Source organism: Sander lucioperca, chromosome 1 (genome assembly GCF_008315115.2).
Source record: "Sander lucioperca isolate FBNREF2018 chromosome 1, SLUC_FBN_1.2, whole genome shotgun sequence".
NCBI lineage: Eukaryota > Metazoa > Chordata > Actinopteri > Perciformes > Percidae > Sander > Sander lucioperca.
The window spans coordinates 21,288,063-21,360,151 of record NC_050173.1 but is presented as its reverse complement, the minus strand read 5'-3'; the positions used below and the strand labels follow the sequence as shown (position 1 = coordinate 21,360,151).

At 41.1% G+C, this 72,089-nt stretch overlaps 3 protein-coding genes across 4 annotated transcripts; 1 reads left to right on the top strand and 2 right to left on the bottom strand.

The window, feature by feature from the left end:
* Window positions 1-1,458: 1,458 nt before the first annotated feature.
* eloca (elongin C paralog a) lies at window positions 1,459-4,056 on the bottom strand. Its single transcript, XM_031282200.2, has 4 exons — window positions 3,796-4,056; window positions 3,314-3,341; window positions 2,940-3,083; window positions 1,459-1,938 (listed from the first exon to the last, which is right to left on the bottom strand). The coding sequence occupies exons 2-4, from the start codon at window positions 3,315-3,317 to the stop codon at window positions 1,748-1,750; spliced, it is 339 nt and encodes a 112-aa protein (XP_031138060.1). The 5' UTR covers window positions 3,318-3,341; window positions 3,796-4,056; the 3' UTR covers window positions 1,459-1,747.
* Window positions 4,057-15,476: 11,420 nt separating this feature from the next.
* Window positions 15,477-48,134, bottom strand: jph1a (junctophilin 1a). Of its 2 annotated transcripts, XM_031282053.2 has the most exons (7): window positions 48,012-48,134; window positions 47,392-47,891; window positions 44,001-44,769; window positions 26,357-26,475; window positions 18,521-19,254; window positions 18,177-18,273; window positions 15,477-18,006 (listed from the first exon to the last, which is right to left on the bottom strand). In XM_031282053.2, the coding sequence occupies exons 2-6, from the start codon at window positions 47,768-47,770 to the stop codon at window positions 18,193-18,195; spliced, it is 2,082 nt and encodes a 693-aa protein (XP_031137913.1). In that variant the 5' UTR covers window positions 47,771-47,891; window positions 48,012-48,134; the 3' UTR covers window positions 15,477-18,006; window positions 18,177-18,192. The 2 variants fall into 2 exon arrangements, 1 of the variants encoding a protein (XP_031137913.1); XR_004101974.2 differs by lacking the exons at window positions 15,477-18,006; window positions 18,177-18,273; window positions 18,521-19,254 and adding an exon at window positions 43,238-43,403 and having other exon boundaries at window positions 26,356-26,475.
* A 1,051-nt stretch (window positions 48,135-49,185) lies between these two features.
* On the top strand, window positions 49,186-54,500 carry gdap1 (ganglioside induced differentiation associated protein 1). The gene is made up of 6 exons (XM_031282054.2): window positions 49,186-49,485; window positions 50,261-50,450; window positions 50,992-51,165; window positions 51,629-51,723; window positions 52,724-52,838; window positions 53,030-54,500. The coding sequence occupies exons 1-6, from the start codon at window positions 49,327-49,329 to the stop codon at window positions 53,380-53,382; spliced, it is 1,086 nt and encodes a 361-aa protein (XP_031137914.1). The 5' UTR covers window positions 49,186-49,326; the 3' UTR covers window positions 53,383-54,500.
* The last annotated feature ends 17,589 nt before the right edge of the window (window positions 54,501-72,089 follow it).

The window sequence follows — 72,089 nt, the reverse complement described above, 5'->3', positions numbered from 1 at the left end:
TATTAACTTGTTTAAAACGTCATATCTTTTCATTCCCCTTTGTACAAGCCAGATTGTCTCAACCGCAGGAAGTATAATCATTTATCTGTCAGCAAAATTTAGAACATTTTATTCAACTGAACTGTAATTTGACTAAGCCTCCTAAAGTTTCTGCAAGGAAAAAAAAAATAAACCTCTCATTTGCCAAGGTTGACTGAGATGTGATATGAGCTCCAATATTGATAAGGTTGACACAAGGAGCGACTTAAGCCAGATAACAGCGTAAAAGAAACTCAGCATTACAGTATACCATCCAGTAACATGTAACCACAATTTAACAGTTGCTGATATTTGTTTAAGGACTTATTTAGAATTATACGATCTTGCCATTTTGTCTAATTTGACTGATCCTAATATTAGGATCAGTCAAATTAGACAAAATGACAAGATCGTATAATTCTAATTCTAAAAAAAAGCCATTTATTTTTCACCCTCTAAATCAGAAGAGGGCACACATGAAATATCATGTCCATAGCTTCCGAAACATGTAACATATACCCAATAATCAGCCCTAATTACTTGAATGTTTATGGGTTCACAATATACCCAAATTATTGACTACCATTTTGCCAACATGTTACCCTGGAAATCCAGAGTTCTTGCGAGAGCACAATTTAAATTTGCTCAGCGAGTCACTCTGGCATTGAGTAATGATGCTCATTAACTATACCCTTGTAGCCGAGCTGCACCAATCATATCGGTGTATCTGATATAGGCGGGCCAGAGGTAAGCTAAACAGATGACGACAGTTTAGTCTACCAGTTAGCTCCGCTAGGAGCTAAGCGTATGGGGCTCTGGATACGTCACCCTGTGTATCGTTGGGATTGGTGAGATTTTCAAATGCATGCTTGGTACCGCCCCTCGGGTTGGGCCATTTTCATTACTCAATGCCAGACCCTTAATCTTTTGGATTTGGGCCTGGATTTCCAAGCTATCAGTCTCCATATGTCTGATGGTGAGGTCTAATGTGAACATTTCTCTTCTTTTTTCTCAGATGGAACAGGATATGTGGAGGATGGAAGATAAATCGTTGACGATGATTTGGATGATGTAGTTGAAAACAAAAAAGGTGAACATTTAGGGGCTACCAACATGTATTAATTAGACTTGAAAGTATAAGCCTTGAGGTGGTCATGTTTCCCTGCTGCAGCATTATTGTCCTAACAGAGAACTCAAAAATCTTCTACTAGGTATCTATCCCATCCAAACATCCCTAGAAGGTGAGTATAAAGAACTTCCTCAAGAAAGATCTCCTCCCTGTTATGTCTAACCCCAGGTCTTTCATACATTTTGTGGTTTTACTCAGGCCAGAAAAAAATGCACAATAAAAGTATGATGCTGGTCTTTGTGAAAGTGGTATTTAAAGTCACCTGTACTTCATATGGAACATGCATAGTGAGGAAGCAACTAGCAATAAAGTGTGCTCACCAAACAGTTCTTTATTAATCTGGAAAGGTGAGGGAACATTTATGGGGTGGGGGCACATTTATCACATTCTGGGGCAGGTGATGCAGCCTGCCATATCCATTTATTACATTAAAATGAAATCCTTTAATACTAATAAAAACTATGACAGAAAGCCAGGTGCAAAAAAAGAAAAGTTTAACATGGTGACATACTCATTCATGTTTCATATAAGTAAATGGCAAAACAATTTAAATATTCAAAAAAATCTAAAACTGTTTTGAGCTGCTACATTTTTTCTACTTTAGCAATCCAAAAAGTTTGCAGCCATGAGCAGTTCCAGTGCGATCTCCGGTGCGATGGGGAATTCAGGTATTTCTGTGGAGCTGTTGGTGTAACGGACCTTGTAGGTGAAGTACATGCAGACCTTGGACAGGACATGAGATGGAATCTCCCTGAAGTTCACTTCGTTGGTTTCATTCTCAGCAAATTGACCTGCAGATGGAGGGTTACAGCAGGTGTCATGAGTTAGAAACAATGAACCAAGACATACAACTTTTAACTAATGCAATGTTAAAAGTATAAATTTTGAATAACCTATCCTGGTTTTAGCTATCGAACTGAATAATTCTGCAAGATGCTACCCACAAACATAAAAAAGGCACAAAAGGTAACAAAATCATTGTATGGATGGAGACCTTTCCTATACACCCTCATAGGATGCAGGCCAGTGTGTGGTTACACTTAATAGAATGGGCATATGGTATAATTAGTAGTGATTCAGGTATATTTTAGCTACTTTTAAATGCCCAGTAAAAATAATCTCAGGTTACGCAACTCCACAGGACATACAGCTTGCTGGGTATTAAAACAGAACTGCCTGAAAATATCCAAGCAAACATGTTTGTATAGCATAATGCTCTTGACACTCCCTTCCCAACCCTCCAATTCTTAGTTTATTGCCCAGTCTCTCATTAGGCTCTTGGAAGAGTAAACCATCTATGACTGCCAACATTTAGAAAATCTTTGAGCGAACCCAGCTACTTCTCCCCAGAAATATCAATCATAATTTATATCATGATGGTAAATCATTCACGTTCATTCGAGTAAGAAATTCCATAAAACATCTTTAAGTTCAGGCATAATAATCGACCGTGACAAAATGAAGTACTTACATCTACAGACATATTTAACCTACTCGTTACTGATGGGTGTCTTGTTTGGTACATTCTATACATGCAATTCCAGAAAACCATTTCAACAGGTTAAACAGAACGACAGAAATCAAGTAGTCTGGATTTAAAACATCATGAGCTAACCCTCCCCTTACTTCTGACAGCTCCCATGGTGGATTTTTACTAGTTTACCAGGTCTAAAATGATTTCAGTTAAAGCAAATAACTTTTAGTTAGTCCATATGCATAGGTATTCTAATTTTAACATTAGGAGAATTTACAGTTGTTTTCTATACTTTGACTAATTTGCCTGAATCCTCACCTGGTCCACTTAACATAGCTTTGATAGTCCCAGATGTCAAGGCGTGTTCTCTTTTCACAATAAATTCATGGCCATCTGAAGAGATCAACTTCACATACATGGCGTCTGGCCCTTCACAGCCGCCGTAGGTTCTCTCTTCGCCGTCTGTGAAGCAAAACATACTGACAATCTCAAACAGGTGTAAGCCAAATGCTTAAGTACCATTTGACCCACAGTAGTGACTTTGGAGAACATCCAAATATGTTGCTATTGAGACCTCTGCTAGTCGGCACACACACTTCCTCTGATGTGAGCAGACATTTGATGAATTGGCAAACATGACAACCTTAAAATATCTGGGAAGGTAGAATAATATTTAATAGCTCATCACTCACCCATCCTGTTGCCGAATTTCTGTTTACCCTAAAAGGAAACATAGAAATACAAGTAACAAAACATTACTCATCAAACATACAGTATTAAGTCGCCTAGGCTGGAAACTGGCTGTAATGCTGTTGTGTAAAATGACAATCACATTAAGCCTGATCAAACAAATAGCGAATAGTAATGTACAACAATGTGACATGGCTCTCGCTAAAACTAATCTAAATAAGTAAAGCTGTAATTGATCTGCTCTAATGCGGTTTAATATTTGATTAGTGGTCATATCTTTCTCTATCCAAAATGTTATAAATCGAGTTTGCAGCCGTCAGCGTTAGCTAGCGTTGGCTAGCAAGCTAATGCCTTGCTAAACGAACGATAACGTTGAAATGTCTTATATCGGTTGTTTAGGGCTTAACATTCATATCGGATAAACAGTCCGGGACACACCAACAAACAACAACTTGTAATCACAAAACATAACACCGTTTCTTACCACTCTGTAGTAGATTGAGGAGTGGAGATTGCGTTTCAGCTAAAGTTAGCCACCAGGTTGTTGATACCCGGAACTAGTTAAGACGAACACCCGTCCGTCCGCGATAAATCTCTTCCGTAGAATTTCATTTAAATAGAGAAACGGTCCCCTTTACTGCATATCATGCTCATCGTAATGTACATTTGAAAATTATAAATTCTTTATTCCTTATTCTATATTCTTTTATTTTAATTTCATTTTTGATTTCCAAGGAGACAACACGTTTTTATAAAATCACGTCTGATGTAATCACAAAATGTGTAAGTGAAAAAGAGGCTATTTCTGGATAATGCATATCTCCGCTGTCCTATAAAGTTAGTGTCACTATACGGTTAGATAAGATGGGGGAAATCAGGATAAGCGTTTTTAAAGAGCTGAGATGACTTGTCAAAATTGAAACTGCTTTACAGACCATCCATGAAGAGATGAGATTGTCCTGTTACGTCTATAGAGGGCGCCTGTGTTACAGGGTTACTCTCCCTGACTGTGTCCACTAGCTGTGATGAGCGAGAGCAGGTGCTGATTGGACATGACAGAGACATTCTGCAGGCCCATAAATCTGGATTCAAGAAAGAATGAGAGCGGGAGAGCTAGGGAAAGAAGGCATGCACTCTCCACTATCATATAGCCTACTTTACAAAGTCCAGTTAGTAGAAATCAATCAATTCACCATATTGGACATTATTTTGATTACAAAAGTAAGAGTGTTCACCTGTGTAAAATAGTGTTAACCTTGCAGGGTCGTCCAAAAGACCCACATTATCAAAACTAGATAAATAAGTGTGTTGTTTGTATCAGCAACCAACCATTACAGCTCATAAAGTCTCTTCTAAGAGGTGTCTGCCATAGATCAGAGACAGTTGAGAAGTGGGCACACACTGTAGTCACGGTCAGGTTCAGAATGTGACTTTGGCCTGATCCTGCCTGGAGTTCTGTTCTGCAGGAAAAGTGATGACTGTTGAAATCTGAGGCATCCATATGGACGCAGAGTTATCTGAGCTGTGACACTAAGAGTAGACTACTGCGCTTGCCTGTAAATTGTGCCATTTGACCCAGAGGCGCTTTCTGAAGAAATGCTCCTCATAGAAGACGACGGTAAAGAATTTCCCCTTATACTGTGGAACGATCTGCCTCTGCCCATTGGACAGGCCTCTTCACTGCTTGTTTTTAAATCTCTTCTTAAAACCCACCTTTTCTCCTTGGCCTTTGACACCTGACATTAACATTTCGATTTTTATTGTTTTTATTGTATGGCTGTTTTCTCATGTTTTATGTCTCTTAATTTGTTTCATTTGTATTTTATGCCTGTGTGAGTTATGTATTCTGTCTTTTATTTGTTCTTCTGTACAGCACTTTGGTCAACTTTGGTTGTTTTAAAGTGCTCTATGAATAAAGTTTGATTGATTGATTGATTATACTGTTGTTCATTTACACACATATTAAGGATCTACAACTGGTGGGACAAAGGAGAGCAATTTTCTTCAGACTTGTTTAATTGGCTGTGCTCATTGCTACAACAGATGTCAATGTTGATCTCTGCAGAGGTGACACCTGACCTGGTATTTGTCTTACAGTCATACCAGGCTTAGCTATGCTGCCAGTTTGAGTTCCAGAAAGTTCCAGTAGCCTCCTGCCTGTTGACTGCCCATGTTGCCTGTTGACTTACACACACACACACACACACACACACACACACAACCAAAAACAATCACTGACCTTCCAGTCCCCTATTACACCATTAGTGCTTATGATCAGAGCGGGCGGGTGGCGGCTGCCTCTTTGATGTCTCTCTGAAACGACTCACCCTGCTGCAGCTGCTGCTCTCAGCTCTATTTTTGGGAGGCTGCTGTTGGCCCCTTAGAACAGGGCTTTCTTAACACACATATAATGCATTCAAACAATCTAGTCATGCAAAGTGACATCATCCATCCTTTTAACACATCAACTGTATTCTCAGATCACACTTGCTTGCACACAGGCCATTCTGGAAATGGTGGGATGTAGTCAACTTGCTAGAAAAGGCACTTGTCCATCTTTATGCTTGTTAGTCTAATTAAATGTTGGTGTTTGACATCTTACAGTAAAATGTGTTACATTCAGCATGGTTTATATTATTATAGCCCTGCAAATGTGCAGATACAATGATGTTTAGTTAGTTCCAATGTGGTTTAAACATTAACCTATTTTTGCTTATTATTAAAGATAAAAAGTAATGTAAAGGTGGGTATGGTATAGTAGATAAGTAGGCCTCACAATAATTTGACTAGCATGCCTCAATTTCTTCTTAATACTACCAGTTTCAATATGAGTCGGTCAAATGTCAATACATTTATGAACAGTACAATAGCTTCGTTGAAGAGGCGCTAAATGAAACCAGGTCAGAATTTGACTCATTATAGGGAAAGAGGGGGGAAGAATGTCTCTGGGCATTTCTTCTCTGGAAAGAGGGAAACCTTGTCACAATGAATTTGAGTGTACTGTCCCTTTTGCCTGCAGCAAGTCACAGTGCCCTGCAATTCTCATGTTGCTCGTCATAATATCTGGCAAATTGGTAAGTCCTTCAATTAATCTAATTACAAGCTAATGGCAGACATTGGCATTGCAAAAATACTCACACAAGGATAACTTCACAAAAACACAGTTATACCCCTTATGTACCTAAACACAGTGGTGGAGTCTCTTAATCATGTGTTTCTTGGATAAAAAAGATGCGCAAGTAGCAGAGCTGTTTACCAATAGGGAATAGAGTCACAGAGAAAAGAAGCTTTTATGTATTTCATCAAAAATGTTTCTGAAAATGGGCGCCTGGGTAGCTCACCTGGTAGAGCGCGCCCCCATATAAAGAGGCTTAGTTATCGACGCAGCGGCCGCAGGTTCAACTCTGACCTGCGGCCCTTTGCTGCATGTCATTCCCCCTGCTCAAGTTTAAGTTGTCCTGTCGGAAATAAAGGCCTAAAATGCCCAAAAAAAATGTTTCTGAAAATTATAGCTACAGCAGCCAGAGTATCAACACAATGCACTCTGAGTCACCAAAGCAATACAATAAATATTCAAAGCCAACAACTTATGCAACCATTAAGACAAAGTGCTTTGCTCATAACTGAGTCACAAGCAGAGAATGGTGCACAGGAAAGAAACATCTTCCAAAATCATAAAATTAACCTTTACATGTTCCTACAAAACAGTGTTAGTTTATTGCCTCTACTCCACACAGGATGAACCCTTCAAATGGCATAACAGACAGATAAGTGGACGTGACTGTCATGATGTCATCATGGCAGCCCGTGCTTCTTTTTTGTTCTGTGTGTTTTTGTTTGTTTTCTCTCATGTCCCTCCCTTCTGTGCCAATTACTGTGAGCTGTGGGCGCGGCTTAGCTGGCAGGTGGCACCAGGTGAAGCTCATTCCCTAATCAACCTCCTGCAGTATTTAAGGCTGGCTCTGTGATCCACTCGTCGTCAGATCGTACTGTCTACCAGTGTGCCTGCCTGCCTGCCTGCCTGCCTGCCTGCCTGCCTGCCTGCCTGCCTGCCTGCCTGCCTGCCTGCCTGCCTGCCTGCCTGCCCCTCCGCCCCTCCGCCCCTCCGCCCCTCCCTCTCTCTGTAAGGATTGGACTCAGACTCAATTGTTTGTTGGACTCTGGAGGAGGCCTTAGCACATGGTCAACGCCACCACTTCACTGGGTACGCTCTGGAGAGCGCACTGCACCCACCACTCACCACTGGATTCCTTCGACACAACCCTCCTTTTTCCACCAGCACAATTATTGTATATATTTTCACTCATTAAACACTTAGTCTTGATTATTGTGTTTTTCGTCTGCTTTTGGGTTCCACCTCCTGTGCTGTTCCATAACAGAACGATCTGGCCCAAAAAGAATGGACCCAGCAGATTCAGACTCTAACCCTCAAGGTTTTTCGCTCCACCATGCGGTGGCCTCTCAAGGCATCCTGCTCGGCCAACACTCTCAGTTGCTACAAGGAATCATGGAATCCCTTCAACAGCTCTCAACCAACATGCCTCGTGTGGAAAACCATTCCCCTCAGCTTCCAGCTCAGTCTCCACCGGTTTTTTCACCTTCCCAAGCTGTACCCGTGAGTAATTTTCAACCCCGTGAACCTTTTGTGCCCGCTCCTGAACGCTATAGTGGAAAGTTAGGAGAATGTAAATCTTTCCTGTTTCAATGTTCACTAGTGTTCAGTCAGCAGCCTCTAACCTATTCTCTTGATGCTACTAAGATAGCTTATGTACTCGGGTTACTTTCTGGGAGGGCGAGAGACTGGGGGGTAGCTTTTTGGAACAGCCCAGTGACAACTAACGCCACATATCAACAATTTGTGTCTGAAATTACCACAGTTTTTGATCACCCAGTTACTAGCAGTGATACCAGTAACCGCCTGCTAAGCCTATGTCAGGGAACCCTCAGTGCTGCTGACTATTCTGTTGAGTTCAGAACGTTAGCGGCAGAATTGGGATGGGATGATAGGGCGTTACAAAGCATTTTCTTTAAGGGTCTTAATGAGAATGTCAAGGACAGTTTAGTGGGTCGGGCCGAATCAAGTACTCTACCAGACTTAATCTCCCTAGCCATCCGTATTGACAACCGGTTAAGAGAGAGACGTAGAGAGAGCGGCCAGTTCAAACCCCTTTGCCTACCCGCCTGTACCCAGTCCAGCTTCTCGGATTGCTTCCGGGTTCTTCTTCTGCCTGTGCTAACTCTGCTTCCGTGTTACCCAAGGAAGAACCCATGCAGCTGGGACGCAATCGGCTTACCCCTGTTGAGAGGAACCGGCGGTTCAAAGAGAAACTGTGCTTATACTGTGGGGAGAATAATCACCAACTGGTCTCCTGTCCTTCCTGTCCGAACCATTTAAACACTCAAGCTCACCAGCCAAGGACGGGGTCCTGGTGAGTCAATCAGTAATTTCCGATATTCCCCGTAGACGCATTAACATAAAGGCTGTATTATGTGTTAATGGTAAAGAGATTCCTCTCCAAGCTCTAGTTGATTCAGGTTCTGATGCTAACATTATGGATTCTGAGTTAGTCAACCATCACCAGATTCCCCTAGCCTCACTTGAGACACCCCTAGTGGTCAGAACACTCAATGGGAAGATTTTAGCTCGAGTTTCTCATGAAACATTTCCTCTGCCCTTGTTGTTAGCTAGCAACCATCACGAGCAACTCAGCTTCCACGTTTTGCCCTCAACTAATGCCCCCATTGTTTTGGGTCTCCCCTGGTTACAGCTCCACAATCCCATTATTGACTGGTCAGCCGGTAAAATTACCAGCATTACATGCATTAACACACTCAGATCTCAACCACCAGAACCTACGGATTTGTCTACTGTTCCTCCTATCTATCATGACCTGGCAGAGGTGTTCAGTAAAGAAAAGGCCTTATCTTTACCACCTCATCGACCTTATGACTACTCCATCGACCTGCTGCCCGGGGCTCCGCTTCCCACCAGTAGGTTGTACAACCTCTCTGCGCCTGAACGCGAAGCAATGGAGCAGTACATTGAGTCCCTCAAGTCTGGCATTATTCGTTCCTCCTCGTCTCCTGTGGGTGCTGGATTTTTCTTTGTGTCAAAGAAAGATAAGACTCTCAGACCTTGTATTGATTTTCGTGGTTTGAATAACATAACTGTAAAGAACAAATATCCCCTGCCTCTGCTTAGTTCTGCTTTTGAGCCTCTGGTGGGAGCCACCGTTTTCACCAAGCTGGACCTACGGAATGCCTACCACCTGGTCAGAATCAAGGAGGGGGACAAATGGAAGACGGCCTTCAACACTCCTCTCGGCCACTTCGAATATCTGGTCATGCCATTCGGACTCACCAACGCTCCCGCTGTGTTCCAGGCGCTAGTCAATGATGTTCTCCGTGATCTGCTCAACCGGTCAGTCTTCGTGTACCTTGACGACATACTTATCTTCTCCAAGAACATGGAGGACCATGTCCAGCATGTTCGACAAGTTTTGATGAGACTACTGGAAAACAAACTGTACGTCAAGGCTGAGAAATGCGAGTTCCACTCTTCTTCTGTTTCCTTCCTGGGATATATTGTGGAGAGCGGGCAGGTGAAGACGGACCCGAGCAAGGTACAGGCTGTAACTGAGTGGCCAGTTCCCACCACCAGGAAACAGTTACAGCGGTTCTTAGGTTTTGCTAACTTTTACCGCCGTTTTATTCAGAACTACAGTTCTCTGGTTGCTCCTATGACAAGACTAACCTCTCCCTCTGTTCCCTTTGTGTGGTCTGCAGCAGCTGCCAAGGCTTTCATGGAACTCAAGGACCGTTTCTCCTCTGCCCCCATTCTCGTTCAGCCCGATTCCTCCAGCCAGTTCGTGGTGGAGGTGGACGCATCGAACGTTGGGGTTGGAGCTGTTCTCTCCCAACGTTCAGCAGGTGATAACAAGCTACACCCCTGTGCATTCTTCTCCAAGAAGTTATCGCCTGCTGAGAGGAACTATGACGTTGGGAATCGGGAGTTGCTGGCTGTAAAACTAGCTTTGGAGGAGTGGAGACACTGGCTGGAGGGGGCCGTTGTTCCGTTCCTGGTTTGGACCGATCATAAAAACCTTGCATATATTCAGACGGCTAAGCGCCTGAACTCCCGCCAGGCCCAGTGGGCCTTGTTTTTTGGTCGATTCAACTTCTCCCTCACCTACCGTCCCGGTAGTAAGAATGTCAAGCCCGATGCCCTCTCGAGACAGTTCTGCTCGGTTCTGGAGGAACCCATCACTCCCAACACCATCATCCCTTCTACCTGCTTGGTGGCGTCCCTGACCTAGGAGGTGGAATCTAGGGTAAGACAAGCACTCCGCACTAACCCTGACCCTGGTGGTGGCCCACCGGGGTGTATGTTTGTTCCCAATTCTGTTCGCTCCCAGGTCCTCCAGTGGGGTCACGCCTCCAAGTTTTCCTGCCATCCTGGAGTGGCTCGTACTCTCTCCCTCATCCGGAGACACTTCTGGTGGTCCACCATGGCGGTGGACGTACGGGAGTTCGTCGGGGCCTGTACCATCTGCGCCAGGGGCAAGGCGTCTCATCGCCCACTGACTGGTCTTCTCCGTCCCCTCCCTCTAACTGGTCGACCCTGGTCACATATTGCTGTGGACTTTATCACGGGACTACCGCCCTCAAGAGGTAACGACACAATTTTGACCATTGTTGATCGTTTTTCTAAGGCAGTCCATTTCGTGGCTCTCCCTAAACTGCCGTCGGCTGCAGAGACGGCCGACCTCATGGTGAACCACGTCTTCAGAATCCACGGTATTCCTCTGGACGTCGTTTCCGACCGTGGTCCCCAGTTCACCTCTCAAGTGTGGAAAGCGTTTTGCCAGGCTCTGGGCGCCAAGGTTAGTCTCTCCTCTGGTTATCACCCTCAGTCCAATGGTCAGACGGAGAGGGCTAACCAGGATCTCGAGTCTGCTCTGCGGTGCGTATGTGCCCGCAATCCCTCTGCCTGGAGTTCACAACTCACATGGATTGAATACGCTCACAATTCACTTACCTGCTCGGCTACCGGTCTGTCTCCACTTGAAGTTTCTCTGGGCTACTCTCCTCCTCTCTTTCCTGTTCAGGAGTCGGAGATTGCAGTTCCCTCCGTTCAACATCACTACCGCCGGATGCGGAGAATATGGAGGGAGACTCGGCAGGCCCTTCTCCGAACACGGGAACACAACCAGCAGGTGGCCGACCGCCATCGCATCCCTGCTCCTGTTTACAGACCCGGTCAGCAGGTATGGCTCAGTTCCAAGGACATTCACCTCAGTAGTACCTCTACAAAGTTGGCCCCTCGCTTCATTGGTCCATTTGAGGTTGAGAAGGTTATTAACCCCTGTGCTGTTCGCCTCAAGCTTCCTCCTGCTCTCAGGATTCATCCCACCTTTCACATTTCCCAACTGAAACCTGTTTCCACCAGCACTCTGAGCCCTCCTACCGTCGCCCTTCCACCCACCCGGGTCATTGATGGACATCCTGCCTATACTGTTCGGCGGATTATGGATGTGAGACGTCGGGGTAGGGGATTCCAGTTTCTGGTCGATTGGGAGGGGTACGGTCCTGAGGAGAGGAGCTGGGTTTCCCGGGCTCTCATTCTCGACCCCTCTCTCCTCAGTGACTTTTACCGGGCCCATCCTGGGAAGCCCGGTGGTCCACCTGGAGGCGGTCGTTGAGGGGGGGGTACTGTCATGTCATCATGGCAGCCCGTGCTTCTTTTTTGTTCTGTGTGTTTTTGTTTGTTTTCTCTCATGTCCCTCCCTTCTGTGCCAATTACTGTGAGCTGTGGGCGCGGCTTAGCTGGCAGGTGGCACCAGGTGAAGCTCATTCCCTAATCAACCTCCTGCAGTATTTAAGGCTGGCTCTGTGATCCACCCAGATCGTACCATCTACCAGTGTGCCTGCCTTGCTTGCTCCTACTCCTGCCTGCCTGCTTGCTCACCTCGCCTGCTCGTCTGTCTGTCTGTCTGTCTGTCTGTCTGGATTGGACTCAGACTCAATTGTTTGTTGGACTCTGGAGGAGGCCTTAGCACATGGTCAACGCCACCACTTCACTGGGTACCCTCTGGAGAGCGCACTGCACTCACCACTGGATTCCCTCGACACAACCCTCCTTTTTCCACCAGCACAATTATTGTATATATTTTCACTCAAACACTTAATCTTGATTATTGTGTTTTTCGTCTGCTTTTGGGTTCCACCTCCTGTGCCGTTCCATAACAGTAACAACCATTTACTTTCAATAGCTTGAGGCTAATGCTCTGTGTTGAGGCGTTGCTTGTTTGAACTATAATGACTCCCCCTACAGACCCCTGTGATAAAACCCTCACTGTAACTCACATTGGTCTTTAGATTACACAGGACATGAACATTCTTATGTTAAAAAAACAACACATGGGAGCATATAACAAAAAAGAAAGTGCTGCATGTTTACTTCATAATTGTTTACTTTAGATGACAGAGTGATAGTTTTATGGTTTTACGAGATTTGTTTGTGTAAATATAACAGATGAAGTGACGCTAAGCTAAGATAGCTATGCGAGGCATTGAAAGGGGATCTGCTTAATACTGATGTCTTAGCAACAGTTTTAAAAAAAACGCCGGGCACTGATATCCCCTCACTGCTTACAAGCCTTAATCCCAATTTTAGAAGCACAAGCAAGTTTTATTTTTATTTTAGTCAGAAGGTGGAGGCTTGGAGTTAAATATAAACATGATAAACTCTTGCTTTCATGTAGCGGGTAGGCTATTTGCCAGATTTGTCTATACTGTATGTCCAAGCCAATTCTCACATACACCATGTTGTAAATCACAGTCAAACATGTAGAATGTGTAATCATTAATAGACATATGATTACACACATTACCAAATGTTACAATGTGGTGAAAAGCATTTCTTAACTGTTTATTTACATGTAATTAGTCATTGTCAGGTTTAAATCCTATAAAGACATTTCATTATATACTGTATGAATGGAACTAGGCGATAATATGCCAGTTATGAAGGAGTTATAAAGGAGCAGTGGTGTAGTCTACGTGATATGCAGGTATTTCCAGGATTTCCATATACCCACTTAAAAATACCCAATGACAATCAACAACATAGTTTCTATTATATTTTTGATATATTTTGATTTGTCATCTGTGTTCTTTTTCTTCGCATAGGCTAAATAAAGGTATTTCTACCGTAAATTGGTGCATTAAAGCGTATCCAAATGCAACAAAAATTAATTATATGCCCCCCCCTTCCCCAAAAGCAGATTCTGGCCCAGATATATAGGCCAATATACTATACAGTACAGTATACCCACTACAATACATTAGACTACACCACTGTAAAGGAGGAGTTATAATTGTTGACAAATACATTGGTAAAGACTAAAAATTTCCTTACAACTGCTTGTAACGACATTATTGTGTTACAAAAGCATTTATTTAATGTTAATACAGCTTTAAAATGCTAAATAGAGGGGTTGATTTAAAGTGTCTATTCTTTGCTAATGATCCCGATTGGCTATAAGAATCCTGACTATTTCTGGCTTTAGATTGTCACCTTTTAACAGATTGCCATGTCTTAAATGTTTTATCAATACTTAAAAAGTATATGTAACAAATTTAGTGGTTTCAAAATCTAGTTAGTTATTACTGTGTCCAAACTGGTCACGTTATATGGAGGACTGTAATAAGAGTCATAGAAATGGTTATTAATCATTCCACTGATTATTGTCCAATTACGACAAAAATAAAAGAACTTACAAATGAATAAAGTATCCTATTGATGAATAGGGTAAATAAAATAAAAAAGATGTTTATAAAAAACAACAACATTAAAACAATCAATAAACATTTCCATGACACCTTTGGTCATCCATTACGCACCTCTAAATTTGACTTGTTTTCTTCTGCCCAATTAACCTCTAGCAGCTGTAAAAACTTGAGAAACAATATGAAATGGCTAGTAAGATAATCAGACGACAAGCAGGAAGTTTTTAACAGGCCGAGGTGCAAAGTGACCAAAATGAAATACATGTGAAATACATGCCAGGGTCAGGTTGGCATGCGTTGTGTTATTTCGTTGTCAACCCCAGTCCTGCTGCAGTAAATTCATATGGAGTATGTTCCCCGTAGAGTGGATGGTACATCAGCCTTTGCTGAATATAAACAAGATGATTGTAGATTCTTCACCCTGGTCAGGATCATAGCTGTCACTGGAATTTGTTAAATGGCTTCTATGAAGGTAGGATACTCTTATAAGGTTTTGGTTTATATTGGTCCTGGACTGCTTGTGCAGCCAAATGTTGTCCAGCATGCTGTGCCATATCAGAATAGTAACCAAGATATTCTATACTATTACTGACAGGTTTGGCTTCACATAGGGGTTTTAAATGCCAGGATTATACACAGAATATTCCTTTACAGGCAAAAGGTTTATGCTACTATACTAGTCCGTAGGAATAATGACATCTGATATTTTAACCTGTGAGACAAATTAAACAAATAATGTGTGGCATTATGATAAACAAATAGCAATATAAGTGAATTAAGAACTGAAATTTACGTATACAGCCCAATCAGCTCCAAAATGTACACTAAACAGTGTGAGATAAGAAAACTCTCTGCAGGCTTTGCAGTGTCTGCCGGCGTCAGGGCAGAGGGCACAGCTAGTGCATGACATGGTATTGCTGATTCCAGGCAGGTGCCATTGCTGGTGTAACACTAAACTAATCCAAGGCTAATCAGCAGTGGAAACAGTACAAACTGACCCGAGACAATCTGGGGCACCTGCCTGCGCTCGCACTGCTAATGTGAGACCCCGACGAAGATACTTTGATTTCATGCCTACTCTTTTCCCCCTGGATCTCATTATGAGAAGGTCATCATGAGGCCATCTTTGCTGGGAGGCTAAGCACAGAGGAGACAACGAAACTCGGAGACACACAGAAGTGAACATGACACTGGAATTTAAAACATTCTTGTAAGGCAAGTTGAAACCCTTGGATCCATCAATTTATTTATTCAAATCCATAGACTGTATGCCAGTGTAACTGTATATGTTCCATTGATGTTTGTTGTATGCTGTGCTGTAATTGTTGCGCTCTGTTTTTCAGCAGTATCAAAATATCAGGAATAAGCGATAGAGTAGTTTAACAAGGCATAACATCTTTATTGTTATACACATAACTTCATCTCCAAAGACTTTGCACAAATCAGTGGGGTAACATGAACCTTGAGATATCAAAAGTCTCCCGCAGTTCCTCGTTATATCTTAAAATAACTCAAACAAGTACATCTGCCTTTCACATCCCCAAATGGTGCATACAGTACAACCAATTAGAAATAAAGTTTTTTTTTTCCACTGTCAAACATTATCATATGTGCATTACATTACCAATTACAAACAAGTTATATTCATTGTCAAAATACAGGTGTGCAAATTGTTAGAAAAATACCAACTCATACCAGATTCTGGATTGTGCTCTGTAAAAATCCTTACAAATAGTATATAATAATCTATATATAAATGACTCCTACATGCAATGTTGCATTTCAAAAAATATCCCATAAACAGGCTGTTCTGTTTAACCCTCCGAAACTTTAGTCTTCACCATGCTCCTGTGAAGACAGTTAAAACAAGAAAAGAGGGTGTAGCAAAGAAAGGGTGAAAAATTGTTATTTAATTCATCACATTTGTAATATAACAATGTTTTTTTGAGTAATGTAGTGTCTTGGTCTGCTTTTATTGTCAATGCCACATCTTTAATATATATTTTATTGGTTAGTTATGTGGACAGTTTGCAAACATCTAACTGGCTGAAGCATTCTCCAAATGTAACGTGCTGCTCATTTACCAGACAATAAAGTCAAGCTGAACTGAATTGCAGCAAAGAAAACCTAGCCATATTAAAGCCCTTTTTATGATGACCAATGTTCACAGACACATCAGTTGTTCATTGAATAAATAATTAACCTTCGTTGAGATGACAGCAAATGTCAACCATATAAATAACCACTTTTAAAATCAAAGAAATTCATGCCATACTTGCACAAAGACTACAAACAGCTGTGATGAGGCTAGTTCAAAGCATGATTCAGTTGATGACAACAGTCAAAGTATCCCCACACGACAAAGTTAAGACAAGGATGGCATCTCTTCCCCTCCCCCCCTTCCTCATCTTTTTCTGAGGTAAACAGTAGTACTGTTAAAGACTTTTAAAGGCATCTGTCCTTCTCCCTGGTGCCACATTCCCCATGGCCTCAACCTGAATAAATTCTACTTCCACTGTCCACAAGACTGTTTCGATCCAGTCTCACAAGCACGCAAGGGCCCACAGAAGCAGCTGCGTGAACTGCGTCTTTGCATTTTAGTGGTATACTGAAACATTTAAAGCAAAGAATTGAATGAAGGAATTCAAGCAAAATGGTTCATTGACATGTGCAATGAAATTATTTTCCTTCTGATTTAATAAATAACATAAGACATTTGTTACTTCACTCTCACAGAGCTAGGTAGCTTTAAAATTATGAACCTCCTTCCTAAACACAATGCCTGCTGTTCAGCAACACCCTCTATAAAAACCAGGCTATTCAAATTATGAGGCTGACAAAATAAATGGAACATAGGATTTTTATAATGTACAACCCTCCCCACCCCCACCCTCCCTCTCTCCTTTTTTTTTTGGCAAAATATACTATAAGCTTTTCTTTGAAAAAATAAAACATATTGCACTTTCAGTAACATGAATATGTAATGTCAAATTACAACTCCATTGTTAGAAATGAGTGAAATTTTAAAAATAAAAAGGGAAAACAGATGTATTTACTCATTTTTGAGAGAAGAAATTTCCTTTTCAACTACAAGCATTTGACTGCAGGTAACCAACATTCAGATAACAACGAGCAAAAAAAAAAAAAAAAAAAAAAGCTACAGAAAACAAACAAAAACAAAATGTTAAAACTGTACCATGCACGGGGAGTGTTTCATAGCAGTGTAATCTTGGGTTACAATGGACGACGCTCGAGAAAGCTGCGGTGATGATTGGGTAAACAGAGTAAGACTGGCTAGTGACCGTGCGAGCACTGACAACTGCTGGCAACGGCCGTGCCCAGTTTCCTGTTGCAAGAGTGGTGTGAACCCCAGAAAACGCTCTGAACACCCGAGCATGTTCCCGCTGCGACTATTCTCCCCCCCCCCCACCACCCCCGGCCGCCGGGCTCACATCTCCTCATCAAAACGTCAGATGGCAAAATAGAAAGGCAGCTGTTTGCTCCCGTCATCTAAAAGTGCATCTCCACACTCTTCCAGCAAAGTCCGTCAGCCCACTGCTATCTCTGCCAAGGCAGTGGGCTACAGAGACCAGTGCTTGGATCAGCACACGTGTGGGTTTCAATTACTTCTTGTATGTTTGGTTGCATTTTTAAACTTTTTTTTTTTATATATCTCACTAGACACGACATTTCACCTCAGCTTTCAGAGAAGCCAAATCAGTGCTATTTCACAGGGCTGGCCCTAAAGAAGGCCCATGACAGGTTGGTGGTAGTGAAGCCTTCCTCCTGATTCTCTTCGGTGTCACGCTGATTCCTAAACACCTACGGCAGCTCCCGTGTCTCATTGGCGCCATATTCATTTGTCAAGGCCGGCGATGCAACTGTACCGGTTGCCATGGTTTTACTGCAACATAAAACAGAATTGGCTGCTTGTCACATTTCAGACACATATTGTGGCACATTAGACACAGAGTAAAAAAGGGCAGATTCATCTTCAGAAACACATTAATCCATCTGCTCCTTATTCATTTTTGTTATTGAATAAAACGTGTCTAGGAAAATTAATAAACTTACCTGAGAAACAGCCTCATCATGTCAGAAAATGGACAAATATAATTGCAAGGCCAATATTCAGCAGCATTACCATAGCAACAAGGACCGAGTTAGGACCCTGCAAAAAATGACATCATGATAAAGATCGCATATCACATTATAATCTACAACAACAATCAAATAATATGTACTGCCCATCTTCACATAACAAGGTTATTAGGAACTATTTGAATAGAAAAAAAGTAGGCGTATCAAAGCAATACTTGTACATTCTTCTCATCTAACTCTCGGCAAGAAAGCGAATGAGCATATTTCCCAAAATGTCATTCAAAAATACCTTTTTCTATCCTACCACGGAGACTTACTGTTTCTTCCATGTTTTCTGCAATCTCCATACTGGCTTTCTTTGTGTCTGCGAGGCTCTTTGGCTTTAGGGAATCCTGCTTCCTGAGTTTGGGGTCGCTCTTGCTTTCCCGTAAGGAGGCTAGCTTAGGAGGGGGGATACTATAGGATTTAGGGGGTTGTGGAGGCATACGTGCCAGGTCCAGGATACTAGGCTCTTCTTCTATATCCTCTTGACGGTCCGGCGGTGGACGGGCCCTTGCAGGGGCCTTGACGTAGTAACTGTGGTACTCACTGTGGACCTCGCCATTGACTGGAATTGCAGGAGGCTGTGGAGGAGGAGAAGATGCTGCGGGAGGCTGCTGAATTTTAGCAGGCTTAGGTGGAGCCTCGACGTGCACATGGGAAGCTTTGGGGCCATCAGTGACGGACGGCTTCTCCTCTTTACTCAGCTTTCTACTAGACCGCTCATCCTTGCTTGTCTTATGACTTGCCTTCTCTTCTTTGCTTGTCTTGCGGGAAGGTTTTTCCTCTTTGCTGGTTTTGCGACTGGTGCTGTTGGCGAGCTGACCTTTCTTCTTGCTGGAGTGAGGCGAAGGGGGAGGCGTGGCTACAGGGCTGGTCGCAGGGGAGCATGTAGGAGTGGTACCCTTGGGGAAGAAGTGCGGAGAGTCGCTTAGGGAGTTGTCCTTCTTTTCAACAGGGACCTCTTTAATCTCCACAGGCTCCTTTAGCGGTTGTTTTAAGTAGTCAGGACCTGCAGAGGTGAGAGAGGTGACACGCATTAACATAATTAAATAAAGTCATAGAGCAAGGATATATGTCATCCCTGTTTACTAGTTTGGTTTAATTGCAAATTGGATTTTTTTTTTATTGTGCAACTGATTTTATAATCAGATGTGTTTTAAAGAGAACTTTTTGGGAAATTGCCAAAAATTTGATGAAAAGATTGATACCATCCTCAAATCTGAAAAGTAAATATGACGTTAACACCAGCAGCCAGTTAGCTTAACTTAGAAACAAGAATGGAAATGAGAAAATGCTAACATGGCTCTGTTCAATGGTAAAAATCAACCTACCAGCACCTCTAAAGCTCACTACTTATTTTATATCTTGCACACTACATATAACGTGTTAATTAGCAAGCTTTCGAGGTGCTGGTAGGTAGATTTTGTAACTTTTGGGCAAAGCCAGGCCAGCCATTTCCAGTCTTTGTGCTAAGCTAACCAGATGCAGGCTGTAGTGTTCTCGTCTCACTCTCAGCAAGAACACAAATAAGCATTATTATTCTTTTTTCAAAACTGTGGTAAGTGTAGCTTTCTACATTTCTTGGGGTTTCAAAGATAACCAGGGATTTACCTCAGAAAAACAATAATTTAGCTCTGTGGCTTGAATATCAGTCCTTCCAGAAAAGTTTTTTGTAATTGTTGTGGGCAAAAATCCTTGACTATGCGGCATGTTTTCTTAAAAAATGTGATGGAATATGTGGGATATTTATGCAATTTTATGCAATGAAATTGCGGGAACTTGCAAAAATTGCGGGAACTTGCAAAAACTGTGGTTTCATCATGGCTTCATCGCGGGGTTTGCAGCTTTTCGATGATGTTCACGTCGCGTAATTACGTCACTTCATAATGTTCCCATGGCAACAGGGGAAAATGGCTGCTCTTGTGTGAAGTAAACGCAACATTTTTCAACTTTCTGCTAAGATATATGTGACTTTTTTGTAACGAAAATGCGGTGATTATGAAATCATGCAAGCCCCACATATTTTGCGTGGAAATCGGCAATTTATGCGGCGAAAGTGCGGCGTATTTGAAAAAATGCGGCCCCCACATAAATATGCGGACTTTGGCTGATTATGCATTGAATTATGCGATCGCATAATCGCGTTTTTCTGGAGGGACTGGAATATAATGATGATACATGAGAGGCACAAACACCTGCCTAGCTCATACATATATGATTATAACGTATGCATATGCATAATTATAACATAGGGGCACTCTAAATTTGCTATCGATCCTGCCTGACTGTAGAGTTCCACCGCAAGCTACATTTAAATTAGACCTGGCCCTAAGCACAGTTAGAATATTCATGAATCAACAATATATATGCAATCATTCTGCAAAGACTGGGGGAGACAGGGTGAAAAAGACTGATTAATGCAGGGTCACAAATACAATTTCACAAAGGAAGCCTCCTCAGCAGGCACACCTGTATCATCAGCCATTCTCTTTTATCAGTATTTTGTTTTGCTGGAAAGGCCCTTGTCACGTTGATTCTCAGCATCCAACCAACATGGCTGTACAGATAAAGAGAGTCGACCTTAATGTGCAGCGAGGCCTCTTATTTGTCAGGGGAAGCTCATACTGTTTCTCTCCATCAGGAGTTCATACAGTGAGGTGATGGGTTAGTGGACACAGATAGTCTACAGATGAATACTAAATGTAGTAGACTAAATGTGCACTCCTCTTTTAACTATATGCTTTTAATTTTCATTATAGACATTACGTCCTCTAATGTCTGGACAAAAACTCCTTAATCTGAATGAAAATGCCTTTTTGCATGCAAGAAAAATGACACTTTATCTGACCCTTTGTTCTGTACTGAATTAAAATTAAATAGAGACATGAGGCTCTTTGTTTGCCTGTTTTTTTCCCCTTCGCCTAAATTAGACGGTGTCAGAGTGACTAAAAGAAGGACAATGCCGCTTTGTTTGAAGTACATCAGATGGTATGAGCAGAGAAGGATCCTCCGCATCCCATATAGCCAATTTGAAATAGAGAGAAATAAATCTAGAAATTATAGACAATCGATTTTATTTATTTTTTAAGTAGAAGGAAAGACTGTTTTGCTTGTTTTTCACTCCTTTTTACCCCCACTACAGATAATACATACATAGTCAGCATAAGGTGATGTGATTTTAATGTTATTTTAGTGTTCATGTTGCTGTGTTCAGTATTGACTGTTTAAAAACAGCTTAATCTTAGAAATCAATCTAAAGGATTTACAAGTCGCCTCTTATATATATGTCACCTATTAAGTATGGCACTGTAATTCAATGGAAAATATATCATATTGATTTAGATTTGACACTTATCCCCTCCAGGAACAATTGTGCAAACATCAAATCCAAGTGTATCCAATCCCATATCAGCATAAACGGCCTTATCACAGAATTTTTTGGGCCTCAGCGCTCATAAGCCCAAAGTAATTGTCAGCTGCGTGGCATTTCTAATTTGTTTCATAACTGCCACAACCAATGAGACCCACTACAAAGAGATTGGGGTGGGGGGCATTTGAACATCTGCGGGGCTTAATATATCCGCAGAGCTTAATTTCACACCATAACTCAATAAGAGTTGGGGCTTCGTGGGTGGGTGGACAGTTTTAGTGTGTTTGGGGACAGATTCCTGCGAGGGGTTCCAGGCATTTTCTGAATGGTTCTCGTTACTAAAATGACCCTTAGCCTCACACTTACATAGAAGTGCAACACCGGCAGTCATTTAAAACTACTTCCACAACACTGCCGGAACAAAACCTGCTGAACATGCATTTGTGTGTGTGTTTCAACACTATAATTTTACTTTGATTAATCTAATTATTTGTGGTTCTTTTGTAGATACTTTAACATGTGTAGATGTTGTTGTGATGAGTGAGTGAAGATTTATTAGATGTACTCCAAGGAATCCTGCCAGGTCAGCTGGAACATGTACTGGGACTCAATTACCCAAATGGCCAAGGTTTCGTCTATTCTTCATGTTCATCCACAGCACATTTTCTGCTCCAGTGCGCTCTTGGCAAAACACACGCGCTGACATACACATGCGGTGTGTGTTATCACATCTGTTGCCATTGTGCTTCATCCTGGAAGATTTATATGGGGACCGTAGCATATACTTTGTAATATAGTGTGATAAGCCCCAGAGTTGAAAGGGTATTCATCCTGAAATATCTATTTTCACCATTTAAATACTGTTTTCGATGACAATCAAACATTGGCCAAAGGCTGTTGTTGCTATGAACGATGACAGGTCTTGGTTGCTGCTTTGCCTTTACATCTTTGTCAGATGCACAGAGCAGTCTACGGGGACAGAAATATACATTTCCTAAGGCAAACTATTTGCTTTTTATACATCAAGATATAATAGCATGTCTTCCAAGTGATAGGGCATGTTCCTGGTTTGTGTTCTTTGTTTATTATGCATTTAGTTATGTTTTATTTTATTCACACTTATATTGATATACCGTGTTATACATGTATAAGTCTGTTCTATTGGTTGTGATCTCAGCATGTTCTCTGCACTGTTATATTTAATCATTACATAGATTTTCTCTTTCTTCCACCTACTCACACTGGCAGATGGGCTGGGGGGAGCTGGCATTGTTTAGCCAGATTACTTCCGCTTCTGTTACATAGGGGGTATTTACGTGCACACTACAGTAGTAGTGATAATGATCAAAACCAGGATAAGGCTCAAAACTGGGATAGTAATGAGCATGTAAACACACACACACACACACACACACACACACACACACACACACACACACACACACACACACACACACACACACACACACACACACACACACACACACACACAAATAAAGTATGCCCCTTTGTCCGTGGCATAACATTAAACGGATCTAAATGCTAAATGTATCCCCATATTTAGGATTGGGAACCATTTTTTAAAGATTATTTTTTGGGCTTTTCCGCCTTTAATGGACAGGACAGCTAGATGAGAAAGGGGAGAGAGAGGGGGAAAACATGCAGGAAATCGACACAGGTCAGACTCGAACCCTGGACCTCTGCGTCGTGGCATTAACCTCCTCTATGTACATGCGCACCTGCTCTACCAACTGAACCAAACCGACCACAGGATTGGGAACCATTTTTTAACAAAATATTTTTGGGAAGTTTGCTTTTCATACAAATCTGATCCACTTTTCTTTCTCCAAAAAATGCTTTTGAAATTTGAAAAGGATCAGATCATGGTATCCTAAAATAATTGATATGCTATATCCTTGAAAGAAGTTGGTGCATAACTTTGGACTTCAGCTGAACTACTGTCTTAAAAGTTACTCCACTACACCTGCTGCTATGAATGTAAAGCAGCACCTGCTCATGTCTGCTTTTCAGCCCCGACAGGTCCAGGCTATTATGGTTCCACCTGGTCCAAGTGTACCTTGACTGGGTCAAACATGAGCGGTGTGGGACCCCTGCTGCCCCCCCCACACACACACACACACACACACACACACACACTCAACTGGTGACCTGCTGAAGGAAGGAACAGCTGCTCTGTGTCAGCCCTGGAGAGGGGCGACTGCAGGGCCAAGCTCCTCTCAGTGCATAAGGATTTCAGCTATGTCTCCATTAGACCACAGTGAGCACCCATTGGCACCAAATATAGCCCAATTAACGTCACGACACAGACCACGCCTAGCTAACCCTTGCTGCTCTCCCTCCAGGGTGCTGTGTGTGAACCAATCATAAAGGTCAGGGTTGTATTCCCTGTGACCCTCTCTTCTCTTTTCTTTTTATCTGGGTGATAATCTGCTATGAGTCTGAAATGCCAATTACAAACAACAAGGGGTTTAGACTCCCTGGTTGTTACTCTAGAGGACTTATTAGAAGCTGTGGGATGGGGGTAAGTGGGAATATTTCCACTGTAGAGGTAGACATTGAGGAAGCAAAGCAGATTAGTTTAGGAAAGTCACACAAGTTCTGTCTAATGGTAGGCACTCACGTTAAAATAAACTGGATTTTACACCGACTTGGAATATTTTAACACAGCACATTTTTGCGTTGAGGTTAACAGTGGCGGTCATTTTGTCAGGAAACTGCAAATACGGGAAACTGTTTACACTCAAACATGATACAACCTGCCACCAGCAACAAACCCAAAAATAGTACCATATTCTGGAAGAATCTAAATTATATAATAACTTATGTAAACTAAAACTTTCCTAAACTAGAAATAAAATGGGATTTCAGGCTCCTGTCTGGCTTCACGCTTACGTAACTGAATGTGTAAACCCTGCGGCTCAGATGTCGCCCTGCGCAATATTATGACGTCGCCCACTTTCTCATTCATGATCTGACTTATAAGGCAAGGACACTCTCCATGCAGACTTGTGAACCCGATGATCACTCGGCCTGCCAAGCATGATCGCCGTTTTCCACAACACAAACAAGCCGCAGGGTGTCTCTGGCCTGGGCTGGCCATTTCTGCGGCTTAGGGGGGGTACGTGCTTGAATGGGTCCCATTGTCAATCTATTTGTCACCCACTATTTTGTGGTGGCTTTTGGCAAGGGCCCAAGGTCGGCTAACTTTTAGGCCTAAATATATTACAAACAGTGGAAGAGGCAAGACTAGTATAGATCTTACACTGTAAATAAAAATGAACAAAAAAAGGTATGACATGGTTCTTCTGGCACTCCTATTCATCCAAATGACGGCTGAAGAACAATTTCAAATTAATTCAATTTATGAGGTTGCTTCGTTGAAGTCCTTACAAAACTTATAACCAAATACTGCCTTATCTGGTTAGTAGATGAATGCTCTCTCTTAAGGTAACATGTTAAATTTAGACAAAAAATTGTCTAAATCTGCTCTTTGAAAATCCAAGAAGGGAAAACAATAAGGTAATGCTACATTAAAAACTCACTCTTTTGTGATGTTGCCCTCTTTGTGCCCTTGTGTTTCACCTCTGACCCCACCTTTTTGACAAAAAACGATCAGTACCCCTCACTGTTTGTGTAGCATTATATGTCTTGCCTTGTTAAACTCAGCTTACCTTGTAAATGGACTAAACAGAGTTGAGCCGACACACCCAAAGCTGTGAACTGCTGTATAGTATGGCAGTGTGCCTGTTAAACCTCCAAGCAGAGAAAAGATGAGAACTACTTGGTACTGGAAGCAGTAGATTTCTTCGACCTCCGCACACATACTATACCTGCGAGACATTTCTACACTCCACTAAAGCACAAGTTTGATATGATCTGAAAATCTAAAAGAACAGAAACATTTCAGCAAGTATCTCTGAGCTGTTACAACAGGCCTTTGAGAGCAAAGACTAGGCTTCCATCCAGAATACAGTTCCCTGCTACAAAGCAGCCTCTACACACACAGGCCCCCAATTGTGGTGTCAGAAGTCATCCTCAATACTTCTCTAGTCTTCGATTACAGTCCTGGTACACCGAACCCTACGCTTTTGTTCGCCCACAACAAGCTCATTACTGACTCAGACACAGCCTGTGTAAACAATTCTAAAACTGTGCAAACATCATTATTCATACAAAGTACCCAACCTCTTACCAGTTACGCAATTCCTAAAAACATGGGTTGAATGGACAAATTGGTTGCTCAAGATGGGTGTAGCTAAAAAAAGATATAGTGGAGGTAAAGGAGGGATTTTACAATAGCTTGGCTGGGTAAATGTCCCACTGTCTGGGGTGACCACTCATGTGTTAAAGGCCCCCCTCCAGGCCTCAGCGACAATCTTAGCAAGGACTGCGACTTCATCTCTGGGTCAGTCAAGACTTGTCTAAAATGTTTGAAAACCTTGTGTAAAACCTTGTTTGCATGCATAGCCAGCCAAAGGCTTATGGAAATATAGCCACTTAAAATATAGTCAAAGTATTGTATTTTATCACACATCTGACCTCCCTAACCCCCTCAGTGCACCTGATTCCGAGTGTTTCTTTCACATTCAGACAGTGGTAAAGCATCTAGACAGATTTAAGACACGTATCCCTGCTAAGGCTGTGTGATGTCCACACTTTGCCACTAGGAACCCGCTTTAAAATATCAGAAATGTGTTGAAGGCTGTTTGTTGAAGGTTACCTGGTTGGTAAAAGTTGGGGGAGAGCTCCCTAGCAACCGCCCTGGCAATTTCTGAGTCATGCACAGCAGAGATGGCGGCCTGGTCTGCAGCCTCGCTTTTTGTCCTGGCATGGGCCGTTCTGGAAAAAACAAAGAGACAATATTAGAGTTGCAAGGTAACTCTGAAGTAGGACATAAAGAGAATGGAAACCACCATGTCTGAAGGAAGTATGGTAGATACATAGAAACATACACAAACAGCTAGTTTACTGGTCTGTGTCTGCATGCTGCCATTTCACCCACGACACTTACATCATCATCGGCTTCCCTCTACTATCTTTTTCTCTTTTCTCGCTCCTCTGACCCTCCATCCCTCCCTCTTCCTCCTCATCTTTGAGCTGTATCACTTAGCCTGTTCCTCTTGGGGATAACATAACACCTCCCCTTGTGCTTCTGTCTCAAATCTCCAAATCCTGATTTTCCAAATGGAGCGCAGCCACATTCAAGCAAGACCATAATCCAGTCTGGAGCACTGCAGCGCTGCTGGAACACACGGGAGCAGTGCCCAAAGGGCACACCCACCCACCCACACACACCCACACCCACACACACACGTTAACACATCATATATCATATCATGTATAAACAGCAGGTGGTGTAGTGAAAGCTTGAATCCCATGCCAGTCAGCACCAAAAAAAATTATAATTTTAGTTGACAGAATAAGGTATTAAGCTAATAAATACATTACAGTAATAAAAAATGTTTTTTTACAAAATTTCATAGATCTTGGGAACCCTACGGAAGGTGTTATGAAACCTACTCTATAAACCTTCATCTACAGTGAAAAAAAGTGACACTGTAACTACATCAATACGTAGACATGCCTTACTGTAATACCACCATGGGCAAAACCTGCATCCACATCCATTATACTATGCTGCTGAAAACCAAAAGGCAATAGTAATACATTCTGGAATCAATGTGGGCATAGCATTAGCATTGAGAGGTATTATGGGAGCGTACCATGGTGAGACAGACAGAGGCCTGGGGGTGACTTGCTTTACAAACCCCTTGAAAACTCCACCAAAAGATACTGTACATGAAATAAATAATGTAAATTAATAAAAATAAATGCTTGTGCACATGCAAACAAAGAACTATAAGGAGTATATGCACTGGCGAGGGAGGATTTTACAACCACTGCTGCCACCAAACTCTCTTCAAAAAAAGACCTAATTATGCAACAATATGAAACGCATTAGTTATAGCCAGTGGATTAGTCACTTAATGTATGAACAATTAACATGACAGTGCAGTATGGAATGCAAGGATCCAGATGGGTTGTCCAAGTATCACTGTAAGTATTGACAGCTGTGCCTTGTGCCCTGCTTAACCCCACTCATCCATCTCCCTCTCCCTCTTTCCTTCACTATCCCTTCTCTCTTTCAATCAATGCTCCTGTTTTTTCCCCAAACCTTCTTTATCTGTCTATTAATGCTGCATCTCCTCATCCTTACTCCTCCCCTCACTCCCTCTGTCTTTATAAAGTGTGACCTCAAAAGACAGATGTCTCTATATCAGACTATACTTCTCTGTCCTTGGACTTTGGGCTGTCCTGTTTTTGACGGGCTGGGACAGTGAGACATTAAAATGCATGAGGAGCCATATGCTGGCGGGAGAGACTGACCGTTTCCTCTCCAGAAATAAGTCCCTGCATCACCCACAGACAAAGGACACACTCAGGCTGTGTTTACAGCCTCTGGAAAACACTGACCAGCTGCAGATAAAAATAAGATTTAAGAAATTATAACTATACCACACAATGCTTTGCTTCTTACCATGAGTTATTACAAACACGTAGGAATTTCACCGGTGGGGCTAAAAGCAGCTTCACTAAAAGCAGCTTCACGATCTTACTTAAAAGCACTTCCCTGTTAAAAACTGACATTAAAGCATTCCAGTTACATCACACCACTGACATGTATACCATAGACATCCACACATGCTTCCACAAGGACATACAGTACATGCTTCTATTTCTGAATTGTGTGAAATGTGCAGGCAAATGAAAGGAGCCATGAATGTATAGCGTGCCCATGACATATCCTAAGGATCTTAACAGTTCCCTTTAGGTAGAGTGGGCATAAAGTCATGGGCAGACACAGGAAGCGATGTGGACTGTTCACAGACAGGATGTCTGGTGGTGGGAGGTGACAGACAGAGAATGATGGGAGTAGAGGCGTTATAGAGCAGTGGAAAAAGAGTGAAATAAAAGGTGAGAAAACATGGGCATGTGGAGCGTAGAGACGAAAAGGTTGGTTGGTTTTCTTCAAGGCGTCGGACAATTTAATCTTTTAATCAAACTAGCAGACTGTTAAACTTGCAATGATTTATTTTTTGTCCACTTGGGGGCAGTGCAACAAGCTGTACACAACATTGACATATTATAGTCCAATATTCACATTAGCTAATTTTAGTTGCTAAATCTGTTCGCCAGCTAGTTGCTAACTTTGTATGTGCTGTGTCAGTGCTGGGCAGGTCACATACAGTGAGTTTATCAGAGCCTTTTCACTGAAAACAGCTGCCTCAAGTGGTTAAAAGCATCGCAGATGAGAGTTGTGAGAGTGAATCAAAACAGTTGTGGCTGTTAAACCAAAACAATGAGCGGAAAGATGATAAAAAGCTTTGTTTAGCTGAGGGAAATTGCAGAGTAAGGGGATAATTCTCGGTGGGTTTGTCACTATAAGCAACCCCTTTCACATTACACATAGTTAATTGATCCATTGTTAATGTAAAAATATTGCATGTAGCAGCTTTAATATGGATTACCTATGAGATTCTGGCTTGCAAAGCCCATCGACAGTGTGCAGAAACACGCATGAAGACAAACACATTTTTCAGGCCAAATTATGTAATGCATCACACATTCAAGACAAAAAAAAAAGTCTGGGTAAACAACAGTATGCAAGCTCACGATTGACCTTTGAAAAAGTTTTAAGTTTTAGAACTTGTCAGACAGTCTGCACCCTCCAAACTTGAAGCCGATCTGTCTCTGAATATAAAGCAACACCTGTTCCTGTCTAGTTTTTGGGCTCTGCAGGCGCTCCTGTCTGGATGAGTGCTGGGGATGGGTCCAAGCAAATCAAGGTATTTGAATCCATAAATGCACCTGCTGGCACAAATGCAAATATCACACACACACACACACACACACACACACACACACACACACACACACACACACACACACACACACACACACACACAGTTTGTAGATATTTGGACATTTGGACTAAAGCCCCACTTGAGAGATGCTATTGATGAAGGCCTGGTGAGATCAATTGTTCATTACTGTGACAAGTGAATTGTGTGAAAAGTGTTGAGTCAGTTTTGCAGTCCATGCGGTGATTTCTCTCTGTGGAATGGGTGTCTACTGTATGTGTTTGAGATAAAGGATGAGGGTGGGAAAAAAACAAAGAGAGAAAAGTAAAAACACAAACCAAGAAAAAGGTATGAAAATGGAAAGGAGATACAGAGAGACAGAACTGGAGAGAGATACATAGAATGAGACCCTCTAAAGACCCCTGGGTATTTAGAACTGCTGAGTTATGCATCTCAACCCCTCTAATTTTACTCTTGGGTTTAATTTCAAACCCCAACTCCAATGTGGCATAGTGCATCTGCCTTTAAGGTTTTTCATACCTCGGCCTCCCGCAGAATACAGTATGTGTATTTCTGTATTATGAGCCTGTGTATGTGTGATTGTGTGTTGTGTGTGCACATTTCCCAGAGTGAAGCTTCAGTCCATCACTCCCCAGGCCATGGCCTATTTGAGGAATCTCCCTCACATATGCTGACACAGTTCTGCACTCCCTTGGTGTCTTGGTCCCCCCCACCCCTCTGCCCCCCTGGTAACTGGAATGCTGACTGGCACAGTATATAATAAGAGAGAAGATAAATCTTGACGTTGCCCATGGTAAACATCAGCACTCAACAATCTTCCTTTAAATTCCATCACTCTCTTTCATCGCCCACGACCAAGAACTAACTACTACTATACAGTAACAGATATACTTTTCAAGATCATGCTCCATTTGGGCAGTGATGCTCCTGTTCTCAGTGCACAAATCTGCTCATGAAAGGATATTATACATCAACAGAAATTACTTCCCTGTATCTTAGCCAAACTGTCCCCAGGTCCAAAAGAGCAGCACAGAACATCACAGAAAGTCTGAACAAATTAGCACTTAGTCTGCCCTGCACATATCTCTTATATCCGTGCAGGCCTGCTATTGAATTCCTGGCTGGTGCTAATTCAGGATTACTCAAGCATGACTAACACCATTAGTGGTTAGCTAAAACCGACTCTGAAATTATTCAGGAATTATTCCTGGGTTGAGGTCTGGGCTCACATTACCAGGGGCTGTAGTGGTAGGGGACAAGGGCTACAGCAAATGAGGCTTTAAATGGGAGACGAAGTGGCTGTTATTATGAGATAAGCTAACTTTATCCTGAAGAGAGAGAGAGAACTATGGTGCTGTATAATGAGAATATGTGTGCATAACCATGTACCGTACTCGAAGCATTTTAGATCTCAGGACATCCTTGTGGTTTGGCAGGCTAGGGCTCTGGGCTCATTCCCCTGCTTTTATATCCTGTTACTCTATTCAGTAAAAGTATATATATGCATGCCCAAAATAGAAAAGCAGCATCTAAGATCAATTAGGCTTATTGCATTTTCCCCAGTCTGATGACTGGCCTAACAGAATAATATGCTTTCTGAATAAGGAATCTGAATGGTTCTTCATATTGAACATGCAAGGTTTGTTCAAGGTAACATAGTATACATAGATCACTGCAGCAACAAAAAAACAGGCACTTGAATAATGTGTGTGGTGCAACAATATGAAAAACACTTGGAAGAGTGAAAGAATAAGGCAGGATGCAGGAAAATAATAAGGAGGGAAAGAAATCACTGTGTCAAGGAAGGAAACATCTTTACTAAATGCATGGCACTGTATGAGAAACTTAAATGGAACGACTATTTGGGAAATACACGTAGCCGTTTTCTTGCTGAGAATTGGATGAGGAGATTGATAGCACTCTGTCATGTCTATATGCTAAATACGAAGCTACAGCCAGCAGGTGTTTAGCTTAGCTTAGCATAAAGACAAGGAACAGAAGCAGCTAAACAGCTAAGCTTGGCTCTGTCTGATGGTTAAAATGAATTCACCTACCAGCACCTCTTAATCGTACTAATTAACAAGTTATATCTCTTTGTTTTAGCTGTACTAAAACCCCATTTGAAAACAGGTTGCGGATTTATGCTGTATTACATTATAGCTACTAGCTACTAACTAACTTTGAACAAAACCAGGCTAGTAGGCTAATCATCAGTATTCTCAGTATTCTCATCTCTTCGCAGGAAAGGAAATGGTAAGCGTATTTACCAAAAATGTTTTCATAAATTTCTGAAAACTAAACTATAATATTATTTCATGCCATGGAGTAATTTTTTATCTGTATCTTAATGATTTAAACACACACACACAATCCATTTTAATACATTGTGTTTACTCATGATACAAAGGCTGAACTGGCAGGAAAACAGACTTCATTTCTGGGAAGAAGAAAGAGTAGAATCCGTTTTGATTAAATAGGGGGAAAAATCCCCAAACTCTACTTACATTTTTGGTTGTGGATTACAAACAGACCTAATCTCCCACTGGTGTTCTCTACTCAGGAGCTCTGCACTGAACCGTCCACTGAGACTTCACCTGGCCTTCATCCAAAAACACATGGTTACAGGTACAGTATGTGTGTGTCTGCCTCTGCATCAGGATGTAAGTGTGTGAATGTGTATAGGTACTCAGAAACTACTGAATTACTGTATTATAATAAATACTGTGCATGTGTTTGTGTGGTACATGTTTAGAGCTCCATTATGTTTGAAGGTCTGATATGCTCTCTTCTGACTCCTTATTGGTGCGTTGAGAGAGTGACACAGAATCCCTTGCTGAGATGATCCCTCTGGTTTTGGTGAAGGGCAATGGCAGGGACTCAGACCTCAGCACTGTGCTCTTTGTGTCAACACTGCTAGTGAAACATGGCCACAGCTGATAGAGCTAATGACACAAAGGGGGAGGGGGGCGATGGTGGCTAAACCATACACTGCAAGGAAACAGGGACGTAGTATCTGTGACGTTTTGAAGCTTGGATTTGATTTTACTGTTGCCTTAGTTTTTGTTAATGTAGGCAGACGATCCTGAGAAAGAAACAGCAACTATTAAAGATGAGACACCTGTCAATCAAGCCAACACAACCCCAAATGTACACTTTTTAAGCCTTAGTATTGTCCAAACAAAGCTTAGCAATTTAAAATCACCACCAACAACAAAAATGAAAACATTAGGCTAAAGGACACTTCTATATGCAGTGGATTTAACATGTTACTCATTTTAGAAATTTGCAGTTCATATAATTATTGCCAATTACAATCACTGAATATAGTTCACAGTTCACTGTAGTGCAAACAACACTGAATCAAAATTTTACTGATGAAAGGACAAGGCCTTTTTGGATTAACTCCAAATCTAACTTTGAAGAGAAAGATAGAAAATCCAAAATGATAAGTAAAATGAACTAGGGTTGTTTGTTCGTTATTGGCAATTTCTCTGATTTATCGCTTAATCGTTTCATTTATAAAATGTTAGGGTAACCAAATCTGTATTAAATGATATGCGTATTGGCAAGAAGACCAATGTCCAATTCACGTTAAATACAGTTTCTTTGTAAATGTCGTTCAGTTTCTCCGCTACATTCGTTGAGTCTTGGAGAGCAGCTGACTCAGTTTTTAGCAGCACAGCGATCCCTGACCTTATGTTACATCACATAAACGATTACGATTCGGTATCAGGAGAAAAAGGTGCATCCTAACTCTATGGAATTTTCCAGAGCCCAAAGATATCAAATTTAAAATGATATGACACAAAGAGGAATATTTGGCATTTTTGCTTGACTTTAATTGATTAATTATTCAAATTTGTGTTGATTACCTTTCTGTTGATTGACTAATTGACACACTGACTAATTGTTTCAGCACTAAAATGAAATGAAGCAAAACACTCAATAAAAAAAACATCACTTTAGTCAAAATTCTGAACAAAAATGAGGATTTTAAAGACCAGATTGTCCAGGTTTTATGTTTCTGTCAGGCAGCATCTGTCTGTTTTTTACACTCACAAGCTGCAACACACATACTGTGCCCACCGACACACAGCGCTTTACTGATCAAGACATGTTGTCACACGACTATGCAAACATTACACACCTACAACATATACACATCCAAACATGCATACATGCAAAAGCTTTTGACCTACACCTTAGAAAAATGAGCTTCCTCTCATGCAAATTACTGTGTTAACTCTAATTTACTCACACACACACACACACACACACACACACACACACACACACACATCAAATATGCATGAGAAGTTGAAAAGGACCATTAGTGAGACATGCCATAATGAGACCCACTGGGAATCAGTGAGAATAAAGGACACACTGAGGTGACTTGGTAGTGTTGTATCTTTGATAACCAACTGGAACCAGACACGTTGTTCAAGCCTTTAAAAGGATGAATAAACACCATGTTGAACTAACAACGCCTCTTCACTCCACTACTTCATAAAGAAAATCAACAAATGGCTGACACGATGATGACGGCAGTGAGGCAGTAACCATGGAAACCACCAGAGACACTTGAGCAAGCTGTCCAACCAGGCATCTGGCCTGTATTAATGAATTTGCAAATGAACAAACCCACACTACAGCCTACTGTATGGGTACAATCTTGCACTCCCTTGCACGTACACACCCATAATACACACACATACACAAAAAACTTCTTTTAAGATGTGATAAATCTAAGTGTGCTTTGGCAGAGTGAATACACTTTAAAAGGTTTACAACTTGGCTGAAAACAAGGACAAGCAGGTACAGAGAAACACGCACACACAGACACACACAAACAGCCACTCCATGGTGTGTCTCATTTAACTACGAGGCTCAACATCCAACGCTGAACCTGTGCGAGTAAAGGTCACATTGCCTGGCAACCACTTGAGCTTAAGGAATAGTTTTAATTATGGTCTGTGCTCTCTCCGCCAATCTCCTGCTACCATTCTCCCCACTGTCTGCACACAAACACACACAATCATACACACACAAGCATCAATTTCCTCTTCAGTGCAAAGCCAAAAGGAGCATTAGCATTAGGTCCACAGCTGAACAATTGTGATGTAATCTTCATACAATTTAAGTTTTATGGCTATTCCATGAGCTAAATGGAAGACATGTGACTGATAGCGGCCAACTATTATGAAATGTCTTACTATCATCGACTGCAACTGCAACTATATATGGGTCGAGTTCTGCATCATTACAATAATCCAGTGGATTATTGTGAAAAGGTGACAGTCGTCATTGCATAGCCATGTTTACAGCCAAACAGATGCATTATGAAAACGGCCAAACATACAGTATCTACTATGCATGTGATAACAAGAGTGGTTGCATGCTTCACGAAGGGATTCAGTCAGTGTGGAAAAGCAATACTCTGAATCAACAAGAGAAGTGATAATTCCATAATCCAATCCGTGAACATCTGGAGTGAAAGCAGCCTAGCCAGCCAATCAGAGTGGCTGAACAGATTTAGCAGGGCACATTAGTATCCAGAGGTTAAAGACACTCTGCTGCAGTAGCAGGTACAATAAAAAAAACCCAGACAGATTTTAAGAGTTGTTTCCGGCGACACAAACTGAAATGACGGACTCACTTTGGGCCTCAGATAAGCCGATGCCAACTAAATTATAATGGCTAAATCTGTTGTTTCTACCATTCTTTATTTGTGCATTTCAAAGACATTATAGCTGGTATTTCATGTCTGTTGACTGTGGATATGACATGTATGTAATGTTATGTATGAATAGGCCTGGCTGATATAAGAATATACTGTAAGACAATACCAGTCATAATTAGATAGCTATCCTTTTATTAGGCCATTGCCGATAGTACTGTGCATCAGTGAGCTGATCTATGGCAGTATTGACATTTAGCATGTTGATTGTTTTAAATTCTGCATTAAAACACATTTTCATTTTATCTATACACACACTTTTAAACTGAATTTCATTTATCTTGATTAGTGCTTCAACTATTATTCAATTAGTCAATCGACAAAAAAAAAAGCAACAATTTTGATAGATAAGTGAATAGTTTTGAGCCCTTTTTTTAAATGCCAAAATTCTCTGTTTCTAGCTTCGCAAATTTGATTATTTGCTGTTTTTATGAGTATTTTACTATGGTTAACTGAATATATTTGGGTTGTTGACGGTTGGTGAGACAAAGCAAGACTTTTGAAAATGTCAACTTGGGCTTTGGGAAATTCTAATGGTCATTTTTCTGACATAAACCAAACGATTAATAGAGAAAATAATGAACCGATTTATCAATAATGAAATAAATTGCTACTTGAAGACTAAATCACGATGTTGTACAATATTGCAATATTAAATTCAAAGACTGTGATAGAAGATGTCATTAATATCAACCACCCTATATGCAAACGTCTACATAGCAAACATCTTGACAGGCCACCAAAATACAAAACAGACAGTTAAGATGATGTATTTAAAATACAATACAATACAATACAAGAAAGCAAGCTCTGCCTCTCCAGTGCATATCTATTTATAGACATTGCAACAGCCACAGTATGCATGCTGTGGACACTATTTTGAGGAGTTAACAGGCTTATTCCCTGCCAGTAATCAAGCCAGGTCAAGCACAGCCATAACCTACACTGAATTGACAGTTATTAAGGATTTCTTCCTGATATTGAGCTGCAACACCTTTAGCAGAGCCCACAACTTATTATAATTTAATTGTTATGGACTTGTAAATCAATGACTTTTATCTGGATTCAGCTCATCAGTAGACTTTAGAGCCATTGACATACACATTGTACCAATATAAAAAAATGTAAAGAGCTCTTGAGCAGGTGCATATACTGGATTGCACATTGGCATTTGGGATTTTTACATAATATCTCGTCACGTCATGGGGGAATTCTCAGGAGGACAGTGCACACACACACACACACACACACACACACACACACACACACACACGGAAATATTTGGAGATCAGGCTTACTGAACAGAAACACTTTTCGCTAGCACTCATTATTTCTGTAAATCTCATATCACAGTGTGTTTAATACAATATCTAACTCACTCCACTGACAGACTCTCATTAACCGCTGTTATACACAATTAACACAGAGACAAGCAGATATACTATAATCACATTCACTGTTTAATATACGGAGGGAGCACAGTCTTAAATAAATTAAGTGGAGGAAAGATTATGGAGGAAATGGAGGTAAACCTTCTGTACAAGGAGTACTTTTAAATTTGAATGATCACAGGTGAACTACTACATGAGTTTACCTCTTTATAACAGCCTTGGACTACACATGACTCCCCCCTCTGCCCACCCGCCTGCCTGACTCATCCCACTCTTTCTTGAGAAGCTGCAGAAATATGTGCCAATCTCAGAGAGATTACAAGCCACAGCCACACAGTGTAATGGCATGTTGGTGAAACCAATTACTATCACCACTGCTATCGACACATCCCAGCGCTCTACTTACATTTACACACAGCCATTTCCCACAGGCTATGCTCCTCTACTCCCCCAGGAACAAAGCTTTCATACAGTGTAAGTGTAAGTAAAAAATGTGCCTATTCCAGCCTTCATCAACACATAAACTGTAGATTCGTCACACTTTCTTTCCTTTATCAAACCTTCTCTTTTGGTGTAAATTCATGTTGCTGGACATGCAAGGCCGAGCATTGATTTCTGCCAAAATGTTTTCCTCTCGCCTTCCGAGTGTCTCCCACCAGGGAGGAAAAATATTAACAAAGGAATGGAGAGAAAAATAACTTTTTACTCTCACTCTGAAAATGTTTTAATATTTTTTTCTTTCTCCAACTTCTTTCTCCATAATTCCTATTGACTGGAATGTAGTATTGCATCATGATATAATGTGTATCAACCACAGCAGCATCAGGCATCCTGCTTCAGTCATATGTTCTAAGTGATGTGTCTTTTCTCAATGAGGAATAAACCTTTACTAGATTGTAATCTGCTCCCCTCTGTCTGGTCAATGCACTGATTTGTAACATATCCTCATATGTGTTTTAAATAGTCTTAATGTTTTGAACTGTAAATGATTACAAGTAGGGCTGCTGTGCAATAATTCAATGACAAGAAGACTAGAAGTCCACAGCCATGCTGGAGGCTCTGCGAGGCTGTACAGTGTTCCTGTAACCTACATGCTAACGTCAACATGAATTTCATGGCAATCCACCCAATAATTCTTAGATATTTCAGTCTGGACCAAAGTGGTGGACAGACTAATAACCTTTATCATCCATAGGGCCATGCCGCAAGTAAAGCTAGAATCTAACAAACTAAGTTTCTAAAGTTTATGTTTTATGCATATGAAGAATTTGGTCTACTGCATAACAGTGAAACACCATTCATTACTTTGACATAAGATTAGTTGTTTTATTATTGTTGTACGCTTGTGGTTCCATCCACTGACATGTTTGCAGGCTGCTAACTCTGACTTTCCATAAAGATAACATGGTGAAGTACAGAATATGATTACATGCTGTAATTTGATTTCACTGTGGGTCATTTAAAAACTGCTCAGCTACATTATTTATAGCTCTTTCATATGTACAAGCTGGCAATGACGCTGGTCATTAATGTTACTGATATAGATAATATGAGGCACATGTGGCCAGTTATTTCTTGTGTGTGTGTGTGTGTGTGCGCATTTGGATGCGTGACCATTTAATTCTGTCAGCAATAAATGTTGTGTTACCTCACACCATCACATCGCGATAAATATGAGACATGTCGTGGGTTAAATATACCGTATGATGTGGCTTGCTTTACTCTGACTCGTGATTCAGATGGCTGGCAGTCCTTCCCACAGTTGCAGTTACTGTACACTCCGTGCCTTGTTGCTACTGTATATTTTGTCACTTCATAAAGGGACAAACTTGGCATACTTTTGAAAGGTGTGTGGCGCCACTTCATAACAACTCTATAAGAGGTGGCACCAGCACTAAGATCAAACACATGCATGCACAGAAACCGAAAAAAATTAACCCGAGTGCTCCTCTGCCCCTATTTGGAGCAGGAGAGGTCATCCTCATTGAGGACAGCCGAGATGGAATCTTACATGATATACTGTGGCTTGGGATTATTTGTTTACATGTTGAAACACAGGCTGATCTATAACTCTCTCCAAAAAGGGCAGGTGCTGAGTGGCTGAGGTCATCACACAGCAGGTGATAAACAAACACCCCTGGATATAAACGCACACACTTTCTCTGTTCTCTTGCCAAATGATAGCAAGCATATCTCATCTCTCTCATCCAAACACAGTTTCTCCTATTCTCTTTAAATGTTTTACTCTCATTTATGTGGACACACACATGCGGCCGCAAGCACGCACGCATGCACACACACAGACACACACAGACATTTAGGAGAGATGATAGTGTGAGTGAGATGGCGGGATGCTATATCAGTGGTGGGACGGGTATATATTCCTGGCTGGTGCTGATAAGCCAACTGATGCCTTGCCTTATTTAGTCAGTACTCACTGCTGACACGCTAGCTGAGTAGCACACACCGCATGCACTCTCACTGTATGTGTTTGTCTTGTGCTTGTGTGTGAGATGTTCCTGTGTGGAGAGAAGTGAGCTCTGATTAAGTGAATGCATATAGATAGTGTGTGTGTGTGTGTGTGTGTGTGTGTGTGTGAGTATGTGTGTGTGTGTGAGTGAGTGAGTGAGTGAGTGAGTGAGTGAGTGTGTGTGTGTGTGTGTGTGTGTGTGTGAGTGAGTGAGTGAGTGAGTGAGAGAGAGAGAGAGACCACATGCAGTGCACATAATGTTTTAAACTATCCTAATATGTACGGTTGCTAGCTTCCTATGTTGAGTGCAAACAAAGTCTTGGATAATAGCATAATGAGAAACCAGTACAACAATTTCTTCAGTCCTTCAAAATATTCTGTACTTTCAGCCTGATTCCTCAATAAATTAAGCAAATTTAAATCTCAGCTGCAACACTGTACAAATAAACCACACATTACAACATTAAGTATAAGGTTCGACAAGAACAAATCTCCTTCCTTCATTTGTGATCCTGAAACATATTTTAAGGATTCAAAATTATGTAATGACCTCTGTTACAGTCATTTCATAATTACGGTTATAATTACAGTTAGTTTTCATCGTATATAGTAAACTGTTATAGTTATGCAAATTATAATTAGCTGTAGTTGGATGTTATGTTTTTACAAATAAAAAGGTTCTAAATAAAATGGCAACTGCAATAATATTTGTAAGCTTCTTCAATTTTTGCTAAGGTCATCTCCTGTCCACCTATCAACCTTCAATCAGGTGAGCAAAAGTTATACTTATATCGGGTCTCCATCAAAATCTATAAAATGTCTTAACCAATGTCCTATCTGTCCCATTTGCAAATGAGAAATTAATGGAAATCTATTCATGGGCATGTCAGAAGGACAAGCAAAACAGGACCAAAAAAAGGCCTCACTGGCAGAGGTAAAAATGTGATGATGGTAAATGCTAAACACATGCTAAAAAATAAGCATTGTATAAATATCTTTCCTACTCCAGAGGACATGGATATTAGGTGTTGGTTAACTTTTCACTAGAGCCTGCAGAGCAAACAATGCTATCAAATGGATACACACCGTTGGCTTCCATGCACGTACTGGCTTAAAGTAAGTTTGTTTTGGCACTTTTTTTTAAATCATTCATAGCATTGTAGAGGCAGTGTTCTTAATCAACTTAACCTGAGAAAAAGAAGCAGAAATAAGTAGAAAGAAGCACTGTAGAAATATAAACTAATATATTTATTAAACTAATATTGTAGCTTTTGTAAGGTAATTTTAACACTACTCACACACTTAATTTTAAGACATCTGCTTTTAAGAGATAGCATAGTGAGTTTAGGTGTAAAAAAGGCCATTACAGTAGATTACACAGTGTATATACTGACACACAACTGAGCCACCAGGATACCTAAACTGCTGATCTGTAACAAAACAGCTTTGTGGGAAAAGCACCATGACACGGTAAACCGTTCAATGGCACAGTCACTTATCTCAGTTCACAGGCCTCTGACACACACACACACACACACACACACACACACACAGACAGAACGCTGTGTGTGTAGAAGTCCATTTTCCATAGATAAGGCTGACAACAGTGAATGGGAGTCACAGACACAGAACTCCACTCCACCTCATTGCACTAGCTCTCTATCGATTGGCTGATCATGAGCATGAGGTCATCAGCTCCACCCCAGAGGCTGATGGGATAGCTCTTCTGTACAGTAATTCACAGGGGAGGGGTGGGTGTGCCCCCTCTGTGTCCTTTTTTTTTTTTTTAATTCTGCTCTTTTCATTTCTGTCCACTCCAGACTCCTCAGAAACCTCTTGCTCAGCAAAGTCGCTGAATCCCCCCCATCTTGTCCAATCACCATTTATCCCCTGGCTCTCTCATTTTCCCCTCCCCCCCCCTCCCTGTGAATCCACCGGGTATGCTCCACATAGAACTGGATCAATACGAGTGCATCTTTTGCCATGCACTGTATAATGAGACTTGCATAACCTGCTTACACACAACCGTCGCAGTCTGCCATGCTAGCAGTTTATAACACAAATGCAGTCTTAAAAAGATTTCAGTCAAGAGAACGGAAGAGCTTGTTTTGAGATTTCCAGCAGCACATGATGGAGTGGCACGTACCAGGCAGTAATTTGATCACTTACTACAGTACAGGGGACCTTGTTTGCTGCAATAAACACTTTGTATCAGCTTGAATGCTTTCACTGTTGTTGCTTTAGCGCTATACACCAGGTCATGCGTTTCCTTCTGCTGTAAATTGTTGCTCTAATGCACAGCCAAAGAGAAGCTCAGATGGCTCTTTCCTTCAACACATTATCCATTTTTCCATTTTTCTCTTTTTCCAGTGGGTTTATCGCAACCTCACTGGCCTTCGCTGACAGAGACACAGACTCACAATATCATGGGTCTTATCTGTGGAATAAACAGTATGCAGGAGTTTTAATATTAAGCATGTTAAATCCACCTTATATAATATTTATCTTATATCCTTGAAATCTGCCGAATAAAGGATTTATTCTCCATACTCTCCCCACTCAGCGAAAAGGAATTATTATATTTTGAAAGAATGCCTGGATATTTTAATAAAGCCTGCTATTCATAGAGTCTGTTATTACTGCATTTTCTGTAATGGCTGGGTTCAGCCCTGAGTCAAAATATTCTTATTCATTGTGTCCACAATATTGACTGTGTGGCTTTTTTTATTACCAGGTTAAAGAATAATAGCCATGCAATTTGATACTGATATATGATATTCATGGTGCCCAGAGGATGAATCCTAAAGACTTTGGTGATCCCATAAAGGTTCGATTATACTCCAGACACAAACACACACACACACACACACACACACACACACACACACACACACACACACACACACACAGGTTTGTGGCACTATCTTTGTGGGGACCCGTCATTGACATAATGCATTCCCTAGCCCCTTACCCTAACCTTAACCATCACAACTAAATGCCTAACCTTAACCCTTACCCTCACCCTCACCATAACCTAATTCTAACCCTAATCATAAAACCAAGTCTTAACCCTCAAACAGCCCTTTAAACTTGTGGGGTCCAGCATTTTGGCCCCACAAAGCTGTCGGGACCCCACAAGTATACTGGACTCCCGGTTTTTGGACCCCACAAATATAGTTAAACAAGCGCGCGCGTGCGCGCACACACACACACACACACACACACACACACACACACACACACACACACACACACACACACACACACACACACACACACACACACACACACACACACACCACGGAGTAGCTCTGTTTATATTATCCGCTTAGAAGACGTGTTCTGCGTGCGCAGTAGACCGCTACGCTACCACTTGTAGCGGAATGGCTGCCAAGACATGTCCTAGTGGTCACAAAAAAATGCCGGTACGTGGACGTTGCATACATCCTCTGATGACGACATTTATATATCATACCGATCCTAGCTGACCCTCCTGCATTTGTGGAAGCGGTCAGTATAATTTCGACTTAACTCTTATTGTAGTGCAATAGTGTTTTGATTTATGACCAAATACCAAATGTGTTTAGTGCTAATTAGGAAATGTTAACATGCTTACATGCTAAACTAAAATGGTGAACAGAATAAATATTGCACCTGCTAAACATCCACATGTTAGCATTGTCACTGTGAACATTTATTAGCATGCTGACGTTAGCATTTAGCTCAAAACACTGTTGTGCCCAAGTACAGCCTCACAGAACAGCTACGGTGGCTGTAAACTCTTAATTACATAAAATATAAAAAAGCTAATATCTGAAGTTTGTGAAGGTGTGCCCAGTAGAATAAAAACTGATTAATTGATTAAAGTTAAATTATGGTTCATTATATTTCTCTTATTATTTGATTGACTGATTGTTTTGGAACTACCATTGTTTGTGTGTGAGTATGATGTCCATTATCTTTGTGTTAAGTGTGTGTGTGTGTGTGTGTGTGTGTGTGTGTGTGTGTGTGTGTGTGTGTGTGTGAGTGAGACAATAAACATGTCTATGCTTTGTGTATTATAAATGGATGTTAATGTGTTTTCATGCTCGCAAATTCATGTGCAAGAAAAAATAACCATGATTGCATAGAGACCTTCTCACAGCTTGTAGACATCCTCACAGTCTTCAATCTAATGATTCCCTGATGCTATGAAACCAGAGGATGTCAAAGTGATGCTGCGTATGCTGAACTGTGTCCCAGTAGGAGGGAGGCTTTAAATGAAAAGGTCACATTTCATCCACCTGTTAAAGAACAGATGCCACATCAGAGCAATACTTGGCAGGAGGAGCAGGTATCGTTATTGGGCACACGAGACGCACTTGGCGCGGGTATGGCTATACTGCTCACATGCATGAACTCACAGGCACACAAATCTCTCTCTCACACACTTGCAGACCAAAACACACACACACACACACACACACACACACACACACACACACACACACACACACACACACACACACACACACACACACACACACACACACACGATGCCTGACCCCTCTCCCTGGGAATGAAAGATATGAGCAGAGAATAGAAACAGAACCTTTTCCAGGGATGATCACACCAGCTACACAAAAGCCTTGACTGTTGATGATGCATAAAGGTCGGAGCTGTTGTCATGGGACTCCACTTACACAAGACTGCGCCTTCAATCGGACCAAGAGACATTTGTCAAACAGACCGCTGTTCTGATTCTTCAATGATTACAATAAACTCCTGAGGATGTACACCCTGTCTTTCTTGTGTTTACACAGTACACACCCACATACACATACAGAAGCATGAATGAACACACACACACACACACACACACACACACACACACACACTACCTGGAAGCTGCTATTTCCACTTTACTCCTGGCGATGGCTGCAGCCCTCTGTGCTGCCTCCACAGCTCGATCCACCTTCTCTTTGGTTTTGGGGTTCTTAAGAGGAATCAACTGCTTCCTTATTCCACGCACCAGCACGTTATTTTTGTACTTCCCTTCTTCTTTGGTGCCATCTGGGAAAACTGTGCACCCGTAACCATGGCGCTTGTTGTTAAGCCATTCTCCCTCGTACTTCATCCCGTTGGATCTCTCTGAAACACCAAATCCATTGCGCTTGTCGTTCTTCCACTCGCCCATGTAGGTCTCGGTCGTGGTGGCATCCACATGGTCCTCTAGAGGTAGGTCCTCATCTGGCAGTTCGCCATCACCGATGGATATAGTAGAGTTGGCATCGCTGGAGCTGATGCGGCTCATGGCAGCATCACTGCGTGCAGAGCTGCGCTTGCTGGAGATTGAGGTCCGAGAGTCAGACTTGCGCAACTGCCGGAGGCTGCCAAAGAGTGAGCCCCGGCGGAACAGGCCCTTCTTCTTGCCAGTGACAACCTCGCTGTCTGAGTGGAAGTTAAGGACGAAGCCGCCACGACTGCCTGTCGGAGTGTCTGCAGGGGAGGAGAGGTCCTGGAGCACTGTGCCGTTGCTCTGCTCAGAGCGCAGTGAGGCCAGAGATGTGCGGAGAGGAGAGCGGATAACGGTGGCCATGCCATAGGGAACACTCTGACGCACGCCGTAGCCATGTCGCATCCCACCCATCCACTGGCCCTGATAGGTACCTGAGGAACCAGCAGACATGGGTCAGTGAATCAGATTAGTCACAACTACTGTATACATCAGATCCTAGTGGTTTCCAAACGTTAATCATCTTGAGGCAACCTCAGGTTCATCTTCTAACCCCCTTATGGAGGGTTCTGACCCCCCATGTTGGGAACCACTGCTGAATAGGATGAAACAATGCAACACAATATTGAAAAAGCCATACGAGTGTTTCCTTCAGATACAAATGCAAAAATGGCATGGCACTTTGAACATAATTTAGTGTTACTCCATTTTACAGACTTTGATTGGAAATACAGTATTTGCCAGGTAAGTACAGGAAAGAAGAATTTAGTAGAAGCTAAAGTATTTTTTTATTTTTTACATGCTCAGAATGTTTACTATTTTGGCAAATTAAATTAGGCCTTACTCTGTGAGAAACTCTCTCAATTACCCATCAATTCCAAGAAGAGCATCAGCTGGTATAACAAAGCACAATCAGAAGTTGTCTCACAATGATTTTAACAAGCAAAGCTGCTTCTGTGAGTTTGCTTGTGTGTGTACAGTCTGTTTGTCTCATCAGGCCCACTTCCAAAAAAGGGGCTGCCTTTTATCTGAAGCAATTGAAATATGGTACAAGCTCAGGAAATATGTGCAGCATTTCTATAAACTATTTGAGAAAACAATTTAAAGTGCTCCTCTAGATGAGTCCTTAAGGGGAGTGTTTGCACCAACACTGATGATAACAGCAGATTATGTTTGTCTGGAAAGCTCAACCTATTTTGAGAATTCTTTTAAGTAATACCAGGGTAACATTTACTTCACAGTTACCGTGATTTTGGATTTATTTTTGGTACTTGGGGTCACAGTTACAAGAAGGTTTATATGTTTCCTCTGCATTTTGCTGGCCAGATATTCTGTATATCAGCACTAAATTCTTGAAACAGCATTGTATATGGAAGCGCAGAGGAGCCTTGCTGTATGGGGTGCAGAGTATGTCAGCTAATGAAATGTTTCTCTCTCTTCCCCTCAGATCTGGGACTGTAAGCATAACTAACTCAATCTTAGAGATTTGATTAAGGTACTGATACTGAGGATCATTTGGGATGAATGTGAATCACTCAGCCAGGAGCCTATTTTCAGGCGGCCAATAACTCCCCCACTGACAGTAGGCACATTCACCACCTTCCGTTTGTCTCTGACGACAGGGAATTGATATGAGTCACATAATGAGAGGAATACTTCATTAATCCCGATTTGTGCTGCTGAGCCCAATGAGCATGTGCTGTCCTACTGTAGCTTCTTCAGGGCATCATATTACATTTTGGATCCTAATAAGAAAGTCATGTAAAGCTAGCACTCGATTCTCATTGACAAATACAAATAAATAAGCCATAATGGTCAGATTCTAACAGAAAATGATATACCAGCCCGGGCAGGAATTTAGATGGATAAACAGTGTGAGATTAACAGGCTGGCTCTGCGCTGCAGTTCAAATGAGTGACCCTGCAGATCAAGTTATCAGGATGTAGCAGGGTCAGACAGCCAGATGTTCTGTAGATCCTCTAGGATCAGTTGGTTTCCCAAGCCCTGCCCTCTGTATCCATCATATGTGAGGCATTTATTCTGCACCATAAGGCTTCCTTTAGTGGAGATGATGCTCACAAATCACCCAATGACTTGGATGTTTTATAACCAGAAAGTAACGCCTGTAAAAAGCACTTGTGTTTGTAGGCCTATCAGGATTTTTCCTTCCTGATCATACAGGTTTCTAGACAATCTGTGAACTGATTAGTCAGATCAAAGCTCTGAGAGAGGCTCACACTGACCTATCACTTTCAGCCAAAGTCCAAGAGTGTGTCCTGTGTATGACTTGGGTGAATGCATGGATATATTTGTGTATTTTCAGCAATGTGGGAAATTTTATAGAAATGAGAAAATGCATCCAATGTGTAAAAACATTTTCACTGTAGTTTTCAAACACACTTGCAGACTGGCTTAACTTAACTTAAAAGTAACACTTTCTAAAAAAAATTAAGTTCATTTTCAGAGGAAACACTTTAAGATGTGTGTTATTGCAGTTAACTGTGAAAACGATAGAGGAGTAGGTGACTGTCTGGCTATAATTGGCTCCAAACAGACTGATTTGCTCTGATTTCCAAACTCCTTCAAGCCGGGGCATGGTGCCACTGAGCTGGCAACAGGAGTCACTCTCCTCCCACTGTCATATGAGGAGCAACCGGTAGTTGCCAAATGAGATGTGCATTGGAATAAGAGAGGAATCATTATCTTAAACTGTATTCAGCAAGTAAACATTACAAGGGTGATAAATCATAGTTTGTTTTTTTTTGGGGGGGGGGGGGTAAATGATGATGCGCTTGACCACGGTGCGCAGTGCGCAATATCAGCTTTAACTCAGATCATATCAGATGGAGATTCATGCGCTGATGTATTTCCATTAGCCTCCCTCAGTTTGAGTCTGAGCATCATCACACACACACACACACACACACACACACACACACACACACACACACACACACACACACACACACACACACACACAACATCAGTAGTCAGCCGTTAAACGAAACGCAGGTTAAACAAACATTGGGCCATATTTATAAGACAGGGTTTCTCACCGCCATCGCCATAGGTTTCGATCCCATATCCATCCTGCAGCCCGTTGCTCCAGGTACCGTCGTATCTAGCAGGTGTGTTGTGGCTTTGCCGGATACCGTACCGACCCTTAAAACCGTGACTCCACTCTCCGCGGTACATCCACTTCCCTTTATTCTCCACACCGAGCCCATGCCGCTTCCCCTGGGACCAGTAGCCCTTGTAGGTATTCCCGCTGGGCCAGGTGTACACTCCTACTATCTCAAAGCCGTGCGACCAGGACCCGGCGTACTCGCCCTGGCCCTTGGGTCCGGTGCAGATGCCGTGTCCGTGGGCTTTGCCATCCTCCCACCCCCCGCAGTAAGTGCCACCGTCGTCGAAGTCAAACCTTCCGCCCGTCATTCAGATATAGGCTGGAAATAAAGCAGATCGTGCGCTGCTGCAGACTCAGGCGTCTCCAGGACCGTGGTTGGGGGATCCAGGACCGGTGGTGTAATGAAAGGATGAGCTAACAAGATGATGACTAGAGGAACAAAAAATAGCAGGTTGAGGATAGTAGACTGGTACTTCCAGACACTGACATGCAATACAAAAGGTATGCGTAACGGAAAGTGTAAATGTATGAATGGTGGGCGTCATTTACCGGAGGCGCACGCCGGGTTCTCCGTTGTGTGTTCCTCGTCTCCCCCCTCTCACCCACTGATCACAGAGGGAGAGAGAGAGGCGTCGAGTTCTTGCTGAGGAAAGACACTGGGCCAATCGCAACGTCACGCCACAGGGACCTCCCACTCTCCTCTCTCCATCGGTGAAGCGCCTGGACGCCTAGCCCCTAACCCCCCCCCCCTCCCAGAATAAGGCACCTCTTTGCCAAACCCCGCTGAAAGACGCGCCTCACTTAACACAGGTCTGAAGTCCCACTTTACAATTTCCCATAATACCCACAGACTTGTAGTATTTGTCTGTGATTATCAATAGCGAGTTTATGATTATACTTTGTTTCTCTTATCGCCATAGTTACACAATAATATGTATATGGCCTATTTTGTGAGGCGATAATATAGGCTATATGTGTGTGTATACTAAGAAATTATATATACTGTAGCTATATATTACAGCTCTATTAAGTTTTAGAGATGATTTGTATAATAGCTACATTACTGGTTGATTGTATGCTTTATTTATCTCTTTTTTTCATAGTGTCTTATTACCGCTATGAGAGCTAAAAGTGAGTGGGTGCATTTTGTGGTGACAACATTTTAGTCACCACATTAGTCAGTGACATAATTTAGTCCATGAATCAGGTAGGCCATTCCTTCTCTAAAATATACATACAATTAAGGAAATATAGCCTAAGTATCACCTTACGTGACACCAATGGCCTTTAATATTACCACTTTTTGCACCAGGCCTACACCAGGACTGACCAAAAACAGCTTGTGTACCAGCAGTAGCTTACACATTGAATGAATAGATAACAGCGACCTCGGCTGTCCAAATGCACGTATTGCATAGCTGGAATGGTATGAGAGAGTAGCAGAGAGTAGTGTTGAGCTGGTTGTGAAAAGTGTAGTCAAGTCTAAATCTTGTAGTCTTTATTTCTTACATTGTGAATGTTTAGACATACTTATGTTTAAAACCTTGTATTGATTGGTAATAATGCATCTAGGCATATGAAACAATAGTTTACTGTAGCTTATTGCTACTACTGGAACTATTTGCAACAACAACATCGACAACGAGAAGATGAAGATGAAGAAAAAATTCTGAAACTAACAGATAATATGAGTAGACTATCGCAAAATAAGTTTACATTTACAGTTAACAGTTTGTTCGCAATTCTATCAAAATGAAGAAGCGGATTAATATACCTCTCCGGGCCAGTAGGCGGTGCATTTTGTTGACTGTGATATGGTGTGCTGCCCTCACTTGTCCCCTAACATAGCCTACCAACAGATAAAATGGCGTCCGAAAACAGCCCTGAATTCCAAGATGAGAAAACAGCTTTTATAGAGAAGGATCCAGAACAAGATGTGCACCAGGAATGTGATACAGTCGCAAAACAAAGCGAATCTAAATTAACGCTTTATCACTGGACGCAGTCTTTCAATTCTCAGAAGGTGAGCGTCTTTACGTTTCAGCACCACAGTTCAGTGGACAGCTCCTCGCCAGAGGTTTGACTAGATCTCTAGTCAAATCTTTCTGGTGTTATAATGTTTTTCAGGAAGACAGTAGATATTTAGACATCCTAGTTACCATGTGGACACTGCCATTACTTCTGTTGGTCAAATCTGTCTCTCCTCAAAGAAGAACCATACAGTATTCAGTACAATACTTTATTGCAAAAAAAATATTCTGGAAAATCTGGAAATTAAAAGTGTCATTTAGGATCATTCATCTATATTATCCCTCCAAAATGTTTCCCGTTCTTATGAACATGTGCTGTTTGGTTATACTAATTATTCTTCTTTTAAATGCGTAGCCTACTATATTTTTTTTCATTTAATTTAACTTCTAGGAAAAACACATTCAGAAATCTAAGTACTTTAATCAGCATCATTCTTAGTCTTTAAAAATGATTCTAAAAAGTACATTAAAACAACAAGAGATCTTGTAAAACACTACATGTATGCACTTTATTTGATATATATTTTGAATGGGGCTGTTGGGCTGTCACAGTGATAGCTGTGTTTGTTTTTAAATTTATTGAATTGTTAAAATCTGTTAAAATGTAAATTAATTAAGCTGGCAATGTGGTTGGAATGTTTTTTTTTTATCGTGGTGAGATTCAATGGGACTACATTTCCTTTTGGCTGTTTGTTTTTGATCAGGAGACAAAAACAGATGAAACTATTTATAGTTTCACAGATATAAGAACTACTTGTTGTTTCGCAGGTGCGTCTGGCCATAGCAGAGAAAGGTTTGCACTGTGAGGAGTATGATGTGAGCCTACCGCTCAGTGAACACAACGAGCCCTGGTTCATGCATCTGAACCCCACTGGTGAGGTGCCAGTACTAATCCACAATGAAAACATTATCTGTGACCCAACACAGATCATGGACTACCTGGAGCAGAGTTTTAATGGTGAGACTGAATAAAGACTCTGTGGTAATTGTTTTAATACACTATAGAAGGGCTGAAGAGGTTCAAGGTGGGCTCCATTCAACTGAGTTTCCTACTTGTTTTCTTACATAGTTTTCCTCTTTTCCGCTTTTTTTGTTGAATCTTTGATTTGAAATTAAATACTGTTTTTGTTTTATTTTGTCATACATTTCATATTGTGCATTTGTTGATTTTTCAATCATTCATCCAAACTTTATTTTTTATTTTTCATTTTCCTTTGGTTTGCACTGATCCATAATAGCTTTGTTCTGAGAGTCTCATCTAGTCACCTTTAAAGGAGAGGGAATCTGGTAAGCATGGCATTATTTAAGCTAATTAAAAATACCTACTGTTACATAATTAAACATCAAAATTACATTATTTTTCTTAACCTTGTGTATTCTCCTCCAGGCAAGCTTACGGTGTTCAACACCACTTTGATTCCCTTCTGAGAAAAGTTTTAAGGAAAAAAGTGAGCCCTTACACCATTGCTCCTTTCTTTTCGTGGCTGGTTTGTCTCTAGAGGGCACTCCCAAGCTGATCCCCGAAGAGGGCAGTACATACTATCACAGAGTGCAGCACTACAGAGAGCTGCTGGACTCACTACAGATGGATGCCTACACCCATGGCTGCATCCTCCATCCTGAGATCACAGTGGACTCCCACATACCAGCGTATGCTGCCACATGTATACGAAGTAAGACACACTGAGATGCACTTGGGTAGTTTTATACAGCTTTGTCCCTACATTATTTGTGCACAAACACATAACAGTGTTCCCTTCCACTTTGCCAAATTCACCAAGGACTAGATAAGATCCCTTGTTGTTGCCAATAGAACAGCCATACAGTATATACACTCATACAGCTCAACCTACTCAAATTTTACATTTTTCTATTTTCCTTCTTGTCTGTATGCTTTATATTTCCGGTAATGTGAAACTGTCGGTTTAAGAGAGGCAGGTGTGGCATGATGACAGGAAATGTGTAACATTACCTGATAAAGTGGATATAGCACAGAGACACAGTGAAACAATCTGATATTATCATAGTAGACCTTTTAATAAGAAATTATTCATTTCCACATCAAAAGTTTTGTACTAATGGAAATCGCAGTATAATTCATTGTCTCTAACATGATGCTGTGTTTTTGTGTGACAGCACAGATCGGAAACACACAGTCTGAGCTAAAGAAACTGGCAGAGCAGAACCCAGAGCTTAAAGATGCCTATATAGCAAAACAGAGGCGCTTGAAAGTAAGTTATTCAAGTTAGAAGAGTGCCAAGTAAGCAAAACTGCTGTTTTTTTGTGATTTACACTGACTGGACCTTGACACTTGTACCCTCCAAGAACCATTCTGCCCTACAGAGCCAAAACTATATACAGTAACTATATTATACAGACTGTATAAAATAGGTCTAAATCAAATGAGGATGGAATCAGCTAACAGATAGCTAATGCAAGAGCATAAACTAGCCAGCCAGTCAGATACAGAAGACGAGTATTTTTTTTCCCAGTGCTAGCCAATCAGAGGGAGAGTAGGGCAGGTCATGCCTTCATCATGCCTTCGCCATCCTAGGAAGAAAATTTGACATGCATTAACCTCTGCTAGCCTTAGCAAAAGCAAAAATACAAAATTACTTACTTATTTTCCTCCAGATATGCTGTTATCTGTAATAGAAAATTATCCATTTTGATAGTCAACATCTTGACAATTCAGTTTGTTATTCCTAAAAACTAAATGAGACAGTAGCTAAATCTACTCATGATGAAAAACCGAAACCAAACTAAACTCCCGCTAAAGCTATAGCTAAGCAAAGTAGCTGTAACTGCCAACTCAGCTTTTGACTCTAATGGTGTTGCTAAGCTACCCTTAAATCACGCATTTAAATGTAGGCTAAATTGTAAATTCATGTATTATATTGCTTTCAATACTATTAATAGTAGATGGACTAACCGACACATGTAAATAACCAAAATAACGTTTATTTTCTTGAACAAACCACAGCTGAAAGACCACATTTTGTTTGTAGATGCAGATGCAGCATTTTTTGTGAATAATGTAGGTTTTAGGGCAATGATTGTCAAAATGATTGGCCTAAAAAGGCATAAAATAAAAGCACAATAACCTTTCTATGTGTTGGGCAGTTTGGCAGCCAGCCTGAACATTTTAAACCCTTATTTTGCATTGTTTTCTATCTACAATGTAACGGTAAATGTGCACTAATGCCTTTCTATATTAAAATGGTTCTGCAGTCCAAGTTGTATGACCATGACAACATGAAGTACCTGAAGAAGCTTCTGGATGAACTGGAGAGTGTGATGGACCAGGTCGAGACAGAGCTACAGAGGAGGGTGGAAGAAACACCAGGTACACAACCACAAAAGCTTGTTACTTAGCAACCACTTCACAAACACACAATAAAAGACACAATCAAATTTTTATGACTGTAATAATGTTAACATACGTGCCAGTGGTGGCTTTTGCAATGCGGCAGTAGCATTTTAGATGTCATGTTATCAGTTGCTTTTACTTACTCCTTGTCTTCTCTTCACTTGTAGAAGAAGGCAGTCAGTCCTGGCTGTGTGGGGATTTCTTCAGCATGGCCGACGTCTCTCTGGCAGTCACCTTACACCGCCTCAAGTTCCTCGGCCTCTCCCGCCGCTTCTGGGGCAACGGTAACCGTGTGAACCTAGAGACATACTACGAGCGTGTGGTGGAGCGCCCGGCCTTTAGGAGAGTTCTGGGTCATGTCAACAACATCCTGATCTCCGCTGTCCTTCCTGTGGCGTTTCGCGTGGCCAAGAAGAATGCACCGGTTATTCTTGGCACCACTCTGTTGATAGGCATTCTAGGAGGAGCTACATACTTTGCTTTTCTTTACATGAAGAGGAGGCTGACTGTCGTCATCTAAGGGAGCCAAAAAATGTTTGAGTTGCTTAGGGATTGGGAGGTAGATAAACGCAGAACTGTCGCCTACATCATAATTTAAAATGTGTAAAGTTAAAGTACATAGAGGGATTTGATCATTTGGCAGACATTAATACTATGTTAGTGAAACAAACCTTAATTGTCTTGTTTTCTGTGCTGCTGGTTGCACAAAATGCACTTTTAGTTATCCTCAATACGTGACTGCTGCATTACAAGCCAGAGGATCACACTTGTAGTTTTACATGTTTTTGCCATTTCTTATAAATCACATACCTTGTGTGGCTTTGTAGCTCTACATATTAAGAGTCAGCTTCCAAACAGCATTGTATTCACAAGCTATGCTATGGAAGCAGGTAGGAATGGCAGGTATTAGATGTCAAAAGATGAAAAAAATGAAAATTGCCTGATGGTCCATATGGTTTTACGGTCCATATAATAAAAAAAAAGATGAGATAGAACTCGATTTATCCCAAGGGAAATTGTTGTGCAACAGTTGAAGAAAAAAGTATGAAAGAGAGCAAATATATTAGTAATAAAATATATAAAACATATATTTAAAAAAATAGCACATGAATGTACCATTCCTCTTAAAAAAAATTAAAATACATGTCCAAAAACGTGGTCTTTTGACACAAATATACCGTACAAGTGGATTATCATACTGTACTGTAATGTGTCAGTACTAGCATAAGGCATACCTGATTTATAGTAAATGCATGGTCAGACATCTTCATGTGAACCTAAATCACTATTAAGAGCCTAATATGTGCTTTGTCATTTATTATTTTATTGTCGTCCATATTTGCATGTTAGAAATTTAAAATACTGCACTAGAAGTCCACTGCTGCTTTCTGTGACCAAGTCTGCCAACATTTAACAAACTGATCAGCCCATCGAAACATGCGTCTACAGTTAACAAAGGCTCTGTAGGAACTTCCTGTTATCACACATGCACTCATGTTTTACCATATGACTGCTGGATAATTGTTTGAAATATTCTTTATGTAACAATAGCGGAATGGATGCTTTTCAAATCTCATTTATATCTTCTTTAGACAGTTATATTCAACATCTGTGTGAAATTAAACTGCTTCCAAACAATCTGCAGGGTTTCCTGTCAATCAAATATAATTGAGAATGGCATTACAAATTCACAACTCGGCATAATTTAACATCATATATCATAAAAGTTGTAAATGCTTAGGATTTCACATGGAAACCTCTAAAGACTATTCATCACCTTCCCCAGGGTCTGGATGTAAATCAACATCTTTAATTCTCTGTCATTTATTTGGCCAGTCAGAACCACCAAGCCAACACTGACATTGAACATACGCTCAGCTTCGATTTAAACTCCTTCTCATTCGAGCTCAGCCTCACACAACACACATGCTAGACCTTTCAACAAAGTGTGGCCTTTGTTTTCAGTGTCCAGAGGGCTGGCTAGTGTAGCTGTCAAAGAAATGCCTCATATGTGTTAAAGCCACATGTGAGTCAAGCTGTCAAAGCAACAGTTTTGGAAAATCATACCCCTGCAAATGGCAACCAAAATGACATCATTTTTTGCTACAGGATTATGTCACATAGGTGTCATTTTAAGGGATAAGGTTCAAAGTCATAAAGTAAAAAATTCTAAAAGATTTCTATTGCATTTCAGAAAATGCAATAGAAATGTCATTATGTTTTTGTGCCTAAAACTAAATTAGACTTATCCATGCCTTTGGAAATAGTACCAGCTTACATATATCTACAGATCATTCAACCTACTAAAAGACATATTAAGTTTATTACAAGACATAATAGCTGTGTGTTAAGCAATTATCGAGATTAATAGTTATCATTGACATTACACAATGTATCATTTTAAATAGGAAATTAAACCTAATTCTGCTACTGCCATCAAATGAAAGCTCGGAAAATGCATTTTTCTGATGAATATAAAGAAGTACAGATGTGGCCACTAGGGGGCAGTGTTTGCTCAAACAACACTCACCTCTGAATTATAGGCAGAATACCATTCATCCCATAATTCACAGGGAGAGGGGCGTACACCCTAAGCCTCTGTGTTTAAAAGTACTAGTATGTTTTTTGTTTTTTTAAACCTACTACTCTTTACAACATGTAGGGTGATGTGCATGTCATTTCAGCCGCACCGTCACTTGGAGAATTTTTTTTATATTTTTGTGTGAACTGCTACATATTAGAACTGCAGTTGCAGCCAAAGCTGATTCATCCAGCTGACAATATAAACCTCTTGTTGGAGCTGGACATGGTTACGTAATATTTATTAGTTCTGACATCTCGCTATTCTGTTGTTTAAATCCAACAGGTGGTTCACAACAATTGTTCAGCGAGTTCTCCTCTCTCATGCAGCAAAACAATGGTGATTTTTTTCCTTTGTTACAGAGTCAATGTCATGTAATAATACTGTATCATTTAACAGTCCTAAACACCTTACCCAGACACATACAACAAAATATTTGAATTGCTCTAAATAGTGAATCAAGTGTTTATAGGAGCTGCTGACAGGTAACTTGATAAATTAACAAAGACGTTTTAAGGACACGTTTCCAATATTTATAATAAATTCTCACTTCCTTGGCTTTTGTTAATTTGTGGATCACAGACCCACAGACACAGTGGAGAAACATGTCACTTTCCTCATTGCACCTAAACTATCAATCATATTAATGTACCTGCCAAAAAAGGTTTAATGTGATGTCCCCAAATGGCAATATGCAGAATGAAGATAATTTAGGGACTTGGAAAACACCTCTGTGCAGTATTTTTGGAGCCAGATTACTAAAATGACTTTGATTTCAATAGCTTTGTTTTCCCTGTAGGTGGTGAGACTGAAAATGTAGCTAGAACTACTGCAAGAAAATGAAGGCAACCACAGGAAAGCCTTCACATTTTAAGCTTTTCAAGCTGTATTAGTTAACTGTAAAATGTTATTAACTATGATTGGGCCTAGTGAGAAGTTGACAGTTTTCAAGTTAAGAAATAATAAAATCTAAGTGTCTTCTGGGGTTTTTAAAATGAAAAAACCTGAGACTTGATTAGGGAGGTTTAAGGGTTCAGTATGCTTCAAATGATGTAGCTATACAAAGTGTTTACACCTGTTCTCAACAGCCACACTCTCATAGAGATGGGCAAGAAGGAGGAAATGTAAAAATGGAGATGACTGCACACTTTAAGACAGTTTCTCCTCAAAGTTCTCCTCCATAGTTTTGCGCTGGAAGAATGAAAAAAAAGAGCTTTAGATTTCTCAATCTCTGAACCTTAACTCCTCTGCACACCAATCGCTGTGTGAAGTGGTAGTGTTGTCAGATTGTCACTAAGTTGTCTGAAAGTTACAAAAATGATCGATCACAGCCCCCTCATTTCCAGCAAGCACTTTGTTTGAAGCACACTGATGCCTTTAATCGTCTTAACACCACCTTATTATGAATGGGGGCTGCATTAGGTGAAGAATGGGCTGGGGTTCTGACGTGGAGTTTGGCAGCTTCCAGGTACATGCACAGAAGCTTCAACAGAACCCCCACACAGTTGTCCATCTGCACAAGCAGTGGCAAAGGTGCAGCCAATATATGCTACTGCGTGAATGATGAGAAACCAAACTGTGGCTGACATCTTTGATGATGTGGCATTAGAGTTGACTCATCTCTGCACCAAGGCTTCTGTTGTACTGTAATCCAGTCCAACTGGTGGATTATTTGTATTCCCATTTAGAGCGTCTTTAACCCCCCCGGTGTACATTAGAGATGGGGACTGGCGTCAGGTCAGACCACTAACTGAAAGTTGTATGCACTCTCTTTGCTGCCATTCAAATAAACAAAATCAATTGAATCTCAAGGCATCACACACTCCCTTTATTTCATTCTCCCTTTAACTGCCTTTATCCGAAAACAGTTCTTCTCTTTTGCTTTTCCCAGTAGGGAGTGTCTACGTCAGAGGGGATGGGTGGGATAGTGCAGGTGTTTTTGGAAAGCGAGAGTAGCATGGAAACCCCCAGCAGACGTGCATGCCCACAGACAGACAAACAGAAAGTGGAAAGAGTGAAGGATGGAGGCTTGCGGTAGAGCGTGGTATGGGTGGCTGAGAGTGATGGATGGAAATATGCTGGTGATGCAAGCGAAAGGGGGGGGAGTCGAGGACAAAACTGAAGTGGAAATGATTTGGACAAGTAATAATTATCAATAATAATCACTCTTTATAAGGAGGGATTTATTGCTGGATAGACACTCTTTGTTTTAAGTGAGCGAGGCAGGTGGACGGTGGGGTGATGATGTGTGAGCCGTGTTGGATGTCCACAGACAGGCAGGCTGGGTAAACAGAAACCCACGCAGCAGTAGCTGACAGCTAAGCCCACTTCATGTGGCTCTTGCTCCAGCGACTGAGTGAGTGGGAGCATGGAAACTTCCACAGACACTTGTTGCAGTCAGGACCTGTGAGCTGCATGGGTAGTGGTAAATTTAAGGAAAGATGGGATACTGTTGGGGCAGAAGGGAAATAATGTGATATAAACCAAAAAGAATGAGAAAGCAATCATGAGATGCATCATCTACTATTCTCCATCACATCTGCAAAACCAATACAATTCTTCTTGCCCTCTGACAGGTCAAGGCAAATGGAAAAGATGTTGAAGAATAGCTTCATTTGTTCCTGTGTCTACAGCGACATTACGCAATGTCGCTGTAGACACAGGAACGACATGGCAAAATGAACTACCTCAGTGAATGGAGCAGCAGCTGTTTAGCTCTTTGGACAGTGTCAACAGCAGTTTTGTCACCATTGTCCAATGAGCATTTTTGTTGCATCAGTCCTCAATTCTACTCTCTTGTATCTCACGGTTATTTTTCCTCTCATGGTTATTTTGGCAATACTACTTAGACTCAATGAGGGAAGATGTCCAAAGCCTGTTGGCACCATCAAAGGTGTTCTGAGAAAACCACCGGGCTTTTCCAGAAAGCGGCCGTCACCGCCTTTCAAAGCGTCTGCGATATACTGTTTGCTGAGTCGACAGAGGTGGGATCTCATGATGTTGACACTACTGTTAAAATGACCCCCTGCCGGCTTGCCCTTCACAGCTTTATGATGAAATCCTGTGCCACCATTCATCCCCACATGTGCTCCTCAAATATTTAAAGTCGGCCTACATAAACACTGCTGGAGAGATGATACCCAATTCCGTTTGGAGCGAACCTGCTGCATTATAAATCTCTGTTCAATTTGCCAAGTCAAACACACCATCCGCTTTTTTATTGTGTTAATGAATTCTCTGTGTATGATAGGCATGCCATTACCATGCAATTTAACCACAGTAATCTCAGCGGGAATCTGAGGTGATGAAAGGAATTATTTCCCCAACTTTTTAAGCTCTTCTGTGTCTGCATGGACATTATACAGATTCGACAGGTGGTGTCATTAAGGATATACTGTTCAATTCCAGGACAACCGAGTCAGTTGTGATCAATGTACCTGCATTTTAAAGTGTTAAAAGTGAGGTCATAAAAAAAATTAAAAGAAAGAGAGAAAGAAAAAGAGAAAGAGAGGGAGAGAGAGAGAGAGAGAGAGAGAGAGAGAGAGAGAGAGAGAGAGAGCAACTAAAGAGGTTATTGTGCTCTGAATGTGTGCATTCTTGCATCCATTTGTCACCTTGACACCGATTAATGTCACTGTTGCTTTAATGGATCGTTTGACTTGCACAGAGGTCAGTGAACGTCGCTCCACCTGCAGTAACTTTCACAGCCAAAAAACCTTGCGAGGGGGGCTGGACGCAGCAAAGGCCATATAAACGCCTATCCTAATGTAAATACTGAACTCACCTCATGCTTTGAAAACACTTCCTCTCCCATGACCCCCGGAGGCAATAAGGCCCAACTTCTAGAGAATTAGAAGCGTTGCATACCAACTGTCATCTGCTAAAACAAGGGAAAGCCATGATCGACAGTAAACTAACAAAAAGTTAATTGATAATATAAGACCTTATGCCATTGTCTGGGTGAATATTTGAATCTGATTGGCTGCAGGGTGTCAATTAAAAAGTGATATAGGACACCTATTAATGAGGTAATAATGTTCTATGAGCTTGATTGAAATGGAACGCACCTGCCCTTGTTCACTTCTAGCCCAAACTATACGGCTCGACCGTCAGTTGTAGGCTTAGCGCTACTGCTTCAAGTGTGTTTTTATTTTCAATCTTATTTTCTATTAATTATCGCATTCTATCCCCGTTTTTATGTTTATTTTATGTCTGCTTATGTCATGCAATTTCCTTATTGTAAAGTATTTCTTGTATTAATGGCGCTACACAAATATTATTTATAAAAAGTAATACTGCTTTTTTAAATACCTGCAGACTCATTTCAATGAGGCTTGGTAATCAGCTGCATGAGTTTCTGATTTAGAAAGTTTGTGATCTGTATCATGATCAATAATATTATTGCTTAGGCTATATTTTGCAAAAACTGAATTCCTTCCATGCATTTACAGATGTCAGTAACATATCAAGCTATCAATGAGGAAACAAAAAAGTCGAAATGTATTTATTCAATTAATTGATATTCTCTTTCTTTGGTGGTCAGCAACAGGAGTTTTAGCAATTGTACATGACTGCAACCTAACCATGGATGCATTTTCTTGCACCAAATGCATAACTGCAATGCATTGTGGGTGATATCCACCTCTGGAGTGACCATCATTGTTCACTCGCTCCCTCAGTCCTCCGAGGGTCAATCTCACCAAGTTCACTTCAGTTTTTCGGAAAATGGAACGACAATTAAGATAGCGGCGGGGATTCCCCCGAGGGCAAGTGCTTAGGGGAAGTGAACGAGGGGAAGGTTGAAACACTAATGAAACACAGCCCTAAGACCAGATACTGTATGTTTGGATCCACCTGCCATTAAGCTACAGTATTGTTTTTGCTTATTTAGTCCCATTCTTCCTCAGCAACAAGACAACTCCAACTCCCTGTACTGGAAATCGCAACTGCAATGTGATTACTGAAGTCATTATTGTACTGTAACCCCGTACAGTACCAGGCACTGGAAAAAGTAATCACATTACAGTGTAATGAGTTACTGCAAAATTCCGGTGCTAATTCTGGCTGAACTAAGCAATCGTCCCACATACAGTAGGTAGGTTAAGCTACCACTAATGAAAATGTAGCGGGCACCTGGGTAGCTCACCTGGTAGAGCAGGTGCTCATATGCAGAGACCCAGTCCTCGATACAGCGGCTCAGGGTTCGAGTCCGCACACCAATATTCCACTATTATTCTAAATATGACAATATTCTGAATTTGATACAGGTCATATAAACAGCATATTCCAGTTGGATAGTCTGAATAAGGCCTTTTTCCAAATATAGCATTTTCTGATTAAGACGTGGGATATTCTGGTATTATTCAGGTTATAGAGGCATTCTTTGGAAATGCATACAGCGCATTCGGAATCTGCATCTCAATCGGGGGTTTTACCACAGTTTACAGCCAGTTTACGGCCTCTTGCCACGGCTTATGGTCAGCTCTGTGTGTTGCTATGGTTGCTGTACACAAACCAACCACCCAACAGTTTGCAAGGCTGCAGACCCGATAAGGAGAAACACAGCTACTTTTAAACATTATTAAAAACATGGATATCAACAGGTTTTTGGATATGCGCACACATCGCTTAGCCGTCCATTTCAAGAAGCTGGTTGAAGGAATGAAAGAGAGATGCTGTGTTCGCATGGTCCAACAAGTCTGCCATCGCTGGTAAACTTTGAAAAAAAAATCGTATTTTGCACGGCTACATATAAACAGGAATATTAGTGGAATATTTACTTTCATTAGCAATGTAAACAGGTTCGTCGGAATATCGTCTTTTTCGGAATAAGGCCAAAAACCTCTGACTATGCATTACCAGCAACAGTCCCTTAAATGTCTGCACAGCTTTCTGCGTTTTTCACCTATTTAGGTCAAATTTATAGGTCCACTTTGTCCAATCCAGTTAATGTAGCAGCTATAACATACCTGGCTTGCAACTAGGAACATTCTGAAATAGCATTTCAAAGCGTATCAAAGAGGAAGAGAGACTTAATGTTTCTGTAGTGGCTTTACGGACATATCAAGTATAACTGTCTTGGCTTGTCTCCCTATTTGGCACAAGCATGATTTTCCCAGGTATTTTCTTTGATTGTCGGCAGAGAGGAAATATATAAGCAATATGGTCCGACTTCCTATGAGATGTCCAGGACACTTGACTGCTGACAATTCATTTTTGGTTATATTGCCATTAACTGGAGGAGGAAAAACATGAAATCTGGACTACTGTAATTGTAAGTGGTGTTCGTGTTTAAATCCAGTGTGGCCAATCTGATACACCATTGCTGAATATGCACACAAACATCGAACAATTACTGATTTGTTCGTGATTTGTAGCTGACTTTGGTTCTGAACGAGAGGCAAGTCTCCTCCATCCCAGATCAATGAGCTGAAGCCAGTCATAACGTCAGCAGATATGGCTTCCTGCACACATGCATGCAAGCACCAACACTGCCCATTGGCCTTTGCCAATTTTTTTTAAATTTATTTATTTATTTATTAGTTTTAGTTTGCATTAGTTTTGCATTAATTTGTCTATTGGTCTGTCTTTCAGATTACCGTTTAGTTTATATTCGTTGACAACTATTTTAATACATTTCATCATAGTTTTTATTTTCAAAAGGTTACTTTTTATTTGGTTTATTTGTTGTTTTTGTTGTGAAAAAAAGGTTGTCATAAAACAAATATTTTTTGTCATAGTTTGAGTTAATGAAATTAACATGGTTTGCTACATCTCTCTGGTAAATGTTTTCCTTTCTGTGATAATGCTATTATTAGTTATTAGTTCCTGTTAGACTGTGATGTTAATCTCTGTACAAAATAACTTTTTTCATTTTCAGATTCAATTTTAGGTTATAATTTTTGCTTGCTATTAAAACACAATCTCCATTAGTCAGAACATCAATGAAAACATTGCACACATTTAGAAATTCAAGATCAAGGCAGCAAAGAAAACTCATGTCAGCAGCGAAATTTATCAAAATCAGCTGAGTCATGTCAGTGGTCAACCAAACAGCTGGTCCTTTGACCAACAAAACAATCTGACTATTGTTAGTAGTGGAAATTTTCTGTGACAATGTGAAGATTTGAAAACAAATCCACTTTGAGGATGTAGTGCATTGTTTGTGTGTGTGTGTGTGTGTGTGTGTGTGTGTGTGTGTGTGTGTGTGTGTTTTATTGGGGTAATTTTTCAGTGTGCAAGCTTTGAACTGGTGGTATAGTTCTTTAAATGTGCACATATCTTCAAAGAGACATTCAATTTACAGAGATGGGTCAAAGCTGGAATGCTCTCATCAGTGTGTCACAAATTCCATGTCTCTGTTACAAACCAACATGCTATTTTCAAGATGGCTGCCAGAATCGAAGCTTCATTGGGAGCAAAGCATTCAATATCTTGACACTGAATACATTTCAAGGCCAACTTCAGGCTCACAGCGTGATATAAATTAAAATGGTTAGCATTAAATAAATAAACATGAATCATAACACTTGATTAGACAAATTTTGATGCTACGGTAATTGAGATCATTATTGTCAGTTAGGGCTTGCTCAGCATTTCTTTTTTGGGCATTTTTAGGCCTTTATTTTCACAGGATAGATGAAGACATGAAAGGGGAGAGAGAGGGAATGACATGCAGCAAAGGGCCGCAGGTTGGAGTCGAGCCTGCGGCCGCTGCGTCAAGAAGTAAACCTCTACATATATGTGCCTGCTCTACCAACTGAGCTAACCCAGCCACATGCTCAGCATTTCTACCTGATGTTCCATGCATGGTTCAGCTTTATCCAAAGTGCAAAGGTCAAATAGTACCTACTGTACTACGACACATTGTAGAGTTCACTAGGGATGAGCCAAGAAACTCAGAGGAATATGCTCTAAATCTGAACTTAAAAAAACAAAAACAAGAACACTTTAGATCAGCATTAAAATTAGATCATAACTATACCTGCATTAAACACTTTTTAGCAACACACTTCTAAAAAACGTAACAAAGGCATGAGAACATGCTGACAGAGTGGATTATCTCTGAGAAATGAGCAGGATAACAGGTGAAACTATATATGGTATTCTAAGCAGGCATTGGAAAGCAGATTTTGCATTGGCAGGGTTTCTGCAGCCTCCTTGCCAAGCACAATACTCGACATAATGAGAAACACTTGTTTCAAAATGAACAATCCACCGAGCCTCACAGCACTCAAAAGCAACCGAATGGAGCTCATATTTTGGTGTATATCATTAACATTGATTATGTTTGGTGGCCTTGGCTCAGAGCCATAGAAATAGTCCCATAATAATTAAAAGGTCTGTCTGCCTTATAGATGCCTGAGAGGTGTAGATCATGACTGGAGAACAGGAGGTGTGCAGTACAGCGTCTTGGAGGAGAAAACACAGTTTGCAAAGGAAATGAAAAAAAAAAATAGACAAAACCTGCCTTTCTCTTTACTGCTGTCTAATTGAGAACACTTTCTCTTCTGGACCCTTCTGCCCAAAATGACAGTGTGGTGGAAAGAACAAATGGATAAAAGAAGTTTCTGTGTGAGTCCAAGAACAAATAAAACATAAATCAACCGAAATAACAAAATCATAATGGCATCTCTCGGAGCATAATGGCCTCTACACGTTGATGGTGGCAAAATGGAGGTAAATGGAAGAAATGGCATAAGCGCAATCACTCTGTCAATGGGTTTGTGTGGTGCCAAAGGTCAGTGCTATGCTTACCATCTCTGGAACAGTTTACAACACTGGTCTTTCAAAGTGAATGCATCTGTGGGAAAGAGATGAAGAAAATCGCATGGTAATATTTGTTCGACTAGAAACAAAGAGATCCATACACAGTGCGTCTGTGTTTGTTTACATGCCAGTTTCAATTCTGTTGAAAAAAAAAAAACAAAGACAGAAATGCTGCCTCAACTGAAAATAAAAAGGCTTTTTAAAGTTTCTCGTTTGGCTGCGTATCTCAGCAGTATTTCACAGCTACAAAGACAGGCATTAAATGGCACGGTTTTATTGACATGTCTGTATCCATGGAGGGTTGGAGGGGTCTGTTTTCTCTGAGTAGCCTGAACCCATTAACACCAGCCAAGTGCAGAGAAACTTTTTTTTCCACTGCTTGGCGTTCTCAAACTTGAGACTACAGCCAGGGAGATAGTGTTAGCTATGACCCTAGGGGGGGCAAGGGAGGTGATAGTGTTGAGTTTGCAGTGAACTTTTTCTTGTAAGGTGCTTTCAGGGAGATTGTGCATGTTAGACCAAGCGTGTTTGATAACTTTCTTGGATCAATGGACAAGAGTTGAATGCTATGAGTCTGTTTATCGGTTAATGTGAGAGAAAACACCAGTCTTGGGATGCATTGTCCTGTTGTAGTTACAGACCAAACTCTAGAGGGAGAGAGGAGCCAAACTACAAGCCTCCTGATTCTGATTTCAACCACAGAAGCTGACATTTTTGAGGGTGGCAGTAGCTCAGTCTGTATGGAGTTGTGTTGGGAACCAGAGGGTCGCTGGTTCAAGTCCCCATATAGACCAAAATACGGTGGTGGACTGATAGCTGGAGAGGTGCCAGTTCACTTCCTGGGCACTGCCAAGGTGCTCTTGAGGAAGACACCAAACCCCCAACTGCTCGGGGTGCCTGTCCATCGACCGCTGCAGCCCCATCACTCTGACATCTCTCCAGTGGTGCATGAAGAGGTACTGAGCATGTGTAATGTGTGTTCTAACAACAAAGTGAACAAATTGTAATTTCCCTTGTGGGATTAATAAAGTATAAATTATTATTATTTATTTAAGGCTGCTAATAGATCACTTTAGGTTAAAATCACCGCTGTGGCCTCAAGCATGCATCTTTAAGCTGTCGTGTTAATATCATCAAGTTCTCATTCATAATGAAAAGATGGCGTGCTGACAAACATCACGCTTTCCTCTCATTTTGGACATCCCCGGATCACAAAGGCAGCGACTGCTGACAATTTTGAACTTTGGCAAGTCAGGGAACTCCACACAGCAAGCTTATTATCTACAACCAAGCTACTGGGTTGTACCAAATGACACCACAGGCTGGAGGAGGTGATATGATGTTGAGACCACAGATGGGGCTCCACACAGGTTCCAGCAAGTAGCAACTGCACTGCCCTCCATTGGTTAAAACTTGTAAGCATGTTACACTTTGGCCTTAACACAGTTAGGGATGTCACAGGCTCACAGCAGGTGTGTCATAGCAGTTGTCAATGACAACGTATATATGCTGGGACAACGATTTAACTGGTCAACTTAAATGTGATAAAATGGTACAGTACCGAATGGACAAATCCAGCAGAGCCAGCAGGACAATAGTCCCACAAAGTACTTTTAATTGTCCCATTTGTCATATATTGTTGCCATTCTGAACACTCAACATTAAACTCTTTATAGATCTTCCACTTTTTAAAACTCTTCTCCAAAGATGATGAGCGGAGCTTTGTCTCCTTTCCACTCTTATCTGCCAGAAGGAATCATGGGATACTTCAAGCTGTATGGAGAAATGGACTGGATGGTGGGAAGGCTGTGCAAGGGGTGTAGTGAAAGAATACAGTAATACATTTTTATACATAATAATTACAAGATAGGATGGGTTTCACTGCAGCCCTGGAAAGAAATGAAGCTGCAGTGTTTCCAGTTGAATCTGGCTGTTTAGCTTAGGCCTCACATGAACAAAAAGCTGGTTCAAAAGTTAAAAGACAGTTAAATGTCTTGGACCACCAGTCAGTGAAACAAATTAGCCATGTTTTTTCTCTGTTTTATTACCATGGCATTTGAGGTGAGAAGTGGTGGGCCACGTTGGGGGCTTTATGCTTTTGGAGGTTTGGTGCGAGGGCTCCATTTCTGGATGGCAGTACTGTACTAACAAACATTTGCACTGATGTGGATTTGCACTCAAACCAACAAACTGCAAATGCAGCGTTTTAGTCCAGTGAGTCAGACCTCACAGAAAATGATACACCACTGCCATCTAAGTCATGCCTCCATACACTGTTGTATTTTTCCGTGAACATTTTGGCAAGATCAGCTGGACCTAAACACTGTTGGAAACTGGTGAAACTCACTCAGAGATGATATTTAGAAAATGTAATGCACTGGTATTTCTGTATTTAATAATCAGCACACAGCTGTTAAAGTGAATGGAAGGGAAGCAATTTATATTGCCCTTCAAAGCTCCATTGTGTAATTTTTTGAGTTGATTCTTAGCAAAACCCCCTTTGTTCTTTCACAAATATGTGCTCATTCATGTGTAATTACTTCCACCAACTAATCAAAGTATTCTCGTACGCGTAGAATCTGCCATTCAGAATCATTCAGAATACATACGAGTGACTTGCTCGAATGACTGCCGCCATGTTGCGCTTACATCTTTAAAATACATTAGCCAACATTAGTACATTTCGCACTTTTAAACTCAGTGGCACCATGACGAATGCCAGGGAGGGGGAGAAGATAACGGAATCGCAAAATAAGTTAAACAGAGAATTAAAACGACAATGTGACAGGAAAAGCAACAAGACCAAAGTTAATATTGGAGTAGCTTTTCCAAGATGGAAAGAGCTCATAAGGAGCAAGGATTTTAAAAGGAACACGGCGACTTATTGGGACTTTAGCTTATTCACCGTAACCCCCAGAGTTAGACAAGTCGATACATACCTTCTCATCTCCGTGCGTGTTGGAACTCTGTCTGACGCTCCTACCGCTAGCCTGGTTAGCACAGATCCTAGAGGTAACCGGTTCCAACTAGCCTACTGCTCCCAGTAAGTGACAAAATAACGCCAACATGTTCCTATTTACATGTTGTGATTTGTATAATCACAGGGTGTACAAATAACAAGGTCATATGAGACACAGCAGTCTTCTAACCGTATACAAACTGGGAACTATATTCTCAGAAAGGCGAAGCACTGCTACTTCTGCTACTTGGGCGGAGTGATTTGATTGCAGCACCTGAAGCCCTGTGGTGGGGAGCAGAGAGTTTGCCTGGAGTTCACTCATAGTTGGAGTAATAGAGTTTAACAATTACTAGATAGTAAAAGCATAGTGACCTTGTTATTTGTACACCCTGTGACTATACAAATCACAACATGTAAACAGGAACATGTTGGCGTTATTTTGTCACTTATTGGGAGCAGTAGGCTAGTTGGAACCGGTTACCTCCAGGATCTGTGCTAGGCTAAGCTAGCGCTGTGGGCGTAAGACAGAGTTACAACACGCACGGAGATGAGAAGGGTATGTATCGACTAGTGCTGTCAGTTAAACACGTTATTAACGGCGTTAACGCAAACCCATTTTAACGCCGTCAATTTTTTTTATCGCGAGATTAACATCCTTTTTGGTCTAGCAAACTTTGTAGTTTTTTTCACAGCTGTTGCAACAACTAGTAACATTAGAAAAACTACAACACCACACCGGATCGGAAACAAAATAACAGGCACACTTGTTTGGGCTTGCGAGCCGGCCAAAGAGTAGTACATACCTGCAAACTTCGACAATCGCCGTTTTGAATGGGAAAATGTCATCCACGTGAATCGTGTAGATCCGAAGAGTTTTTATCTGGGGGGGGAGGGGGGGGGGGTCCCGGTGCCAATGCGGCACCGCTGCCTTAACGACAGTTATCTACCGGACCGAATAGCAACGTGGATTTCATTCAAGGTTGTTGAATACCCTTTTCCCATCCAGTGGTTGTTTTCGCCGTTTTGTGCTGCTTTTCTTTTTTAGATTTGAATTGATTTTAGATTTTGAATAATACGGCCACCGTAGGAGTTAAAATGCTCTCGGAATTGGGGGGGGGGGGGGGCTAGAAAGTAATATTCAGTTGGTTGTCATATACAATTTCACCGCTAGATGGGAGAAATTCTTACACAATGTAGCTTTAACAACACACATTTGAGCATACATAATGCTGCAACGTGTGTGGTCAAGTAATGTCTGCCAACGTTCCCCACTCTTCAAAAGTAATAGGAATAAAGTCAGATGGGACCAAAGAGAAACATTATTGTTCTTCCCATTCATCATACTTCTACATGCACAGTGTTACAGGGGACAAAGGCAAATGAAAAGCACTAAACGGAAAGGTGAAGATGGAGACGAGGAAATGTCAGAAATAGGGATCATTGACATTAGATTGAATATGATATCTAAGCAGTGAAATATACAGTAAAATGAACCACTACTCTCCTTCGCCAGTTTCAGGTGGGCATTGTGCATGATACAACTTTCCTTTTTTATAGCTGCTCCAACATTCAAACCAAAGGCTTGTTTACATTATTCTTTGAGTCAAATGCTTTTCTACACAATATACAAGTATATCACGATGAAGGAAACAGAGTTTTCATGCGTTTGTCCATAACATGTGATGTGTGTTCCAGGCTCATTTGATAAATATCTGTTGGCTCAATATATGAGGGGCTAAGACAAGACAACTCAAGTTCTTCTGACAAAAAAAGAATCTGAAGAAGGGCCTTGCCCTGCTGATAGATAGCGCTTTTGTATGGAAGAGCATTTATACAAAAGATATTTCAATGAATCAAAATCAACCCGCAGACAGGGGAGGAGCAAAGAAATAGGGCTTGTCCACCGTAACGCCACTCTCACCCACACCTCACGCTCTGACTTTTAAGTTAAGACATGCAGACAGATTCAGCCTTAGACCACTGCTTGTTCCAGCCCTTCCCTGCCCTGCTCTGCCCATTTCTGGCCAACCCAGACTAGACTCAGGCCAACATAGGCTGTGACCGCTGTCCCCCCGGCCAGCTGTCGCAGGTCTGATGTCCTGAACCTCACGTAGACTGCAGCGACAGGCTAACCAGTAGCAGGAGCCAAAGCTAAATAAACCCCATCATCAACTGAAACTCAAACATTCCAGATAAACAATAGGAAACACGTTCACAATTGGACAGTATTTTTGTCTTAGAGGGGGAATCCGCATCTTAGTAAGGAAAGTAAAACTGGACATCCAAATGTTAAAATGAGGTAAGGGTGGGTGGGTCAAACCATACTGATGTCCCCGTGTTTATGCCTTCTGGGAGATAAAATTGAAGTTCCAAATGTGACAAAAAGTGCCTATTCAGTGCTGATGGTGTGGATAGTCTCAGCTGCTAGAATAATACTGAGGCGTTGGAAATCGCCCTCACATCAGACACTTCAAGAATGGAGGGTGTTAGTAAGTGAAGCAGCATCATATGAAATCATGTTGGCTAGGATAAGAGGGAAGGGGCCTGTGACAGTGGGAATTTGGGACAATTTCATGGCTTACTTTACTTCTACTTAAAAGAAGTCTAAATATGACACTGGGCTGTGGCCAACAAAAAGGTGCGCTATTATCAATAATATATATATATATATATATATATATATATATAGTCTTATTTTCATCTTCCTTCTCATATGTCAGGTAACAGCAGCCATATGTTCAGTATATACAATTGTATATTCATATTAATTTAATCAGGAACAGCTTTGACTTTGTCTCTACTGATATGCCTTTCCTCCATCTGAATGTATGTTTCACTTTCTGTACCACTCGAGCGGTTCTTGTACCAAGTTTAAAAATAATAATAAAAAAACTTGAATGACAAAAAAAGGAGGGATTGTATATCAGGCAATTATATTTGTGTTTGGCTTTATTTGGCCTAAAATGTTGGCCTAAATCATTATTTAGATTTTGGGTTGGATGATGTATTGTGCTGGATAATTTAATATCCATTCCACTTTAGCATTCTGGCTCAGTAAATGGATAATTGCTGTACAAATATAGCAATGTCCTCAGCAACAACCTGCTTCGAGTTTCACTTTCTGTCAAGTAAGAGTTCCTAGTGCTATTGAAGAGGTCAGAAGGGTCACTCTGCGTAAAGACGACGTGTGTAAAGTGACACGACTGAATTATTTCAGAATTGCAATAAAGGTTGTATAATTGACCAAATATAAATATTTTCCCTAACATTAAATTACATGAGAATACTTCCACTTTCGATTCCAATGTCATGAATGTGCAATAAACTAGTTTTAACTGTAAACATAACCATGTCTGTTAAAATTAATTTGGTTTATACACTGAAAAGACTTCCTTAAAAAAGCAATTATTCTGCTAATGAGCTCTCCAAATAATGAGTCATGTGCAAATGTGTACAGTATACATTTTTTTTAATGAATGTATTTTAATAGTAAAAGTGTTAGACAATTATTTTAACCCTTTCAAAATGATTTTTCCTTCTCAGAAATGTATTATGTCATCCCCTACCAGTTATCAGCCTTTGTTCATCTCGAAGTATTATTATAAAACCCTGCAAACAAAAACACACATTTTCTCTTCTGTCAGTCACACACACACACACACACACACACACACACACACACACACACACACACACACACACACACACACACACACACACACACACACACACACACACACACACACACACACACACACACACACACACACACACACACACACACACACACACACACACACACACACACACACACACACACACACACACACACACACACACACACACACACACACACACACACACGTCATCTCCCTAATGGCTCTTTGCAATAACACTGGCAGAGTTACGTCAGTTACATCCCTGGGGAAATCGCACAGATTCGGGAAAAGAACCAGTCATGGGCACACTTGGGTTCAATAAAAGTCCACTAACCAGACATTGTGAAGCAGTTGTTGTAGTTAACATTCATGCAAAAAAATATTACCTGCTTTCAAAATATTATTTTATGGGAAAATACCAAAAATTTAATGATAGTCTTGATGATTTGTCTTCTTGGTCCTGATGATTTGTCTTGTTAACCAGTGAAACTACGTGATGCGATATACTGGAAGAAACGTGATAGAGAGCTGAGGTGAGCACAGTTTCACAACCGTGACGTCCATCCTGTTTAGTTTCCCAGAAGCAGATGCAGAAACTTAAGAGCACACAACACATCTAGCACTGAGCAACGAGAAAGGATACAACTCTTGATGCTCTAATATTCTTCACGTCAGCTAACCCAAACATGCGTAAACAATCTTTTATTGCCATTAAGAGGTAGTTAAAAAATAATGAATGCTTAAAATACCTCCTGATACGTCCAACCTGTGAGGATGAGAGGGAAAGCAGAGAAGGGAATGTTATTTGGGGGTCTTAATAGTATGTTCTTTGAACGTGTTTTACGTCACTACCACCCACAGCTTTTCCTCCACATATGCTAGAGTTCCAGGAATGTGTTTCCTTAGCCTGTTCTTGATGACATGGGTCACCACACTGACACTGCACATGCTGGGGAGAGATGGACCGACAACTCAAGACTTAGAGCACTTGAATGATGGATACTGTTTTTAGTGTTGTCCGATAACCTTGAATTTCCAAAAGTGTTAGGTTTTGGGATTGATGACTGTGCACATTTGAATCTATAGAGGCATTTAAAGGAATAGTTTAACATTTTGGGAAATACACTGATTCACTTTTTCCCCCCCAAGAGCGAGATGAGCAGCCCTGTCTCCTAAAAATTACTACACTACTATTATTAATGTATTTGGTCCCGAATTGAGTTTGTCTCTTGACGTATCACAAATATGTTTCTAAAATG

Bases quoted from the DNA above. Each gene is read 5' to 3' on its own strand.
- eloca (XM_031282200.2), bottom strand. The intron at 1,939-2,939 runs GTGAGGATTCAG...CTCCATCTGCAG, and splicing joins AGCTATGTTAAGTGGACCAG to GTCAATTTGCTGAGAATGAA.
- jph1a (XM_031282053.2), bottom strand. From the start codon at position 47,770: ATGACGGGCGGAAGGTTTGACTTCGACGACGGTGGCACTTACTGCGGG. The intron at 26,476-44,000 runs GTAGTGTGTGTG...TGTTTTTTCCAG, and splicing joins GTGGAAATAGCAGCTTCCAG to AACGGCCCATGCCAGGACAA. The intron at 19,255-26,356 runs GTAACCTTCAAC...TCACCTCTGCAG, and splicing joins CCCCAACTTTTACCAACCAG to GTCCTGACTACTTAAAACAA.
- gdap1 (XM_031282054.2), top strand. From the start codon at position 49,327: ATGGCGTCCGAAAACAGCCCTGAATTCCAAGATGAGAAAACAGCTTTT. The intron at 49,486-50,260 runs GTGAGCGTCTTT...GTTGTTTCGCAG, and splicing joins AGTCTTTCAATTCTCAGAAG to GTGCGTCTGGCCATAGCAGA. The intron at 51,724-52,723 runs GTAAGTTATTCA...ATGGTTCTGCAG, and splicing joins CAAAACAGAGGCGCTTGAAA to TCCAAGTTGTATGACCATGA.